At 40.8% G+C, this 72,089-nt stretch overlaps 2 protein-coding genes and 3 non-coding genes across 5 annotated transcripts; all 5 read right to left on the minus strand.

The window, feature by feature from the left end:
- Positions 1–20,124: 20,124 nt before the first annotated feature.
- Positions 20,125–23,120, minus strand: LOC131350319 (origin recognition complex subunit 4-like). Its single transcript, XM_058385450.1, has 6 exons — positions 22,124–23,120; positions 21,755–21,845; positions 21,559–21,634; positions 21,370–21,473; positions 20,438–20,620; positions 20,125–20,325 (listed from the first exon to the last, which is right to left on the minus strand). The coding sequence occupies exons 1-6, from the start codon at positions 22,300–22,302 to the stop codon at positions 20,125–20,127; spliced, it is 834 nt and encodes a 277-aa protein (XP_058241433.1). The 5' UTR covers positions 22,303–23,120.
- A 387-nt stretch (positions 23,121–23,507) lies between these two features.
- On the minus strand, positions 23,508–23,589 carry trnas-gcu (transfer RNA serine (anticodon GCU)). Its single transcript has one exon. It is a non-coding gene; the product is annotated as a tRNA-Ser (tRNA).
- A 296-nt stretch (positions 23,590–23,885) lies between these two features.
- trnaf-gaa (transfer RNA phenylalanine (anticodon GAA)) lies at positions 23,886–23,958 on the minus strand. Its single transcript has one exon. It is a non-coding gene; the product is annotated as a tRNA-Phe (tRNA).
- Positions 23,959–64,693: 40,735 nt separating this feature from the next.
- Positions 64,694–67,487, minus strand: LOC131350321 (origin recognition complex subunit 4-like). Its single transcript, XM_058385451.1, has 6 exons — positions 67,010–67,487; positions 66,793–66,883; positions 66,627–66,702; positions 66,441–66,541; positions 65,196–65,381; positions 64,694–65,087 (listed from the first exon to the last, which is right to left on the minus strand). The coding sequence occupies exons 1-6, from the start codon at positions 67,186–67,188 to the stop codon at positions 64,887–64,889; spliced, it is 834 nt and encodes a 277-aa protein (XP_058241434.1). The 5' UTR covers positions 67,189–67,487; the 3' UTR covers positions 64,694–64,886.
- A 2,369-nt stretch (positions 67,488–69,856) lies between these two features.
- trnaf-gaa (transfer RNA phenylalanine (anticodon GAA)) lies at positions 69,857–69,929 on the minus strand. Its single transcript has one exon. It is a non-coding gene; the product is annotated as a tRNA-Phe (tRNA).
- Between the last annotated feature and the right edge of the window lie 2,160 nt (positions 69,930–72,089).

A 72,089-nucleotide genomic window follows, 5' to 3' on the forward strand; every position in this document is an offset into this window, starting at 1 on the left:
AGATGTCTGGCATTTGGCACACACTATTATCCAGAGCAACAAAAGTGCTCTGAAGTCTCTATTGATGAATACATTAACACTGGTTCAGTAGGTCACAGACTTAGGATACCATCAGCCTAATAACTAATTTTTTTTCCACTATATTTTCATTTCAATATCTGTTTTTTTTTTTCACTATATTTTCATTTCAATATCTGATTTTTTTCACTATATTTTCATTTCAATATCTAATTTTTTTTACTATATTTTCATTTCAATATCTGATTTTTTTCACTATATTTTCATTTCAATATCTGTTTTTTTTCACTATATTTTCATTTCAATATCTGATTTTTTTCACTATATTTTCATTTCAATATCTGTTTTTTTCACTATATTTTCATTTCAATATCTGATTTTTTTCACTATATTTTCATTTCAATATCTGTTTTTTTCACTATTTTCATTTCAATATCTGATTTGTTTCACTATATTTTCATTTCAATATCTGATTTGTTTCACTATATTTTCATTTCACTATATGTCCTACTGTGTACGATTGTTTATTTGATAAACACATTCTCTGTGTACATGTTTCCTGACCTTTGTACCCTGTTATTTCATATTTGTAGATATGACTAAGACGGGTAAACCAGACACTTTTTGGCATGACATCATGTGCAAGTATGCCCAAGGGAAGTACCACTTCACAACAGGCAAGAAGCCGGGGTCAAAGAAGTGGAAGGATGTATTGCATTCCATCAATAACTGTCCATTACACAACAAGACTCATAGTCACAACATCTTTGGGCAAAGTATCATTTGCAAATGCGGTTATCACAAGGTAGGTTATGATAAACTTCCACTGCCATTACTAATTTTTTTAAATTTCTTCCATGTTTTATTCTTCATAGCAGAATTTGTCAATTAAAAAATACATTGTTTTGTTTAAAAATTCACTGGCATACTTTATGATCTGTGGAAAACACTAATGCTTTTTTTTTTTCTTTTTTTTTTCAGTCAACTTAGCAGACAGGGAGTCAGCCAATACAAACAGCCCCTCAGACCAGCTCAGCAACGCAGCCAGCACCTCTGACCAGCACAACGGTTCGTCCAGCACCTCTGACCAGCACAACGGTTCGTCCAGCACCATCAGTTCGCCCAGCACCTCTGACCAGCACAACGGTTCGTCCAGCACCATCAGTTCGCCCAGCACCTCTGACTAGCACAACGCTTCGTCCAGCACCATCAGTTCGCCCAGCACCTCTGACCAGCACAACGCTTCGTCCAGCACCATCAGTTCGCCCAGCACCTCTGACCAGCACAACGCTTCGTCCAGCACCATCAGTTCGCCCAGCACCTCTGACCAGCACAACGCTTCGTCCAGCACCTCTGACCAGCACAACAGTTCGTCCAGCACCATCAGTTTGCCCGGCACCTCTGACCAGCACAATTGTTCGTCCAGCACCATCAGTTCGCCCAGCACCTCTGACCAACACAACGGTTCGCCCAGCACCTCTGACCAGCACAACGGTTCGTCCAGCACCTCTGACCAGCACCACAGTTTGTCCAGCCACTCAGACCACTACTCAAGCAAGTGAGCATAAGATGATCACCTGTAGTTTATGCAAAAAAGACATTGTTTTGGAGCATTTCTCTGGACATCTCATAGACTACCATGTCGAAGAGAGTTGTGACCAATGTGTCACAATAGTTCAGGGTGCAGTTGGAATGCTTAAGCACATTGAAAATGATCACCATTCCACCAGTGCTGCAGATCAAAGAATGACAACTGTGGTGCCACCTCCAGCTCCACTCAAAGAGGCATTTGCAACTCATCCTGAAGAGTGACAAGAAGCTCCACGAAGTGCTCCTCACACATCAACCACGCCTGAAATCAGCATAAAGCCTCCAGAAGTGAATTGGGTGAGTTTTCTCCCCAAGCAATTCTGTAGAGTTATTAAACCAGCAGATCAGAGGTGGATAGCGCAGTGTCTTTATGACAGTACAGGACAGCTGAAGCAACAATTTTCCCAAAACTGGTTTCATCCACCAAGTCCTGGCAAGCCTGGAACTTCACCTCCTGATCCAGGCAGCTATTTCAGGCAGCGAATGTTTCTGTGGGCACCAATGCGGATGTGGGGCATTCCTATAAAATGCACTGCATGTAATATGAAAATGCACCATTCAGGGATCTACACAAAAGTGAGGGAAGTCATTGACATTGACTCCAGGTATTATCTCATTGGAGCAGACTACCCTCGCTGTAGCAAGTGTAGGATTCCCATCTGCCCTTGGAGTATGGAGGTGCTACAACAACTTGATCCTTCCCACAGAAACAAATTCCCGGCTGTCCTCACCACTCAGCTTGCCCTTGACAGGAAATGCGTGACTTTGTTCAAGTCAAGGACTGCAGGAAACAGCTCAAGTTACTTGCAGCAGTCCCTACAAGAAATTCACAGTGAGGAGTGGGCAAGACGAACTGTAGAATACCTGTCAGACTGTGAACTTCACAAAAAGCGTTGTGCCCTGATCCAGTCTGAGGCAGCCTATCAGCGGCCACCACCTTTCAGCCCCTTACCCCTGGCCCAGTGGTTTGAAACCGTTCATGCGAATGAGATCCTTGGTCATCTTGACGAGCTAAAGGGTGTCATTACCTCAACATATGGTAGAATCCTGAAGCTTGATTCTACAAAGAAGGCAAGTACACATATATTTGTTATATATATATATATATATATATATATATATATATATATATATAACATAAATATATGTGTGTGTGTGTGTGTGTGTGTGTGTATGTGTATGTAAATATATATATTTTTTGCATTGTGTTTGTATAGATCACCAAAAAGCTTGCTGGTGGCATTGCAGACACAGCTACATGGATGACCAACATTGGAAACGAGTTTGGCCAAGTCCTGAATTGTGTCCTGACCACTGGTGAGGGAGCTGGTCTGGATGAACTGTGTCAAGGTATAGTTAAGCGCTACATGGATGCTGGGGAGGCAGAGCCAGAAGTGATTTATGTTGACAGGGATTGCTGCAGTGAGACAGGTGTGTGACAATCTTTCCCTACCAAGAATTGTCAATTATTTTTTTTAATTTCACTTCAAAATTGAAATAAAAAAAAAAAATGATTCATTGCTTCTCTGCATAAATTCACTTATCGTTTCTCATTGGTACAGGTGTAACCCCAGTTCTCACCTGGTTTCGACCATGGAAAACCAAAGTGAGACTTGATATTTTCCACTTCATGAGGCGCTTCACTTCTGGTCTTACAACAGAGCACCATCCACTGTTTGGCACATTTTGCTCCAAGTTGTCCAGCTGCATTTTTGAGTGGGACAAGGATGACATCTGTCAGCTTAAAGCAGCAAAGAAGGCAGAGCTTTTAAAAAAACATGGCAGCCATATTCCATCTGAAGCCCAAGTTCTGTCAAGCATCACCTCCAGTGAGCTGGCCAAACACTGCAGGAGGAGGACTCGTGGGGTTGAAGAAACACGGTCAATGATACAAGGATTGCTGGACTCAATGTGGGAACTGACAGACACCACAGGTTTGCGTCTCATAAATCCAGAGAGCATGACACATGTGTGGGAGGTACAACAAAGGCACTTGCCATGCATCCAAGATCTACCTGGTGTACAGCTTTATACAAAACTGGGCACTGGGTTAAAGGGCGACAAGGTCTTGGATGTTCTGAGGTGTGGCAGAGGGTCCTCTTCTCTGGAGAGCTTCCATCACCACCAGTGTAATTTTATTCCAGGTAAACTGAAATTATGTGAAAATATCATATTTGTTTAAATAGATCTTTCACATAAATCATTTGTTATATTTACATGGTTGCTGTTGAATTCTTCATCTTAAGAAACTCGATGTCTTATTCGTTTATCAGTGGAAGATTTCCTAAGGGTGAACATGTGATTCATTATTTACTAAATGCAGTTAGTATTTTTATGATCATTTTGTCTTTATAGGGTGGCGATGCAATGCTCTGCACACACAGATGTACATGCTTGAGGGTGTATCTAGATGGAATGTCAACCGAGCATATCAAGCTGTCGACATGAGTGGTACATCACAGAGTAAAATCTATGATGTACACTATATTGCCAAAAGTATTCGCTCACCCATCCAAATAATCAGAATCAGGTGTTCCAATCACTTCCATGGCCACAGGTGTATAAAATCAAGCACCTAGGCATGCAGACTGTTTTTACAAACATTTGTGAAAGAATGGGTCGCTCTCAGGAGCTCAGTGAATTCCAGCGTGGAACTGTGATAGGATGCCACCTGTGCAACAAATCCAGTCGTGAAATTTCCTCGCTCCTAAATATTCCACAGTCAACTGTCAGCTGTATTATAAGAACGTGGAAGTGTTTGGGAACGACAGCAACTCAGCCACGAAGTGGTAGGCCACGTAAACTGACGGAGCGGGGTCAGTGGATGCTGAGGCGCATAGTGCGAAGAGGTCACCAACTTTCTGCAGAGTCAATCGCTACAGACCTCCAAACTTCATGTGGCCTTCAGATTAGCTCAAGAACAGTGCGCAGAGAGCTTCATGGAATGGGTTTCCATGGCCGAGCAGCTGCATCCAAGCCATACCTCACCAAGTGCAATGCAAAGCGTCGGATGCAGTGGTGTAAAGCACGCCGCCACTGGACTCTAGAGCAGTGGAGACGCGTTCTCTGGAGTGACGAATCGTGCTTCTCCATCTGGCAATCTGATGGACGAGTCTGGGTTTGGCGGTTGCCAGGAGAATGGTACTTGTCTGACTGCATTGTGCCAAGTGTAAAGTTTGGTGGAGGGGGGGATTATGGTGTGGGGTTGTTTTTCAGGAGTTGGGCTTGGCCCCTTAGTTCCAGTGAAAGGAACTCTGTATGCTTCAGCATACCAAGACATTTTGGACAATTCCATGCTCCCAACTTTGTGGGAACAGTTTGGAGCTGGCCCCTTCCTCTTCCAACATGACTGTGCACCAGTGCACAAAGCAAGGTCCATAAAGACATGGATGACAGAGTCTGGTGTGGATGAACTTGACTGGCTTGCACAGAGTCCTGACCTCAACCCGACAGAACACCTTTGGGATGAATTAGAGCGGAGACTGAGAGCCAGGCCTTCTCGTCCAACATCAGTGTGTGACCTCACAAATGCGCTTCTGGAAGAATGGTCAAAAATTCCCATAAACACACTCCTAAACCTTGTGGACAGCCTTCCCAGAAGAGTTGAAGCTGTTATAGCTGCAAAGGGTGGACCAATGTCATATTGAACCCTATGGATTAGGAATGGGATGTCACTTAAGTTCATATGCGAGTCAAGGCAGGTGAGCGAATACTTTTGGCAATATAGTGTACGTCTGATGTCTCAAATGAATGCCTTCAGCAGCAGAGTCCTCGGATGTGCCCTCCTGCCAGAATTCACACCCCCTGGGAAACCCACCGGTAAGATTCATCTAACTACTTGCTTGATGATAGACAAACGTAGTCAGGGTTTAGGTAGCAATGCTTTTTCAGAGTTTATTGAGACAGACAGGGAGTCAGACACTTGGATTTGTCATTATCTATGGTATGTGTGATAAAAGGCATTCCGTATGGGTAACAAAAGGCATTTAACGATGGACGTCAAAGGTGTCAACAGAGGTCACTACAGATGGGCTAATGACAAAAAGCGTTGTCCATGGGTAACAAAAGGCATTAACGATGGACATCAAAGGTGTTAACGAAGGTGGTGGCAAAGTTCACTACAGGTAGACTAATGACAGAGTGTCTGTGCACGACACATTCTTTATTCAATCTTTGAAGACTTAAACAAAGGATATAGTGGTCATAAGATAAGGTCATAGACAAAAGACATCACAAAATTAGCACAGAGCGTGTCAAGATATATTCAAAATATATCACTTGATAAACAAAATGTGTTATTTAAATATTAGCAGATGGATTTACAATCCAAGTTGGCAGTTTGACCAAATCTAACGTGATATCACTGAATGTGAGGTTGTAAATTTATTCAGTTTAGTTTGCTGTCTTCTGCCTATGTGATTTTATTTTTCTTACTCAGTGCAATTTTCATGAGCGATTTAAATTAATGGCAAATAATTAACAATAGATTGTTTGTTAAAAATTACATAGTCTGATCTACTTCTCTTAATTCAAAAAATATTTAATGTTTTTTATGATAGGTGAGCATATTGCTGTGGAGTACTTGCTGGCACAGTCCAACAGAGGGGATCTGCTGGCTCCTCTGCAGCATGCTGAAATAGGCATCACTCTGCCAGAGGTGCAGGCTGAAGTTCAGGAGGATGAGTGCCTGGATGTCACAGTCTGTGATGTGACTGATATCAGTGTAGACACTTCACACACCTCCAGCAGCCTTGACATACTTGCTGACTCCTCATACCAGGTAATGTGACTTTTTTTTAGGGAAAGTTAATTTACAGTTGCTCTTTATGTTGAATTGTCACATGAATCTACAGGTTGTAGATTCTAAACAAAATCTACATTTTGTTTAGAGTTTTTGTAGTTTATTCCTGACTAACAATGCATAATTTAGGAAACCAGTCTTGGAAGCAGTGGCCCTCATCTTACTGACAGTGACACTGAGGATATTTACTCTGGTGTGCCCGACGCATTGGCTCCGGTAAAATGGCTAAAGTTTGATAATCTGTAAATTGTGAAGAATAATTTATCAGTTTTTTTTACCGAAATTAAGGATTTTTTTTTTTTAACAGGATAGTCGTTGTGATTCAAGGGGTGTTCTTGGATGGGAGGCAGTGGATGACTTGGCAGGGCACCTTGTCAGCCTCAACCGCACCATTACTGCTTTATCAACCAACGAGATAGCAGAGATCTTGCGACTGTATTCCTGTCTGCATGCCATGGACCAAATCCCCTCCAGATATTCACTTAAATCCAAGAAAAAGACCTTGCCAGGTCCATGGAGAGCTTCACGGAAGCGTAGTGGCTCAGCCCCTGGTCAGCAAGCAGCTGAGAGGTGAGTTGACCTTTAGTGGATGCACACATTTTGTAATTTACATACAGACTGTGGAAGTGACAGTTCTCAAAGGAATTGTGTAAATTATCATGTCACAATAGCAATTACCTTTCTTAATTGAAAACTGGCAGACGCATGTTCGTGTAAACAAAAATAAAAAATAGTCGTATGTGATTTGCATTTTCTGAAATAATATTCTGTATATTTTGGTGATGCTGTTATTGAAACAATTGTAGTGATAGAATATTGATCATGCATTACACAAACAATGCATCTGTTTATCCACAGACTGTTCATGACTCATGGCCAGGCTGCCCAGAGACCTGATGCCAACAGGATTTCTGAATGTGTTGCCCTCAAGCTTTTGAAGGAATACAGGGAAGCAAGGAATAGGCCTAAAGACAACAAGGGAAAAACCTTTCCTATTCCACAGGTAATCGTCATGACATACAGTCACATCAAGCAGCTGCTTGAAGACTGCAAAGAGCTGCTGGACCGGACCAACCTGGTTTTAGTAACCATAAATAACACTACAGTTTCTTCTTGGTGAGTTGGGCTTCTGTTCTCTACACTCAGTTCAATGATGAAAGCTTTGCAATTTTTTATTCTAAAATGGATTTGTTTTTTCAGGCTGCTTGATCGGCAGAAGAGAACTGACCGGGACACCTTGCTACAAGGAGTGGACCTTCCCCAGCAGATCAGTGTGGCAAAAGATTTACTGCCAAAACCTAGAGGGCTCCCATCAACACCTGTTCAACATGGACATGCTGTCATTGAGTTCCAGGAACCTGAAAATCTTGAGGGTGAGGCAGTAATTCGCCGCCGTAAGCATGCAAGAACAGAGACTACAGCGTCACAGAGTCAGGCAGCAGGTGAACCCTTCTGGCCTGGGGTCCAGCAAGATCCTGATTGGTTTAACTGGCCTGGGTTTTCAGATCAGCAGGATCATCATCCATCAGCGCCAGGACCTCTGCCTCAGGGTTGGTCATCCTTTCCGCCTGCTCATCGGCCGTCAGCTCCAACACCACATTCCCAAGAATGGTCCACCTTTCCGCCTGCTCATCGGCCATCAGCTCCAACACCACAGACTCAGGGGTGGTCATCCTTTCCACCTGCTCATCGGCCATCAGCTCCAACACCACAGACTCAGGAGTGGTCATCCTTTCCACCTGCTCATCGCCCATCAGCTCCAACACCACAGACTCAGGGGTGGTCATCCTTTCTGCCGGGTCCTCAGCCATCAGCTCCAGAACCGCAGACTCGGGGTGGTCATCCTTTCTGCCGGGTCCTCAGCCATCAGCTCCAGTACTGCAGTCTCAGAATCGACAATGTGCATGGAGACTGCGAAAGGCAGAGCAAGAGGATCAAGAGCGTGTGGCAAGAGGGGAGCCACCAAGGAAGCGGCATTCTAAAGAAGGCTATGAGTACAAATGCAAAATATGTGGTCAGTCAAAAAACAAACTTACTGGCCACACTCAGGTGAAAGGAAAATGGTACTGTCCAGCATCTGGGAAGACCATTGAGCAGTGGAAAGCCTCTCTATAGTCTATTTTGTAATGACTTTTGTAATTTTGTTTAAAAAAAAAAAAAAAGACTTGTAATTTTGTAAAAAAAAAAAAAAGTTTTGTAGTTATGACTTTTGTAATTTTTGTAATGACTTGTAGTTTTGTAAAAAAAAAAAGACTTTTGTAAAGAAAAAAAAAAGGCTTGTAATTTTTTTTTTAATTGTAATTTTGTTGTTCTTAATAATAATTATTGTTATTAATACTTGTGCTGTTATTAAGTAAAGTTTTTAATTGTTTAAAGGGAATAAAGTTTGTTTGGAGAAATAAGTGTCCTGTGTGGTAATCTTTTAGTTTAATGAAAGTATACAAAGAATTTAATATTAAGTGTAGATATATTCTTGTTGAAAAAAAACAGAATATTATTGGTATGTCTCTTGATTTGGGAAAAATAAGGTGAAATAAATCTGAGCGTTGACCTTTCAGTAATTTTTTTTTTGAGTAAAATCTAGTAGGAGAGTAAAAAAAAAAAAACTCCTCCTCTTCCCCCCCTCCTCCCTCCTCCCCGCCTTTTTTTTCTTTCCCCCCTCCAGGCAGTCCCTTCGGCCAAAGCCAGGGCAAAAACATTGGGCCTGCTGGGCTGCTTAAATGCCACAGCCTCAGAAAGTTAAAGTTGTCTCAAACTGGTTTCATGAGCATGGCAATGAGTTCAGGGTTCTTTATTGGTCTTTAGTCACCAGATCTGAATCCAGTAGAATGTGGACTTGGATGTAGTAGAACAGGAGATTCACAGCATGCACCTGAAGGACCTGCAGGAATTACATGATGCAGTCACATCAACATGGAACAGAATCTACCATGGAAGGCTGTTTTGAGAGCAAAGAGAAACCCTACCCATTTGTAGTATAGGGTACTACACACAACGAGTGTATTTTGACAGTTGATGTTCTTTGTGTATTTACAGTAGCACTGGGAGATCTACAGGCTGCACCTGCATAATGGCACCGTGTCTCAACAGCAGACACATGTGCCAAACGTGACCCTGGGTGATGATGTCACTTTGGGCGAGTCTCAGCCTGGGAGCCTTGCAGTGTCCAATCAGCATCAGCAGATACAGTGGTAAAGTCTGAGGAATATGTAGGATGTGGTCAGAACGTATTTTTTTAAAAAAGTATAGTTAAAAAAAAAAGTTTAAAAAACTATAATTTAAAGTAGACTTTAAAAATTATAGTCAATGTGAAAATCTTTACTAAAAGAGGAATCCATCCAAAATGTACTCAAGCCTAAAATTAAAGTAAAAAAAAACACTAAAAAAAGGTTTTAAAATTACACTGGGGGCAGTACGGTGGCCTAGTGGTTAGCACTGTTTTCTCACTACAAGAAGATCCAGGGGCCATTCTGTGTGGAGTTTGCATGTTCTCCCTGTGCTTGTGTGGGTTTACTCTGGTTTCCTCCCAATAATGTCCTGTTTGGTATTACTTCTGTGTTTTCTTTTGTTTGGGAAGTTGTTTGTGTCTTCTGTCTAGGAAGAAGCCTAATTGGTTCCCCCAGTGTCCATGCAACCTATAAGAAGTCTCCTTCATCACTTCCTGTCTTCAGCCTTGTGCTCACTTGCTTCACCCTTTTGCTCACTTGAAAGCCCTTTACCCCTTAACTGCTCAGCTGTGCTTGCTCTGTCCTGTGCTGGCTTTCTGTATTTGCCCTGCCTTGTCTAATAGCTATCTAGGTATATGCTAAGACAGCGTGTGTTTGTTTGAATGTTTGAGGGTAAGGAACCGACTGTTTGCTAATGTGATTAGCTCAACTCTTTATAGTACGGCCTGCTGCCTGTTTTCAGGCCTTGACTCTGGATTTCCCTGTTGTAAAATTGTTCTTAATACTGTACATAGTTCTACAAGGGATTTTGGGGATGTAGGGAGACTTATGCCATTTTCTTTATTGGATCCTTCATTGATTGTTTTGGATAGGGAGTTAGGGAAGGAACTTGTCTTTTATATTTATTTTTATTTTGTGAAGCAGGGTATTTAGATCCTGGACGGTTGTGGGTTTTTGTTTGTTATTTTGGCCTTGCCGGCTTCCGAAGCTACACTCCCCCGTAGTACTCTAAACCCCTAGGTTTTCATTAAAATGCCACTTTAATGCCTTTTTTCCACACTGTCCTGTGTCTTCGACTCTTTCTTGTTTCGCCTTTTCCCTAGACGGGGTGTAACATGAAATTGGGGGCTCATCCGTGATCTGAGCCTGGGACCTCTCGCAATGAAGCGAGAATCATACTCCTAGACCAATGACAGTCTAAACACATGTACAATAGGCTGACTGGTAATTCTAAATAGGAGTAATTAGGTAATTCTTAAATCCTCATACAGTAGGTGTGAGTGTGTGTGGTTGTCTGTCTATATGTGGCCCTGTGATGGACTGGTGACCTGTCCAGGGTCTACCCCTGCCTTTCAGTGTGTGCTAAGATAGGCTCCAGCAGATCCCCGTGACCCCAATTAAGAATAAAGCAGGTTTAGAAAATGGATGGATGGATGTTTACGATAGGTCTTAGTGACATGAGTTTTGAATATTGTGACACGAGATTATTGTGAGGAGAGAAGAGGGAGGTTTCAGATATTTTCATTTACATTTCTGGCATTTGGCAGATGCCCTTATCCAGAGCAACATTTTATCTCATTTTAGACAACTGAGAAATTGAGGGTTAAGGGCCTTGCTCAGGGGTTCATGAGTAGCAGCTTCATGGACCTGGGATTTGAACTCACAACCTTCCGACCAGTAGTCCAACTTCTTTTCAGTGATTTTTATCTCACTAGATGGACACACGCATGGCACTGTGCTGGACGACACCCAGGATGAGTAGGCGGAGGCAGCGGAGATGGCCATCAAGCAGCTAAATGAAAAACTGTTAAACAACTGCAAAGTGTAAGCCATGTGTAAAATTGTATGTTTTTACCAGCCAGGGTTAAAGTGTCAGGTTTTTTTGTGCTTTAACTAATTGCATTTGATGTTTATTGAACTCCATATACTGTTGAAACAGAGGGTTCTTTTTGATTTTATGAGAGCGTTTCAGTCAAATTCCTGGTGTAATTTTGCTGGCAAAGATGTCATTCTAACAGCAGGGTTTAGATAAAGACTCTAAGAGCAATGTTTGTTGTGTTACAGCACCATAGAGCACTTCAAATCCTTCAAGCATCGTGAGGCAGAGGTGCACAAGAAGCTGGATGTGGGATAAGGGCAGACAAGTGTAGAGAGGCAGACTGGGCTCAGTCAGAAGACTGAGCAGGTAAACACATGTGTACACACACACAAAAGGAATGCTAACTCTGCCTCTTCTGCTCCAGGGTCTGAATCTCTACGTTAAGAACGTGGATGAGAACCTGGGTTATGAGGGTCCGCGCTTGTTCTTTGTGCAGTTTGGAATAATCAAAAACATAAAGGTGATGATAGAGAACGGCCGCTCTAGGGGGTTCGGCTCCGTGAATGAGGTCATGGTTTCCTTGCTTGTCAGAGAATGCAGAGGATGCAGTTTTATATTCCTCAGAAACTCTGCCAGCCCATGTTGCCTCCCTGCCTAATGAAGAACTTCGTTCCTGAGGTAGGCATTACACTTCTGCCCCAAATTTATGAAACCCTGAGTGTTGCAGTTCATTTATACCTGCAGTTACAATAAATTTAGGTGATTTGTTGTCTTTGTTCTTGACAGCTTGCCATTTGCCAACCGTGAAAGTGTCAGACTGCTCCTGTGGAGGCACTAACTTCATTATGTCACCATCTATACTCACTAGTATCTGTCTGTCTGTCCGCCTTTGTAATGATCCATTTAAATATGAATCAATATCAGAAATTTTAATTAAAGATCCTCACCAGCTTGACACCAGTTTCTCTTGCCCGCAGTAAGGTGTCCATTTTATCCACCTACAAACGTACACACACACACACACACACACACACACACACACACACATGAGGACTGAGGGAGTAGTGGGTGGGGCTTTGTTTTCCAAATGACCAAAGCTAACATGTTAAAGATATTTACGAATCTGATATGAAACACTTGCCATGTTGCTTGAATGTATATTTCTTGACTGTGTGTGTGTGTGTGTGTGTGTGTGTACACTTACCTTGGCTTGCAAGTGCTCGGGATCTCTAATCATGTTCATGATCTTGAAATTGTTTTCTCCTTGCACAAGCATCAGAGTGATTTGTTTTGCATCAGCAGGGTGGATTTCTGCTACCAGTGGAAGCAAGTAATCATCTGCAAAGAGAGAGAGAAAGTGTGTGAGGTGTGTGAAAGAGCGAGAGAGAACAGAAACAGAGGCATCCGATCAGGTAGCATGGGTGGTGGGGCTCAGACTCTCTATGAACTGATATCAAGTACTAAAAACAAATGCAGTTGAAAGCAGGAGTTTGTAGATGTTTTCAGTGGACATGTGATGATAAAAGTGGAATAAAATGCTAAGCTGGAGAGCAGGAGTGTATACGAGCCGGATGAGTGTGTGTGTGTGTGTGTGTGTGTGTGTGCGTGTGTGTGTGTGAAATTCACAGGCCATCGTGATCTGGTCATCTAAATCTGCTGACTCTAACATATAGATCGTCAGCCTCTTCTGGGGTGGTGGAAATTTAGGTACATCCTGGGAACACAGGATATTATTATTATTATTATTATTATTATTATTACTACACAATATAATAATCACACAATTAGATTAGTACCATAATCCTTCATACACTATCTTTAGCATGTAATATTAAGCATGCAGAATATTGTTATTGTTGTGTGAGGGTGCTTTTTGTTGTGTTTTGGACCTGAAGTGGAGCCGGAACTCTGATTTCTGAGACAGCTTCCAGAGTTTCCTCTGGGGCAGCTGTCTCAGTAGCTTCCACTGGTGCAGTTGCTTCTACTGCTTCCACCCTGTCATCTGAGGCCACTCTCTTCACTGCTTCCACAGATCCCTCTGAGGCAGCTGTCTCAACAGATTCCTCAGAGTTCTCTGGGCCAGCAGTTTCAACAGCTTCCACATTGTTTACTGGGGCAGGGGATCCAGCGGCTTGGACCATCTGTGAGGCAGCAGTGTAGACAATCTGGCTGATGTCCTCTGAGGCAGATGCCTTGGTGCTTTGGACAGTGTCCTTTGTGCAAGGTGTCTTAAGGGTGCTCCTTTCGAACCAGGGAGGCAGCACTGGTTGGCGCAGTTTTGGTGGTACGTTATACAGTAATGGTGGGGCTCTACGCAGGCACTTTCTGTGGATGGTGTGGTCAATCTTCTTGATAAATTTGCGTGCTTCGACCTTGGGCTCCTCAGCCTTGTGTGCCTCCCCCTTGGCCTCCTCGGCCCTGTGCGCCTCCACCTTGGGCTCCTCGGCCCTGCACACCTCCACCTTGGGCTCCTCCCAAGACCTGAAGTACTCGATGGTGCTGTAACACAACAGAGAAGCTGCACTTAGAATCTAAACCCTGCTGTTCAAAGTTATGTCCTCGGCAGCGGAATTACCACCTGATGTTGACTGAAATACCCTCATAAGACCAAACATATCTCTGTTTCGACAATATAAAGAGTTCAATGCAATTAGTTTAAAAAGGAATGTAAAAAATCCTGACATTTGAACCCTGGCTGGTAAAAAGACACTAATTTACATGTGACTTACACTTGGCGGTCGTTCAGGAGTTTTCCGTACCTATAACCTTTTGATTCCACAACCTGCAGGAGAAACACAGCGTGTCAACACACAACAACACACTAATCATGAAACACAGATATTCAGCTATTCAGATATATATATTCATATATAACAGCTCAAAGCTCGAACCTTGCATGACACGATCCTCCCGAACACAGAGAAAGTGTCAAACAGGGAGGTGCAGTCAATGGACCAATCAAGGTTCCTGATGAATATGTTCCCTCCCTTGATGGGCTTGGCGGTGGGTTCCCAGTTAGACCACATGACACGCATGGGTCTCCCCAGGAGGAGTTCAAAATTGAACATATCGATGGCTCTCTCAGCTGAGGGAACAGAAATAAACCATTCATTTTTAATTAAAGTCTATTATAGTCTATATATAACTCATCCAAATATCTTTTCATATCTTTTTAGTACCATTTAAAACATGACCATATCCATATAGTAAAACTATAAAATACTACAGAAGTTACACATGTAGCCTTAAATCTGCTGCAAAAACAGGTAAGAAACAGTGTAGAAAAAGAAAAGGTTTGTTTTACCGTCATCTCGATAGCGAAAGTTGACGTACGCGTATCCGAGAGGAGAGCCGGTCTTCCTGTCCCTGCAAATGTGGACAGATTGGACGTGTCCTGCAGGTCTAAATCTATTAGAAAGTATCACCTCTGATATTTCAGGGTGAAGATCTTTCACAAACAGTGCAGCCATTGTATAAAACAGTTAAAAGTGGTGAAATGCTGCTAAACGCTGTAAAATCGCTGCTACACAAGGGGCACTGTTTCTCTGTCAATAGCTAAAGGTGGTCTGAGGTTGGTTGCTATGTACGTCGTCAGGTGATGTTCAGAACAGAATTCAGAATTCTACATGATGTCAGTTGGTCACATGACCTCATGACATCATGTAAGCAGTTAACATTAAACAGTTAAGTTCCAAACCCCAATAATGAATCCAATTCAAAATGGCTTTTAATATTAATATAGAAACACTGTATAGGCCTGGACAGGAAAGAGGCTGAGCTGCAATTAATCCCCAAAAAACATTCACTGACTATATTTTCAATGCATAGATATTAACCTAACGTAAACACTACTCTTTCAGGCTGCATTTAAACTGCATTTTGGAAGGTCAAACTCCAGGACACCATTGAAGGTCACTATATGGAGAAAAATCTGAAATGTTTTCTTAAAAAAACATCATTTCTTTAATGAAGAAAGAAAGACATGAACATCTTGGATGACCAGGGGGTGAGGAAATTATCAGTAGATTTTTGTTCTGGAAGTGAACTTCTCCTTTAAAGGATCTGCTGCTAACATCTTGGTGCCAGATACCACAGCACACCTTCAGGGATCTAGTAGAGTCCATGCCTTGACAGGTCAGGGCTGTTTTGGCAGCAAAAGGATGACCAAAACAATATTAGGCAGGTGGTCATGATGTTATGGGTAATTGGTGTAGAATTTTTTACTAATTAATGAACATCTTTTGTTGTTGAGTTGCATCCAATATCGTGGAACATCACCGAAGCAAATTATCCACATTATTCCAGTTATAAAGGATCATGATCTCACCAAACTCTTGATTTTTTGCTCTTAAAGTTTTAGACCAAAATCTAAAACGTATCCTGTTACTGAAAATAACACAAACAAACCTTATTAGAAAAACACTAAAACTGGAGACTCCTTCCAAATATATTACACATTTCCTCATGAAAAGCTTCAACATATCACCAGCCACACCCTTTTTATTAACGAATGAATCTGACCAATCAGAATCAAGCATTTACAACATTACTATAGGATACTGTAGCTCTGGAACAAAGCTGCACTTTTTATCCGTCACACACAGTTTACACAGATAGACTGTATTATCTGTAATGATGCTATAATTATCACATCAGCCAAATCAGGGTTCTCATACCCACCGCATAAAGATCTTTTTCTCTGTCTCTCTCTCAGTATGTTTTAAGTACGTCAGGAGGAACAGTTTCAAATGCCAGTTGATCAATTTTATATTTGGTCAGGCAAAAATGGCGATATACCTGTGTTTGCACAAAACACAGACTGATGCAAAGAGAATTTTCCTCAGACTTGTTAAATCAAGAATTTTAATTGATTTTAATTTCTACAGAAAGATGAATGATGTGAAGATGTTTGAGACAGTGTGGTGTCATGCTAATGCTCTGTGCTCTGTAGCAGAAGAGAAACCCTGCTTTGCACCAGAGCTAAACTAAATCCACCATTCACTGATGTGTCTTAACTTAATTTATTGAAATATTTTAAAATGTATTTATTGAATTACTGAGTCACCCTGATTTTACCACATATTATGTGACTTATGTGTAAATAAAAGGATTGTAAAAGTCAAAGTCTCTCTCTTTCTCTCTCTCTGTCTCTCATGGATAAGGACACCAGAAGAAGAAGAAACAGCAGCAACAAATAAATGACATTGTCCCCTATTCAGGGCTGACCACAGTTTAAAAACCCGTACTATGACGTCCTTCAGTTTTCGTGACACGGGTAAAGAAAATAATTGCTCAGTTCGATTCTGTGTATAATAACCCACAGGCATCGGGCAGTGATTATATATTTATACAAAAGCTGTACTTTTGTAATAAAAAGCATTTTTATTATTATATGTATGTTATATTTCTATAATGTATATTTTTAGCCTTTATATATTTTTATTTTACTCCTGCTTGGTCAAATCGTGGTCGTCATGGTTATGTTCAGAGTTGTCCACTAGAGGGCAGCAGAGATTTTGTTCCCCCCCACCATATATACACAGGTGTATTTGAATAAATTAGAATATCATCGAAAAGTTGATTTATTTCAGTAATTCAATTCAACAAGTGAAACTCTATAGTATATAGATTCATTACACACAGACTGATATATTTTTTATATATTTTAAGTGTTTAATTTTTTTTAATTTTGATGATTATGGCTTGCATCTAATGAAAACCCAAAATTCAGAAAACTAGAATATTACACCAATAAAAAGCTAATTAAAAAAATGATTTTCAACACAGAAATGTTGGACTACTGAAAAGTATGAACATGTACAGCACTCAATACTTGGTCGGAGTTCCCTTTGCATGAATTACTGCAGCAATGCGGCGTGGCATGGAGACGGTCAGTCTGTGGCACTGCTGAGGTGTTATGGAAGCCCAGGTTGCTCTGATAGCGTCCTTCAGCTCTTCTGCGTTGTTGGGTCTGGTGTCTCGCATCTTCCTCTTCACAGTACCCCACTGATTCTCTATGGGATTTCTATGGGATTTCACAGGGTTTGCTGGCCAATCAAGCACATGGACACCATGGTCCTTAAACCAGATATTAGTACTTTTGGCAGTGTGGGCAGGTGCCAAGTCCTGCTGGAAAATGAAATCAGCATCTCCATAAAGCTGGTCAGCAGAATGAAGCATGAAGTGCTCTAAAACCTCCTGGTAGATGACTGTGGACCTGATAAAACACAGTGGACCAACACCAGCAGATGATACAGCTCCCCAAACCACTCCCCAAACTTTACACTGGACCTCAAGCAACTTTGGATTTTTTGCCTCTCCTCTCTTCCTTTAAACTCTGGGATCTTGATTTCCAAATGAAATGGAAAATTTATTTTCATCTGAAAAGAGGACTTTGGCCCACAGAGCAACAGTCCAGTCCTTTTTGTCCTTAGCCCAGGTAAGACACCTCTGATATCGTCTCTGGTTCAGGACTGGCTTGACACAAGGAATGCGACTGACTCCAGCTGCAGTCCACTCCTTGTGAATCTCCCCCAGATTCTTGAAGGGGCTTCGTTTCACAATCCTCTCAAGGCTGCGGTTATCCCTGTTGTTTCTGCACCTTTTCTATCACACTTTCTTTCCATTAAAATTTCATTAACGTGCTTGGACACAGCACTCTGTGAACATCCAGCTTCTTCAGCAATGACCTTTTGTGTCTTACCCTCCATGTGCAGGGTCTCAATGACCGTCTTCTGGATGTCTGTCAAGTCAGCAGTCTTCCCCATGACTGTGTAGCCTACTGGACCAGACTGAGAGACATTTAAAGGCTCAGGAAACCTTTGCAGGTATTTTAAGTTAATTAGCTGATTAGAGTGCGACACCATGAGTCTCCAATATTGAACTTTTTCACAATATTTAAATTTTATGAGATACTGAAATTTGGGTTTTCATTAGCTGTAAGCCATAATCGTCCAAATTAAAAGAAATAAACACTTGAGATATATCAGTCTGTGTGTAATGGCTCTATATAATACAGCAGTTTCACTTGTTGAATTGAATTACTGAAATAAATCAACTTTGCACCTGTATATTATATATACACATATATATATATATATATATATATATATATATATATATATATATATATATATATATATATATATATATATATATATAGATATATATATATATATATATATATATATATATATATATATATATATATATATATATATATATATACACTATATTGCCAAAAGTATTCGCTCACCCATCCAAATAATCAGAATCAGGTGTTCCAGTCACTTCCATGGCCACAGGTGTATAAAATCAAGCACCTAGGCATGCAGACTGTTTTTACAAACATTTGTGAAAGAATGGGTCGCTCTCAGGAGCTCAGTGAATTCCAGCGTGGAACTGTGATAGGATGCCACCTGTGCAACAAATCCAGTCGTGAAATTTCCTCGCTCCTAAATATTCCACAGTCAACTGTCAGCTGTATTATAAGAACGTGGAAGTGTTTGGGAACGACAGCAACTCAGCCACGAAGTGGTAGGCCACGTAAACTGACGGAGCGGGGTCAGCGGATGCTGAGGCGCATAGTGCGAAGAGGTCGCCAACTTTCTGCAGAGTCAATCACTACAGACCTCCAAACTTCATGTGGCCTTCAGATTAGCTCAAGAACAGTGCGCAGAGAGCTTCATGGAATGGGTTTCCATGGCCGAGCAGCTGCATCCAAGCCATACATCACCAAGTGCAATGCAAAGCGTCGGATGCAGTGGTGTAAAGCACGCCGCCACTGGACTCTAGAGCAGTGGAGACGCATTCTCTGGAGTGACGAATCGCGCTTCTCCATCTGGAAATCTGATGGACGAGTCTGGGTTTGGCGGTTGCCAGGAGAACGGTACTTGTCTGACTGCATTGTGCCAAGTGTAAAGTTTGGTGGAGGGGGGATTATGGTGTGGGGTTGTTTTTCAGGAGCTGGGCTTGGCCCCTTAGTTCCAGTGAAAGGAACTCTGAATGCTTCAGCATACCAAGACATTTTGGACAATTCCATGCTCCCAACTTTGTGGGAACAGTTTGGAGCTGGCCCCTTCCTCTTCCAACATGACTGTGCACCAGTGACCAAAGCAAGGTCCATAAAGACATGGATGACAGAGTCTGGTGTGGAGGAACTTGACTGGCCTGCACAGAGTCCTGACCTCAACCCGATAGAACACCTTTGGGATGAATTAGAGCGGAGACTGAGAGCCAGGCCTTCTCGTCCAACATCAGTGTGTGACCTCACAAATGCGCTTCTGGAAGAATGGTCAAAACTTCCCATAAACACACTCCTAAACCTTGTGGACAGCCTTCCCAGAAGAGTTGAAGCTGTTATAGCTGCAAAGGGTGGACCGACGTCATATTGAACCCTATGGATTAGGAATGGGATGTCACTTAAGTTCATATGCGAGTCAAGGCAGGTGAGCGAATACTTTTGGCAATATAGTGTATATATATATATATATATATATATATTAAGCCATTAGATATTTTTATTTTACTCTAATTGGTCATGCTTGGTCAAATCATGGTTGTCATGGTTAGAATTGGATCATTATAATTACTCCCTCATCATCATCATCATCATCATCAGTGGTGAGGAAGACGAGGAGAGAGAACACGTGCTATGTACAATCGAGGAAAACACGTGAGCTTCCTCCAGCAGTGTGTATGTTCACATGTGAGCAGTGTAACACTTCAGTTCAGGTTCGTGATGCGGTGTGTCGTACCGAGACGCAGAGGTTCCACTCCTGAAAGAACTTGCTGTCGGGGAAGTCATCCTGCAGCGTGAGCTCGGACCGAAAGGCGTCTCGATACTGACGGAAAGTCAGAGAACTCAACAGGTGAATCTGTCTGTGGGAAAAACGAGACTTCACACACTTTTCCAAGAGCTCAAGAACGTCCTGGAATAAACAAACAGGAAAAAAATACAGAGATTTTATAAACATGCGGCGTTTTTTGGTGACAGGTATATTAAGTGTGTGTGTGTGTGTGTGTGTGTGTGTGTGTACATACTAGTCTGCAGGTGAGTCCCACCACAGCTACAGGAGCCTGAGCAGACTGAGAAACATCCAGCAGGTTGTACAGCAGCGTCTGGTTCTTATGATGAGCAAACAGATCAAACTCTTCCAGGATGAAGAACACTGGCTGACTGCTGCTTTTATCACCTGCAGACAGACAGACAGGGAGGAAGACAGACAGGTAGACAGGCAGATAGACGGGCAGTCAGATAGGCAGGCAGGTAGGCAGAGAGGTAGGCAGGCAGACAAACAGAGAAACAGACAGATAGGTAGGCAGACAGACAGCCAGGTAGTCAGACAGACAGACAGACAGGTAGGCTGACAGGCAGGCAGGAAGGAAGACAGACAGACAGGTAGGCATACAGGAAGACAGGCAGGCAAGAAGGCAGACAGGCGGGAAGATAGACAGACAGGTGGGCAGACAGACAGGCAGACAGGAAGACAGACAGACAAACAGGTAGGCAGGCAGGAAGACAGACAGAAAGGAAGACAGCCAGACAGACAAACAGGTAGGCAGGCAGACAGACAGACAGACAGGTGCACAGACAGGCAGGCAGGCAAGAAGACAGACAAACAGGTAGGTAGGCAGGCAGGCAGACAGACAAACAGGTGCACAGACAGGCAGACAGACAGGAAGACAGGCAGGCAGGCAGACAGACAGGAAGACAGACAGGCAGGTGCACAGACAGGCAGACAGGAAGACAGACAGACAAACAGGTAGGCAGGCAGGAAGACAGACAGGAAGAAAGACAGGTAGGTAGGTAGGTAGACAGACAGACAGACAGACAGGTACACAGACAGACAGACTGGGTTATCAGTTACAGTAATATCACTCCCAAGTTTCTCTCACATTCACTTCTTTTGAATCATGTGATGTTGCCGCTCCTGTAACGTCCCAGCTGTATACACGACTCGAGAATTCCAGGAATACTGGAACACACTCACCAACACTTTGTCTCCTACGACGTTCTCCAGTTGAAGCTGGCGTGTGATCTCTCTCAGAGCGATCCGGTCGTCCATCTGCAGCAGACCTGCACGAGACACGCGGCCATGAACGGAGCCGTGACTTAAACCAGCAGCCTCTTTTAAACACACGCTCTTTTACACAACACTCACTGCTCAGGTGAACCTGCAGGACATTCATCTTCACCTCCTGCAAGTCCAGCAGCTCTCTCAGAGCACAACGTAGCAGCTACACACACACACACACACACACACACACACACACACACACACACACACACAACAGCTTAGTGTAAAGTACATGTGTGTATCCTAACCTAACAGAAGTAGCACACAGACATCTTCGTACCATGGTTTTAACAGATCCACATGGACCGATGATATGCAAAGAGTTACTCTCACCGTGAACCGCTGTCCTCCTTAACAGCTCCAACAGGTGCCTAAAACACACACACACAGAATACATCAAGCACACACACACACACACAGAATACATCATACACACACACACACACACAGAATACATCAAGCACACACACACACAGAATACATCATACACACACACACACACACACACAGAATACATCATACACACACACACACACACAGAATACATCATACACACACACACACACACAGAATACATCATACACCTTTACAAAATATAGGTCTTAGCAGACACCTCATATAAAGAGTGCATTCTGTTCTAAAAACCCACTTGTACTTCGATTCCAAGCCCATGGGTTTACCCTCAGCACTCTCTGGACCTTCAGACATCAGAAGAACAATTTTAAAACAAAGATTAGCATGCAGAGTGCAGACGACAGCGGATAGTACTTTAAAATCGATGTTTTTACAGCATACTCCAGCACTTCCTCTACAAACATTTACACACATATCTGGGTGATTCTCACGAAATCTTGGTTTTAAAAATTTCAAACATGAAAATTTTAAAAATGCTTAAATTAACTTTTTTTTTTTAGACATTAGCAACAAAGTCTGGAGTGTTTGTGAACATTAATTTAAAAACTTTTACTTACCATTTAACACCTTTTTGAACATAATTTCCAAAAGTCCTAAAAAATCTCATTACTGCAACACTGTGAAAACATTAACACTGATAGAAAAGCAAATACATTTTCACAGTTTTAAAAATGGATTATTAATAGTCATGCACAGTTACTTCAAGTTCTGAAATAATATTTATTTTTAATTTAACAGTTTTTTAAATTTTGACTGATTTCTCTCATTACCGCAACACCGTCCACAATTTACAAACATTTTTTCCTTTATATTTTGAAGACACCTGACATTTTTTCAGAATGACGTGACAAACCTGAGAGAACATCATTTTAAGATTCTGCACATGCATTTAAAATCAAAGTACTATATCTCTATTAATTAAATTAACATCTAATAATCATGAGTTTCAGTAATGATATATAGGTTTCAGTAATGAGGTTAATTATTTGGGTAATGATAATAAGTATACTAGTCTGAGATTTATACTGAGCCTTGTATACTTTTTCTTATACCTTGTATAAGAAAAACATTAAAACAGGAATAAACAGGACAACATTTCAACGTTTACCTAAAAAACATGAAGCATTTTACCATGGCACTAAAAAATAACTGACCACTGTCTTTTTTTCTTTTCATGTTGCTTCTTAGTCAGCTCTTCAGTTTTCTTTATTTTTCCAGTTTGTTTTCGTTTTTGATTCCTGGAAGCGGAAAGAAAGCATTACATTAAATTAGTCTCATAACATGGGGAAAAAACATTTTATGTATACGTGTGTGTGTGTTCTATACTGGGCCTGAAGTTGTGGGGTGGGGTAGAGCTTAATTTTGAAACGTGGATTGGCGGTCCATATCCTCCACCTCCTGTTGAGGCGGCTTGCTCATATGTGTGTGCATATATGTTACAGCATGTGTGTCCAACCAGCATGGGAATGCAGCCCAAGGTTGTGAAACACTTATGCCGAGTTCACACTGCACGATTTTCAAAGTAGTCGGATCACTGTTGTTTTCATGCTGCACGACTGTCTGGGGGAGCATTCAGTTGCTGCTGTGTGGCGCATAGCGGTAAAGGGGAAACACACGCACGACGAGGGTGGGACTCGAACCCACGCGTGCAGAGCACAATGGATTAGCAGTCCATCGCCTTAACCTCTCGGCCACCTCGTCAGGTGGCAGCGCTTCCAAGGAGCCTTGTCAAAAGCAGGGGTTTTCTAATGGCGTGCGGGCTAGGAGGCTACCTTTCAATGATTTGTAGGCAGGTATTGAGGCATGCGGTCACGTAAACTGAAGGGTGCAGGCTAAGCGTTCAACAAGAACCTAAGAGTTCTGTAGCATCCGAGTTTTTCGGCTCTCGTCTCGGACCAGGGGGCTTTTAGACCTTTTACCTTTCAGACCTTTATCCTGCACTATTTCCACGTTTTGTTTTGAAATCTGAGGCATAAGTTGCGGAACTGTGCTCCAGCTGCCGAAACCCGGGATCGAACCAGGGACCTTTAGATCTTCAGTCTAACGCTCTCCCAACTGAGCTATTTCGGCACCTCTGCCAGGCCTCTCCTGTACGTGTGAGTGAGCAGGTTTTTGTCGGCACGACTGCGCACCACGTCCAGACCGGAGAGGCAAACTTCTTTTGAAAGCGGTAGAGCTTTTTCCTTAAGGGCATAGACAGAAGGCATGGGAGCCTTACACCACTCAAATCCCACGCTACCTGAGGGCGCGGGTGGGGTTACGCGTGAGTGGTAAGAAGATGACCGAGTCATTCGGCCAGACAAGGAGGAAGCCTGGCACGGGCACTACAAATGGTCTGCCGTGCGACTAACACGCCTTCCACTTCACCAGCTCTACAGGAGACATCTAACCATTCCCAAGGAAGGAGGGAGCTCGGCCTTGGCTCGCGGCTCGCGGCAGGTCACTGACCTTGAATGGTCTCGGCTTAAGGCCCCGTGGTCAACCGCCACCCCTGTAGCCATGGGCGGAAGGAACGCTTCTGCTTGAAGAAGAATAAGAAATGTGTTTGAATCCACATTTTGTAAAGGTGACTATATTATTATTACTATTATTTTTTAAATTATTTTTTAACCAGTCTGCTCTGATAAAAATATTCAGCCTGATCTACCTAATAAAAATAATTATGTAGTTCAAGTAAGACTAGTCTTTGTATTTATTACTTAATTTTCTATATGTAAGAAATACTTCTTGCTCTAAATTTCTGCATTTCCTTAGTCATTGTTTTGGGTTTGATCTACTTAACTTTGAGAGTTTTAAAAGTGTATTTTTATTGAAACTTAAACCTAATTTTTTTTAAAGCTTCCATATTACTTAACTTTGAGTGGACCCTACTTTGTTTTTCTAAATGTACTAGTCACATTTGAAAGTTACATTTACTAACATTTTCTGGTCAGGAACTAGGCATTTCCTATGCATTACAGGTAAAATATGAATTGTGTAATTATGCATTTTGAAATGCAACTTCACCCAGCACAAGAATAAAAGGAAGGAGATTTTTTATTATATGCACACACTCATGAACAGTCAGTTCTTCCAAAATGCACTTGGTCCTGAATTTACACAACATGAAATAAAGTAAATACCAGATTTAACAAAACAACAACAACCACAGAGTAGTGCGACATGCATTGGGAGAACCTGAGAAAATGCTGTTTAACATGAACAACTGTAAAACAGGGAGCTTACTGTGACTACCTTCACTGACATCTGTATGGCTTTTAGGTTTGCAAGCTGACCTTGAGACTATGTACCTTAGAGGAAATGTTTTGTTCACATCCTGATTTTAGCACAGGGTTCTCAATCGTGGAGATCAAGGACCCCTGCCCTGCCCACTACAGATGACATAAACCAGGAGTCTTCAGTGAATCAGAAGCATGAAGACACCATCTGAGTCTCACTTCCACCATGAGAGTGAAGTGGGGAAAGACAACGTGAACAGGTATACAGAGCACTGATTAAATACAGTATATATTTATGACTCAGGTTTAGGATCTAGATGATAATTTGTGTGGATGGGAGTATTCTACCTAATCTGGGGCATGAAGAGCTAATTGTGAGTGTTAGAGGAGCTAAACACGCAGCGCTAGCATGAGCATGTGAACTGAGTGCGCCATAGATTGGAAGGAAAACGGAACATCCACCAAAATATCCCCTTCTCAAATTTCAGACTCATCACCTGTCAACTTACTTCACATCCAGTACAGTAGGTGGCGATAATGATCCTAAGGAGTTATTCGCCATTAAACAAGAAGAAGAAGAAGAAGAAGCAGCTCGACTCTCTGCTTGTCCGTCCATCAGTACCCAAAAGTAAAAAAAGAAAAATATATATATTTAGCTGCACCCCGAAACTGGAATGCCCGCAAACCACACATCAAGATAATAACTGAACTAACAAGTCAACACCAACAGAAAGTTTCAGTCAGCAGGACCAAGCTAGCGATTGGCATTAGCGATTAGCATTAGCTGCTAGCGCTAATGCTATTGGCGCATAGAATATGTCATTTATTCATTAGCAATATTACAAAAAGGCATCAAAGCGCGTGACATTAGACATCATTCTCACAAACTCCCGACTGGTTTTCATGACAAGTATCTAGACAACAATATCAAGTGTGGTGTCATTTCTTGTTAGCATATTAGCCACAGCTACGAGCTAAAGGTGAACATGCTATACACTCACCGGGCTTTCGGCAAGAAAAGTAGCCCAATATCTCGTACGGCTTCCAATAAGTTGTGGTTAATTCATTTTAATTCACAACCAATTATTTTTCCAATACCACTTGTCAATTATTTGTACCAATCACAGGCTTAGTAATGGCACAGACCAAGCTAGCGATTAGCATTAGCGATTAGCTGCTAACGCGATTGGCGCATAAAATATGCTATTTATTCATTAGCAATGTTACAAAAAGGCACCAAAGCGCGTGACATTAGACATCATTCTCACAAACTCCCGACTGGTTTTCATGACAAGTATCTAGACGACAATTTTATAATATATATAATAATTATAATAATATTAATCCTCAATATTCTTGAATGGAGGCTTGTGCTCTAGTCATCTCTTAATTTTGGGCAAACAAAATTTGCATTAGTCCACCCTCACAGGTTTTTTTTTTAACATTTCACATGCTGAAAGTCTGAATTTGTCAAATGTCAGATTCATTCAATCACCGCAAAACAAAAGACTTGAAGAAACCAACTCGGGTAAAACAACAAATTCTGTGACCACATTAATAATCTGGGATTTTTCTTCAACTGCATTTTTTCCTATTTAAAATATAGAAAATAAACAGTAGTTAATTTAAGATTCTGTACTCTTTCTAGGTGTCTATTTAAAGGTCAGATTTTCCTCATGTCTGATCTTTTTTACTGAAGCATGTGTTCAAGTGACACACTGATGCATTTGATCTAAAATGACTTGTAAGGTTTTGCATAAACTTGTGGTGTCCATGCAGCTCACATGCACACACTCATTTAAAGCAAAAAAGGCAACATGCTAAATGCTAGAAACTCAGAAAGGCATCTTGCATAAATTTCAAAGATTTGACTTCAAATTGTTGTCAAATAATATAATCTGTAATACAAATTAATGTATTAAATTAGAAAAAAATGGCATTTGGACCCCACTATATTTTATTATGGCCTTAGCAAGGCTATAAAGTGTCCACCTTTTATATATTTCTTTTCTGTTTTGTACATCCCTTATTTTGAAGGCTAGTGTATTAATTTAAGTGTGTTCATTTTTGACAGAAATGGCCTCAATGTGTCTTAAAATGTCCTTGTTTTGTCTGTGCAGGCAACATTTATAACTGATTCCAGGTGTTTTGAGGAAATGCATCTCAAGCTCTGACATACTGCTGTGGCTAAAATTGATTTTTAAGACACTAATGTACATGGAAGTTGCTGGACAAAGCTCAGTCTGATGGTGTGCTTTTAGATCATTTGTGGCATATCTTGCTTCTTGTCATAGATAAATGTGAACTGTCTGAAAATGGAAAAATCGTGTTGGCAGTAGGACTAAAAGGCAACTGTAAGCAAACATTTTGATCAGTGGAGTTGAAATAAAGCTTATCTAACAGTTAGAACAGCTGTCCTGTGTTGTAATTATTTTATTGTTCATATTCTTATTATTAACATGAGTTAATCATAGTGGACTTTATACTGGACAATGGCAGCACACAGAGCGCTTACTCTAAATAAATTATGTTTATTATTATTTTTGTATGATATGGTGATGGAGTTCTAATTGAAACACTACAAACTAAAATATTTATGCTGTATTATTGGAGTACATGCCCACAAAATAAACAGCACACAGGTGATATTTCAGGAGTTTGGTGTCTGTAAACAGCTGTCTGTAGTTTTAACTCAGATCAGATCAAATCACTTTATTGTCACATCACCATCCACACATGTAGAAGTGAGTGAAATTCTTGAGTACAGCTCCAGACATTGTAGTAGAATATGTAATGTACAAATTTAAATACTTCTATATATAGTCTGTAATCAGCCTGTACAGTCTAAATTGCAATCTAAACATATACTTGGATAAACAGTATGGTAATGACATATGATACATTATTATAGAGTATACACAGTAGACATGGCACAGTATATTACAGTGTGATCATGTATAACAGTGCAGTGTGTGTTACAGTGTGATCATGTATAACAGTGCCGTGTGTGTTACAGTGTGATCATGTATAACAGTGCCGTGTGTGTTACAGTGTGATCATGTATAACAGTGCCGTGTGTGTTACAGTGTGATCATGTATAACAGTGCCGTGTGTGTTACAGTGTGATCATGTATAACAGTGCCGTGTGTGTTACAGTGTGATCATGTATAACAGTGCCGTGTGTGTTACAGTGTGATCATGTATAACAGTGCCGTGTGTGTTACAGTGTGATCATGTATAACAGTGCCGTGTGTGTTACAGTGTGATCATGTATAACAGTGCCGTGTGTGTTACAGTGTGATCATGTATAACAGTGCCGTGTGTGTTACAGTGTGATCATGTATAACAGTGCCGTGTGTGTTACAGTGTGATCATGTATAACAGTGCCGTGTGTGTTACAGTGTGATCATGTATAACAGTGCCGTGTGTGTTACAGTGTGATCATGTATAACAGTGCCGTGTGTGTTACAGTGTGATCATGTATAACAGTGCCGTGTGTGTTACAGTGTGATCATGTATAACAGTGCCGTGTGTGTTACAGTGTGATCATGTATAACAGTGCCGTGTGTGTTACAGTGTGATCATGTATAACAGTGCCGTGTGTGTTACAGTGTGATCATGTATAACAGTGCCGTGTGTGTTACAGTGTGATCATGTATAACAGTGCCGTGTGTGTTACAGTGTGATCATGTATAACAGTGCCGTGTGTGTTACAGTGTGATCATGTATAACAGTGCCGTGTGTGTTACAGTGTGATCATGTATAACAGTGCCGTGTGTGTTACAGTGTGATCATGTATAACAGTGCCGTGTGTGTTACAGTGTGATCATGTATAACAGTGCCGTGTGTGTTACAGTGTGATCATGTATAACAGTGCCGTGTGTGTTACAGTGTGATCATGTATAACAGTGCCGTGTGTGTTACAGTGTGATCATGTATAACAGTGCCGTGTGTGTTACAGTGTGATCATGTATAACAGTGCCGTGTGTGTTACAGTGTGATCATGTATAACAGTGCCGTGTGTGTTACAGTGTGATCATGTATAACAGTGCCGTGTGTGTTACAGTGTGATCATGTATAACAGTGCCGCGTGTGTTACAGTGTGATCATGTATAACAGTGCCGCGTGTGTTACAGTGTGATCATGTATAACAGTGCCGCGTGTGTTACAGTGTGATCATGTATAACAGTGCCGCGTGTGTTACAGTGTGATCATGTATAACAGTGCCGCGTGTGTTACAGTGTGATCATGTATAACAGTGCCGCGTGTGTTACAGTGTGATCATGTATAACAGTGCCGCGTGTGTTACAGTGTGATCATGTATAACAGTGCCGCGTGTGTTACAGTGTGATCATGTATAACAGTGCCGCGTGTGTTACAGTGTGATCATGTATAACAGTGCCGCGTGTGTTACAGTGTGATCATGTATAACAGTGCCGCGTGTGTTACAGTGTGATCATGTATAACAGTGCCGCGTGTGTTACAGTGTGATCATGTATAACAGTGCCGCGTGTGTTACAGTGTGATCATGTATAACAGTGCCGCGTGTGTTACAGTGTGATCATGTATAACAGTGCAGCGTGTGTTACAGTGTGATCATGTATAACAGTGCAGCGTGTGTTAGTGTGATCATGTATAACAGTGCAGCGTGTGTTACAGTGTGATCATGTATAACAGTGCAGCGTGTGTTACAGTGTGATCATGTATAACAGTGCAGCGTGTGTTAGTGTGATCATGTATAACAGTGCAGCGTGTGTTAGTGTGATCATGTATAACAGTGCAGCGTGTGTTAGTGTGATCATGTATAACAGTGCAGCGTGTGTTACAGTGTGATCATGTATAACAGTGCAGCGTGTGTTACAGTGTGATCATGTATAACAGTGCACAGGTATAAATGTGATTCACAGGATGAATGTCATGTCATATGCACAGACAGTGTACAATGCACAGTGTGTTCACAGCCTGTGCATATGATTGCAACAGAGCATAGAAATAGAAATCACATTCATTTAACTAACATTGTGTGTGTAATAATCGGGAGACTTCGCTGGAAGCAGGGACCAAACCCAGATCTCTGTGGTCGTCTCCAAAGTAGAAACATGCCCTAACACGCCCTCAGTCACATGTCCTAACACGCCCTCAGTCACATGACGTCAGTCACATGCCCTCAGTCACATGTCCTAACACGCCCTCAGTCACATGACGTCAGTCACATGCCCTCAGTCACATGTCCTAACACGCCCTCAGTCACATGTCCTAACACGCCCTCAGTCACATGACGTCAGTCACACGCCGTCAGTCACATGACCTCAGTCACAGCTGGTAAATAACACCTGAATAGCAGTGAATAAACCCCTAACTAGAGACTAATAATCAATTAAGTAATTATTAACTAATAATCGCTGCTATTAAAACTGATCAGAACTAAAGGTTGTGAAGTCTAAATGTACAAACTACAACAACATGACAGAAGTACACCCAATCAATACAGGAGCTTTCTGAACTAATAGATTTGATCAGATCATTAATCTCCAGCTTTTTTGGACAAACTCTTGCTAAAGGTCATGCATGTGCACACCGGACACGACACGTACTTTTGCAGCTCACGGTCTCGTGCTCGTGCCGCTGTCCGGTCAGTAACCCCTCTGTCAGAAATACACCGTCTTTCTCATGGCATATGCAGGACTTAAACCCTACATGTGGAGCAGAAGCACGGTCTTGGTGCCGGACGAGAATCAGGGATCGATCCACTAACATTAGTGTCTGTCACAGTATCTTTAGGAAGCAGAAATCTGTACATTTCTAGTGCACAAGGCGCAGTCTCTGCTACTAGCTCGTGTGTAGCTAGCCTGAACTAGCTAATGTTAGCTAAATTAGTATTAGGGAGAAACTACGTGTTAAAAGGACGATAATAAAAAAGGAGAACTAGAACAAAAACCTTAACGTGTTTTCTCATCACCTTTGTTGCCATCATCTTCACTGAACTGCTACAAATCTACACAACAACAGCAGAACTTTATAGAACAGGACTCTCCAACCTGTTTTCCTTTAAGAGCTACTTTGACTAAATGGATAATGTTTTCATTTAGATCATTAAATTGGAATTTTAAACACTTGTCAGTTTGAAGACACAAAAAATCTCTCTTACCTCAGTCTGAAAGTGTGAACCGTCTCCAAAGTAGAAATGATCAACCCTTCAGCAGTCCCACGTCACTGTTCTGATTCTGTAATGTCAGAACATTTCCATGGTAACCAGGGGCGTGGCTAGGGCTAATCCTTATCAATAGGTCTCGAGACCGGAAAGAGTTTAATCCAGCCCTGAATGTTTTATATAGCGTCAAATCCGCACCATAAATATCGTACTCGTAAAAATAAATAAAACACGTGAATCACAAGGATGCTAGTTTGTTCTTTCCAGCATGCTAGTGTTTGTTATTCCAAAAATCACGCGTAGAGTTTTATGCAGATTAGGGGGCGGGATAAAAGTCCCCATTGGTCCACTGCTCAACCTACTGCCCTATCACAGCCTATCAGTAAAGGGACGTCACTGACGCGCTACTCTGCCGGTTAGTGTTTGAACCTGTCTTAATCAAGTGAGAAGATTTAATTAATCCGTTTCTTAAATGTGTGTCTATTGTAGTATCGTGTCAAACTTCCTGTTATTATGCTAAAGAGTATTTTAATGAACTGGACAAGTGTATCATTGTACAATCATTAGCATCATAGCATAACATTATTGTTGCTCAAACAGTAGAGTAGTGCGCTAACAGCACTAAGCTCATGTGTTCAGTTTCATCATGATGAAATGTAGAGCTTTAAAGTAATGTCATTCACTTTGTGTTTACTCTGATCTCTGTATTAACCCAGACTCTTAATCAGAGTCCTGTATCACCATGTCCACAGGTTCAGGTCAGCCAGATACAGGGTCAAATACAGGCTCAGGTCAGTCGGATACAGGGTCAGATACAGGTTCAGGTCAGTCAGATACAGGGTCAGATACAGGCTCAGGTCAGTCAGATACAGGGTCAGATACAGCCTCAGGTCAGTCAGATACAGGGTCAGATACAGGCTCAGGTCAGTCAGATACAGGGTCATATACAGGCTCAGATCAGACAGATACAGGGTCAGATACAGGTTCAGGTCAGTCAGATACAGGGTCAGATACAGGCTCAGGTCAGTCAGATACAGGGTCAGATACAGGCTCAGATCAGTCAGATACAGGGTCAGATACAGGTTCAGGTCAGTCAGATACAGGGTCAGATACAGGCTCCGGTCAGTCGGATACAGGGTCAGATACAGGCTCAGATCAGTCAGATACAGGGTCAGATACAGGTTCAGGTCAGTCAGATACAGGGTCAGATACAGGCTCAGGTCAGTCAGATACAGGGTCAGATACAGGCTCAGGTCAGTCAGATACAGGGTCAGATATAGGCTCAGGTCAATCAGATACAGGGTCAGATACAGGCTCAGGTCAATCAGATACAGGCTCAGATACAGGCTCAGGTCAGTCAGATACAGGCTCAGATCAGTCAGATATAGGGTCAGGTCAATCAGATACAGGCTCAGGTTAGTCAGATACAGGGTCAGATACAGGCTCAGGTCAGTCAGATACAGCGTCAGATACAGGTTCAGGTCAGTCAGATACAGCGTCAGATACACGCTCAGGTCAGTCAGATACAGCGTCAGATACACGCTCAGGTCAGTCAGATACAGGATCAGATACAGGCTGAGGTCAGTCAGATACAGGCTCAGGTCAGTCAGATACAGGGTCAGATACAGGCTCAGGTCAGTCAGATACAGGGTCAGATATAGGCTCAGGTCAATCAGATACAGGGTCAGATACAGGCTCAGGTCAATCAGATACAGGCTCAGGTCAATCAGATACAGGGTCAGATACAGGCTCAGGTCAGTCAGATACAGGCTCAGATCAGTCAGATATAGGGTCAGGTCAATCAGATACAGGCTCAGGTCAGTCAGATACAGGATCAGATACAGGCTCAGGTCAGTCAGATACAGGGTCAGATACAGGCTCAGGTCAGTCAGATACAGCGTCAGATACACGCTCAGGTCAGTCAGATACAGCGTCAGATACATGCTCAGGTCAGTCAGATACAGGATCAGATACAGGCTGAGGTCAGTCAGATACAGGGTCTGGTCAGTCAGATTCAGGCTCAGATACAGGGTCAGGTCAGTCAAATACAGGGTCAGATACAGGGTCAGGTCAGTCAGATACAGGGTCAGGTCAGTCAGATTCAGGGTCAGGGGCTGCAGGATCAGAGACGGACACATGCACTAATCAGGACATGGCCATTCCAGAAACCAGGAAAGATAAAAGCTTTAGTCTGAATGTTCAGGGCTGCCATTACAGCAGTGTTCTTGCTTATACAAGATCTACATGTTTGATATATAAAATACAGTTGTTGGTTTGTTTTTTTTGCATAATGTGTTTAAAGTATTTGACTCTGCACTTCTGTTTCTGCCCATTGCAGTAGTTTTATCATTTATAATAAGTTTTTTTTAAGTTTTTGTAATTCTGTGTCAAGGGCTGTTACTGCTAGTTCTGTCCTATGTTGAAAAAAAGAAAGAAATAAAATGAAGTTTTATTAAAGCGGTGAGTGTGATCATGTATAACAGTGCAGTGTGTGTTAGTGTGATCATGTATAACAGTGCAGTGTGTGTTAGTGTGATCATGTATAACAGTGCAGTGTGTGTTAGTGTGATCATGTATAACTGCAGTGTGTGTTACAGTGTGATCATGTATAACAGTGCAGTGTGTGTTAGTGTGATCATGTATAACAGTGCAGTGTGTGTTAGTGTGATCATGTATAACAGTGCAGTGTGTGTTAGTGTGATCATGTATAACAGTGCAGTGTGTGTTAGTGTGATCATGTATAACTGCAGTGTGTGTTAGTGTGATCATGTATAACAGTGCAGTGTGTGTTACAGTGTGATCATGTATAACAGTGCAGTGTGTGTCACAGTGTGATCATGTATAACAGTGCAGTGTGTGTCACAGTGTGATCATGTATAACAGTGCAGTGTGTGTTAGTGTGATCATGTATAACAGTGCAGTGTGTGTTACAGTGTGATCATGTATAACAGTGCAGTGTGTGTTAGTGTGATCATGTATAACTGCAGTGTGTGTTACAGTGTGATCATGTATAACAGTGCAGTGTGTGTTACAGTGTGATCATGTATAACAGTGCAGTGTGTGTCACAGTGTGATCATGTATAACAGTGCAGTGTGTGTTAGTGTGATCATGTATAACTGCAGTGTGTGTTACAGTGTGATCATGTATAACAGTGCAGTGTGTGTTACAGTGTGATCATGTATAACAGTGCAGTGTGTGTCACAGTGTGATCATGTATAACAGTGCAGTGTGTGTTACAGTGTGATCATGTATAACAGTGCAGTGTGTTACAGTGTGATCATGTATAACAGTGCAGTGTGTGTTACAGTGTGATCATGTATAACAGTGCAGTGTGTTAGTGTGATCATGTATAACAGTGCAGTGTGTGTTACAGTGTGATCATGTATAACAGTGCAGTGTGTTAGTGTGATCATGTATAACAGTGCAGTGTGTGTTACAGTGTGATCATGTATAACAGTGCAGTGTGTGTTACAGTGTGATCATGTATAACAGTGCAGTGTGTTAGTGTGATCATGTATAACAGTGCAGTGTGTGTTACAGTGTGATCATGTATAACAGTGCAGTGTGTGTTAGTGTGATCATGTATAACAGTGCAGTGTGTGTTACAGTGTGATCATGTATAACAGTGCAGTGTGTGTCACAGTGTGATCATGTATAACAGTGCAATGTGTGTTACAGTGTGATCATGTATAACAGTGCAGTGTGTGTTACAGTGTGATCATGTATAACAGTGCAGTGTGTTACAGTGTGATCATGTATAACAGTGCAGCGTGTGTTACAGTGTGATCATGTATAACAGTGCAGTGTGTGTCACAGTGTGATCATGTATAACAGTGCAATGTGTGTTACAGTGTGATCATGTATAACAGTGCAGTGTGTGTTACAGTGTGATCATGTATAACAGTGCAGTGTGTGTTACAGTGTGATCATGTATAACAGTGCAGTGTGTGTTACAGTGTGATCATGTATAACAGTGCAGTGTGTTACAGTGTGATCATGTATAACAGTGCAGTGTGTGTTACAGTGTGATCATGTATAACAGTGCAGTGTGTGTTACAGTGTGATCATGTATAACAGTGTAGTGTGTTACAGTGTGATCATGTATAACAGTGCAGTGTGTTTCACAGTGTGATCATGTATAACAGTGCAGTGTGTGTTACAGTGTGATCATGTATAACAGTGCAGTGTGTGTTACAGTGTGATCATGTATAACAGTGCAGTGTGTGTTACAGTGTGATCATGTATAACAGTGCAGTGTGTGTTACAGTGTGATCATGTATAACAGTGCACAGGTATAAATGTGATTCACAGGATGAATGTCATGTCATATGCACAGACAGTGTACAATGCACAGTGTGTTCACAGCCTGTGCATATGATTGCAACAGAGCATAGAAATAGAAATCACATTCATTTAACTAACATTGTGTGTGTAATAATCGGGAGACTTCGCTGGAAGCAGGGACCAAACCCAGATCTCTGTGGTCGTCTCCAAAGTAGAAACATGCCCTAACACGCCCTCAGTCACATGCCCTAACACGCCCTCAGTCACATGTCCTAACACGCCCTCAGTCACATGTCCTAACACGCCCTCAGTCACATGTCCTAACACGCCCTCAGTCACATGACGTCAGTCACACGCCGTCAGTCACATGACCTCAGTCACAGCTGGTAAATAACACCTGAATAGCAGTGAATAAACCCCTAACTAGACACTAATAATCAATTAAGTAATTATTAACTAATAATCGCTGCTATTAAAACTGATCAGAACTAAAGGTTGTGAAGTCTAAATGTACAAACTACAACAACATGACAGAAGTACACCCAATCAATACAGGAGCTTTCTGAACTAATAGATTTGATCAGATCATTAATCTCCAGCTTTTTTGGACAAACTCTTGCTAAAGGTCATGCATGTGCACACTGGACACGGCACGTGCTTTTGCAGCTCACGGTCTCGTGCTCGTGCCGCTGTCCGGTCAGTAACCCCTCTGTCAGAAATACACCGTCTTTCTCATGGCATATGCAGGACTTAAACCCTACATGTGGAGCAGAAGCACGGTCTTGGTGCCGGACGAGAATCAGGGATCGATCCACTAACATTAGTGTCTGTCACAGTATCTTTAGGAAGCTAAAGAGTGTAAATGCTAAAGAGTATTTTAATGAACTGGACAAGTGTATCATTGTACAATCATTAGCATCATAGCATAACATTATTGTTGCTCAAACAGTAGAGTAGTGCGCTAACAGCACTAAGCTCATGTGTTCAGTTTCATCATGATGAAATGTAGAGCTTTAAAGTAATGTCATTCACTTTGTGTTTACTCTGATCTCTGTATTAACCCAGACTCTTAATCAGAGTCCTGTATCACCATGTCCACAGGTTCAGGTCAGCCAGATACAGGGTCAAATACAGGCTCAGGTCAGTCGGATACAGGGTCAGATACAGGCTCAGGTCAGTCAGATACAGGGTCAGATATAGGCTCAGGTCAGTTAGATACAGGGTCAGATACAGGCTCAGATCAGTCAGATACAGGCTCAGATCAGTCAGATACAGGCTCAGGTCAGTCAGATACAGGGTCAGATATAGGCTCAGGTCAATCAGATACAGGGTCAGATACAGGCTCAGGTCAATCAGATACAGGCTCAGATACAGGCTCAGGTCAATCAGATACAAGGTCAGATACAGGCTCAGGTCAGTCAGATACAGGCTCAGATCAGTCAGATATAGGGTCAGGTCAATCAGATACAGGCTCAGGTCAGTCAGATACAGGGTCAGATACAGGCTCAGGTCAGTCAGATACAGCGTCAGATACACGCTCAGGTCAGTCAGATACAGCGTCAGATACACGCTCAGGTCAGTCAGATACAGGATCAGATACAGGCTCAGGTCAGTCAGATACAGGGTCAGATACAGGCTCAGGTCAGTCAGATACAGCGTCAGATACACGCTCAGGTCAGTCAGATACAGCGTCAGATACACGCTCAGGTCAGTTAGATACAGGGTCAGATACAGGCTCAGATCAGTCAGATACAGGATCAGGTCAGTCAGATACAGGGTCAGGGGCTGCAGGATCAGAGACGGACACATGCACTAATCAGGACATGGCCATTCCAGAAACCAGGAAAGATAAAAGCTTTAGTCTGAATGTTCAGGGCTGCCATTACAGCAGTGTTCTTGCTTATACAAGATCTACATGTTTGATATATAAAATACAGTTGTTGGTTTGTTTTTTTTGCATAATGTTTTTAAAGTATTTGACTTTGAAAACTCAAGCAAACTATAACGCCACAGAGCCTAATAGTCATTACCATTTAACTTTTCGCAATATAAAGCCTAAAACAATATTGAACAACAAATTGGGCTTTTAAATTATTTAGAGATTGTCTGTGTAACATACACACTCTTGAATTATTACAAAACTGGAAGCTTGGAAAACTGGAAATTGAAGCTTTTCTGCTGCTGTCCCAGGTGGTAAATTCATGTCACAGCCAATTTAAATTTATTAAAACGTTTGTCAGGAACGGGGTACGAATCCCACTCAGTGCAAATGAATGAAATTTTTTAACTGAGTGAAAATTGCTGCAATGCTACAAAAAAATGCTGCATACGGCTTTGTGAACTATAAGCACAAAGACAGCATGCAGTTCATGAAAGAGTTTATGTAAACACACATTTATGAATAATATATAATGAATTCTGTAAATAGAGACACAACAACAAAGAAATCAGTGTTTATCAATCAATTTATTTATTTGACATTTTTAACACTAAAGAGCAATCGAAACAAAAGTCACAAAAAATGTGAAAAAACACACACCAGAGACTGCACACACACATATATACATATTATTGCAAACTTTAAACACTAATTAATTTAATACACATTAAAATAAAGACAAAATATATACAAAATATATCTAAAAATAAATACAAATTCTATCTGAAAATATATAGAAAAGTGTGTGTACACTACCAGTCAAAAGTTTGGACACACCTTTTAATTCAATGTTTTTTGTTTAGGGATTTATTTTCTACATCCTAGAACAATACTGGAGATTTCAAAACTATGAAATAACACACATGGACTTAAGTAATCCATATGTAACGACAACAAAAAACAGTCAGTTGTTATTTTAAGACACGAAGGTCAGGTGTTCTGGAATAGTTCTTGCAAGAACAGTATTGTCAAGTGCATTTGCAAAACCCATCAAGCAACATGATGAAACTGGCTCACATGAAGACCATCCCAGTAAAGCAAGACCAAAACTTACCTCTGCTGCAGAGGAGAAGTTCATTTAGAGTTACCAGCCTCAGAAATCACCAATTAACAGCACCTCAGATTAGAGCCGTTATGAAGGCTTTACAGAGCATCAGTAGCAGACATGTCTCAATAGCAACTGTTCAAAGGACATTATTCTGGATTTCGGCCGCCTTCAGCATTGTTTTACAATGTAGAAAGAAATAAACATCAAGAAAGACCATGGAATTAGAAGGAGTGTCCAAACTTTTGACTGGTAGTGTATATGTGGACTGTTCGGACCCTGCTTTAGTTCCATCTTACAAAACCTACACGGGCGTCCGACATGGTCAAAAGTCAAAGAAGCTTTATTACCATATATAGCTGATGCAGTACACGGTGAAATGAAACAACGTTCCTCCTGAACCAGAGGTCCTATACTACAAGTATACAACTATACTACAAGGTGCATTCTTTAGAAACTAAACATACAACATAAGTGCACAGGATGACAAGACAAGACAGTGCAGACAAACAAGACACATAACGCTGACGCAAAAGAATAGTGTTTGACCGTGAGTGCAAAGAGATACAAATATTAAAGTGACGTGTACATGTGAACAAGAAATATGTGTGTGTGTGTGCTGTTCAACAGTCTGGTTGTGTGGGTCTGAATGCTTCAGTACCTCTTTCCGGATGGCAGAAGGGTGAAGAGTGTGTGTGAGGGGTGTGTGGGGTCGTCCACAATGCTGTTTGCTTTACGGATGCAGCATGTGGAGTACATGTCCATAATAGAAGGAAGAGAGACGCTGATGATCTTGTCAGCTGATGGTGAGCTTCAGGCCTCTTACGTTTCTGCAGTCTTTTCTCCTCCACCTGTTGCTTGGTAGATGCAAGTTCTCTCTGAAAGAACTCAGGTGGTATGGAGAGGGCAGCAGAAGGCACTGCAAGATATGAAATCTTGTCAGGCATTTGTGTATAAGAATATAAAAGGTTTTAAATACTCCATTCTTACATTACCTTTTACTTTTAACTTTAGTGATTAATGCACAACAGATGAGATGAGATGAGATGAGATGAGATGAGATTATTTGTGTGTATTATGATGACAGGCTTTTCCCTTCAGGGGTCGCCACAGCCAATCATCTCTCTCCACCTATCCCTATCTTCTGCATCTCCAACACTTGCACCCACTAGCTTCATATCCTCATTTATTACATCCATATACCTCCTCTTTGGCCTTCCTCTTTTCCTCCTGCCTGGCAGCTCCATGTCCAACATTCTCCTACCAATATACTCACTCTCCCTCCTCTGAACATGTCCAAACCATCTTAATCTGTCCTCACTAACTTTGTCCCCCAAACCTCCAACATGAGCTGTCCCTCTGATGTACTCATTCCTAATCCTGTCCAACCTGGTCACTCCCAAAGAGAACCTCAACATCTTCAGCTCTGCTACCTCCAGCTCTGACTCCTGTCTCTGTCTCAGTGATACTGTCTCTAAACCGTACAGCATGGCCGGTCTCACCACTGTCCTCTACACCTTCCCCTTGATTCTTGCTGAAATTTTTCTATCACACAGAACTCCCGACACCTTTCTCCACCCATTCCAACCTGCCTGCACTCGCTTCTTTACCTCTATCCCACACTCTCCATTACTCTGGACTGTTGACCCCAAGTACCTAAACTCCTGTACCTTCTTCACCTCTTCACCCTGTAATCTTACTGTTCCACTTCCCTCCCTTTCATTCACACACATGTACTCAGTCTTACTACGACCGAGTTTCATTCCTCGTCTCTCCAGCGCAAACCTCCACCTCTCCAGGTTTTCCTCCACCTGCTCCCTGCTCTCACTAGAGATCACAATGTCATCTGCAAACATCATTGTCCAAGGAGACTCCCGTCTGACCTCCTCTGATAACTGGTCCATCACCATAGCAAACAGGAAGGGGCTCAGAGCCGATCCCTGATGCAGTCCCACCTCCACTTTGAAATCCTCTGTCTGCCCTACAGCACACCTCACCACTGTCCTGCTCCTCTCATACATGTCCTGCACCACTCTGACATACTTCTCTGCTACTCCTGACTTCCTCATACAGTACCACAGCTCTTCTCTTGGCACCCTGTCATACGCTTTCTCCAAGTCTACAAACACACAGTGCAACTCTCTCTGACTATCCCTATACTTCTCCATCAACATTCTCAGAGCAAAAATTGCATCTGTTGTGCTCTTTCTGGGCATGAAGCCATACTGCTGCTCACAAATTTCCACTACCTTCCTTAACCTAGCTTCCACTACTCTTTCCCATAGCTTCATTGTATGGCTCATCAACTTTATCCCCCTATAGTTGCTGCAACTCTGCACGTCACCCTTAATCTTAAAGATCGGCACTAATACACTAATAACTTTCTGAGGCTGTGGCATTTAAGCAGCCCAGCAGGCCCAATGTGCCATAAAAACATTTCCCACACCGTTGCACCACCTCCACCAGCCTGGACTGTTTTAAATAGTAGATTATAGAAATGATTTTAAACCTCTCTTTTCTCTCTTGAAGTGAACATGATTGCATGTAGCCAGTTCACCTGATTGCATGTTTTGGGGAGCAGGGAGGAGGAAGAAACTGACACAAACATGATCATGTAGATCATGTGGATTGGGATTACATTTTTTTATGTGCTACAGAAATTTGGTTTTGGCAACACATTCATTTCCTGGATTAAAATTTTATATTCCTTCCCAGTCTCCTCAGTTTGGACAAATGGAGTATCTTCCTCTTATTTCCCCTTGAAACGTGGCACAAGACAGGGCTGCCCACTTTCACCTTTGCTTTTTGCATTGGTAATTGAACCCTTAGCAATTGCCATTCATACTGAACAATTGGGAGAGCTGGTACAGTTCACAAAATCTCAGAATGATTTTGCTCGCTGGTCAGCTCTCCCCATTTCTCTGGCTGGTCGTTTAAACTCAGTAAAGATGAACATTTTGCCTAGATTTCTGTATTTATTTTAGTGTGTTCCAATTTTTATATCTAAAACTTTCTTTAAGACTTTAAAACAACACATCTCATCTTTTATTTGGAACAAATGACCAGCCAGAATCTGCGGGGAAATACTTTTAAAACCAAATTGCCATCTCATGTTTTCCTAACAGTAATTCCATTGTCCGGCAATTATTTGTACAGTTGTTAATTATATCTACATTGATAATATTTTTCCTAGCTTTTCTAACACAAAAATTCCCCTTTCCGTTCATGTTTTTAGATATTTTCAGTTCCAAAACTTTGTTAAAAACTAATTTCCCAACTTTTCGAATCTTCCACAAAAAATCCCATCTAGATCAAATTCTTGAAGTACCTTTAGATAAAGGTTGTTTCCAACACATTAACATATATTTTGCACTTAAAAAAAAAAAAGTACTTGAGTACTTTTTACAGCGGATCAAACTGACCCGAAGATAACAGGAGGGTTAAATGATTGGAGTTTTTAGAGAAACAATAATCAGACAGAGGTCATTCTTAAAAAAGAGAGATTTGATTTGAAACCTGAACTGCTATCAGGGCCATGCTGAACACCTTCTGACCAATCCAAATCAAGTATAAATTTTAATGTCAATACTGCACATAATTATCAAATAAAAGTCTATCCAGCTGTTATGCAAAAGTCTGTAATAATGTTTCTCTTAAGCGTTTTAATTAAAATCCATATTTTGGTGTAATTTATACACATTGATTTGTCCATCATGACTTTTGGAGGCTTTATTATGTCCATTTTATAATGAAACAGCAAAAGACTTTGAAAATCATCTGTCATTTTCTGATCATGTTAAATATCAACACAACTAGACTGAAATATACAGGAAAAATATCTACTGGTTTCCTGTCAGGGTTGTGACTTTTTCTGGCCACTAGAGACCCCCACTGCCTTTTTGTTGGTTTCCAGTCTCTGTCATTATGTCTAATAGGTGTCACCTGTGCTTTGTTTAGGTTTGTGTATTTAAGTACAGAGTAATGAGAGTGTTTCTGCATGAGTGTGTGATGCAGAGAGCAGTATGGCATCCTTGGCTTATGGCTGCATGTAGACCTACAGTAGGGTCTGATTGGTTTTCTTTAAAACAATTCTCCAAAGAAGAGTTGACCAAATTTTCTCTACAGTGATGTGGAAGACTCCTTGCCAGTTATCATTTATGCTCGATTGCAGTTGTTGCTGCTGAAGGTGGCATAGCCAGTTATTAGTGTGGGGGAAATTACTTTTTTACATAGGCAAACCAGGCAGGTTTGGACAGCTTTTTTCCCTTAAGAAATGATATAATTTAAAAACTGCATTTTGTATTTACTTGGGTTATCCTTGTATAAAAAATAATTTGCTTGATGAGCTGAATCATTTAAGTGTGACAAATGTGGGGGAAAAAAATCAGGAAGGAGCAAATTTTGGTTCATTGTGACCACCTGCTGAAACAGCCCTGACCCGTCATCCACTGACACCTTTCTATCAGAACCAGCATTAACTTCAGCAAGGTGAGCAACAGTAGCTTGTCTTTGGGATCAGATCAGATGGGCCAGCCTTCGCTCCTCATGTGCATCAATGAGCCTTGGCTGCCCATGACCCTGTCTGTTCCCCACTGTTCCTTCCTTGGACCACTTTAGATACTGACCACTGCAGACCTGGAACACCCCCACAAGAGCTGTGGTTTTGGAGATTCTCTGATCCAGTCGTTTAGCCGTCACAATTTGGCCCTTGTCAAGTCGCCCAAATGCGTACACTCGCCCTTTTTTTCTGCATCTAACACATCAACTTTGAGGACAAAATGTTCATTTACTGTCTAATATATATCCCACCCACAAAGAGGTGCCATGATAAGATAATTAGTTCAGATAATTATTCACTTCATTTGTCATATATATATATATAAAATTACATACATATAGGGATCTAGAGGAGACCACACCTCTATGGAGCAGGGCTGCAGGGCAGATTTGGCAGCAAAAGGGGGACAAACACAATATTAGGCAAGTGGTCATAATGTTATGGCATATATCAGTTTATATATAATATATACTTTACTATTCAAAACTCATACAATATGTGTGCATGTGTAAAAAGAAAAAAAGCTCAGACATTTAGAAACAGACCTTTTTTATTTATATATCTATTCGTCAGTATGAGTGAGGGGAATCACGGAGGTCTGCGCATGCGCTTGTCACGCTGCAGTGTCACGTGATCTAGTTTCTGTGGAGTGTTTACTTTTAAATCCTAAAGTGTTGCGGTTCTGAAGGTCGCAAGATTTGGATTATCTTTTGGCATTTTTGCTTCACACCTTTCGGATTTCTCTTTACTCCACTACTGGATTTGACTCCTACACCGACTCTACAGCGCAGCGATGATGAACTTCGGGGGAGGAGCCGAGCCTCAGCACCAGGATGTGGATCCCGAGCCCGGATGGAGCGGACTGTACGACCCCTGGAACGGTGAGTTACTGAGTTTCCTCTTTTTCACTTAAGTATAAAGTCTTTTAAACACCGCCTTATTACAAAAAACCGCAATCAGGAATATCGTTTTATATGATTAGATGGTTTGAGAAATTCTGTTCGGCTAATCTTTATTTGGCTAATCGTTTTACGGACACGATCAGTATGCTAAAGCTAGCGGACAAAGCGGCAGACTCCAGTGAAACGAGCAGGGAAGAAGAACAGTGTTCATGTTTTCAGATATGTTAACATCAGCTTTTCATAAAAGTCCCAATGTTTATTTAACGTTTGCTAAAGTTTACTAAGTCAAGTCGAGGAGTGTTAGTAAACATTAGCTAGACGGCTAGTTAGCATGTAGCTAAGTAATTGTTTTTCAGTGTTCATAGTTTGTTTTTTTTGATGGAGTGAATAGAATGAGTTAAAATGCTTATAATAACATGAAGTAACATATTATTTTAAGGATTTTTCATTGTCCGTGTTTGTCGAGTTGTTAAAGCGGAGAGAGAAAGGGGCTGTGAGGAAAGGCAGCTAGCTGAACAAAACCAATCGGTACAAATAAATGGAGCTAGTGTGGCAATGTAGAGTGCAGCTTAGGTAAAAATATCAAGCTGTTTGTTTCAGTTCTGTTCAGCAAGGCTTTGTTTCTAGCTGTCGTGAATAAAATAGTTAGGAGTAGTGTAATTTATGATAAAGAGCGAATTTTTGAGAGGAGACACGATATTTTTAAGCATTGAAATAAATGCCCAGTGTGACTAACAGTGAAGCCGTGATACTGGAAGAGCCCCGTATAACACCTATAAATGCAGCTTAAATGTAAATACTGAGTTTTTAATGCACTTTTACAGGAAGATTACAGTAATATAACGTGTGTAAATACTTCTTGTTTTGATAGTGAGGCTTTGCTGCTTTATAAAACATACACAGTGCTATTAAAATGAAGGTTTCTGCTTTCTTTTGAGATGTTAATAGATGTGTTGCATTGTCTGTTCATCTTCTTTGACACAGGGAGTCGGAGGGAGACGTTTGTGTTTCCGCAAGATGAGCTCAACTACAACAGAGAGCTCAGCGATTACGAGGACGATGACAGCCGGCCTGCTCAGCAGAATGAAGCTGGAGATGGTGGTGAATATGAGGTTTCGACGAGGAACCCGTCCCTTGATAGAAGTCCATCCCCACCTATGAGAGGCCTCTCTCCTATATGGACCCCACCCCCTGTGAGGAGCCCATCCCCTGTCAGGACCCCATCCCCTGTGAGGAACCCATCCCCTCTCAGGACCCCATCCCCTGTGAGGAGCCCACCCCCTGTCAGGAGCCCATCCCCTGTCAGGAGCCCACCCCCTGTGAGGAGCCCATCCCATCTCACGACCCCATCCCCTGTGAGAAATCCATCCCTTGTCAGGACCCCACCCCCTGTGAGGAGACCATCCCCTGTCAGGACCCCACCCCCTGTGAGGAGACCATCCCCTGTGAGGACCCCACCCCCTGTGAGGAGCCCATCCCCTGTGAGGACCCCACCCCCTGTGAGGAGCCCATCCCCTGTCAGGAGCCCATCCCCTGTCAGGATCCCACCCCCTGTGAGGAGCCCATCCCCTGTGAGGAGACCATCCCCTCTCAGGACCCCATCCCTTGTCAGGACCTTACCCTTGACAAGATATCATTTGCTGCCTTATTATGAAATCAGCCTCAACAACATTGTGGATGATAGGGGCTATGTTCCTGCCACAATGATGACTCCTTTCCGACGCCGGGGCATAAGGAGGAGGCGGGACGAAGAGGATGGCTATCAAGAAGCCCCTCTGAGTAGACGGCAGCGTGTGGAACCTGATGGGGATGTGGATTTCATCGGGAGGGATGTCCTAGTCCCCAGTAGGTTTGTAAGGTTTTATGTGAGTGAGATGTAACTTTAAAAAGCTCAGTCTTCACCTCATATTCATCACCTCGTATTCATGATGTAAGGTATGTATCTGTGGTAAGTATGTGTGGTAAGTATTTCACCCCTAGATTTCAGCATTAGTCTTATCCCTAGTATAATCTATAAATGTAAACCATTTTAATGATATAACTGTGGCATCATTGAAGTAGTCATGGCATCTAGTTAAAATAAAATGTCTGCTGGTTTTTGTATTTTTCATATGTATTTTGATTTTGTTAAATGTTTAGAATTTTTAGATTATTAATGTTGTTTTTTTATTGTTCTGTTGTTTTGGTGTTTGGTGTTTATTGGTGTTAAATTTGGTGTTAAATTATGCATTGCTGTAAATATGTAAATATTACATCTTTAAGATTAAGATTTTTTTAAGTTATACAAATGTAGTGTACTCCCACCCCCCAAACCCCCCTCTCTTCCCCTTCTAAACCCCCTAAACACCCCCACCAGCAAGTTTAGAGATTATTAAGATATTTATACCACAGCGATTTGTTTTTGTTTTATTTATTAAACATTAATGTTAAATAAGCATTTCATAAAAAATTGTCACAACACTTTATTAAACGATAATCAGTTTTTAAATTCATTCATAGTCTCTGATTATGTCTGGCATACACGTCCCTGTGAATGCACTTTTATTATGGAAATAATTAATATTAATCTTAACATATAATAAATGCTGCTAAAATAATGCTAAGTAAGGAATCGTACTAAAATATTTTAAAATTATGCACACCTTATTTCAATTACATTCGGGCATTTCGTTGTGGTATAAAATATATTATCTGTAATAAGTTTATAGTTCATCATTGCTTGTAAATAGTTCTAAATAGTTAATAAATTATTTATTTGTTCAATACTCGTGTCTCAAGTGTCTTCTTTTTTTTTTTATAACACGTCATAAGCATTTCTGATTTATTTCTCATATAATTACACTGTAGAAATTCTCCCTCAGCTGGAACCTTGGTGTTCAGAAGTAATTACACTGTTTTTCTCTCACAAGCAAATACTTTCTAGCCAACAGTCTAAACCTGTTAAATCTGTATAACTAATGATCTGGTGTTGTTGTAATGTCAAATAAACTGATAACAAGTGAAGCACAAGATATGATTTTAATTGTACATGTTCAAGTTAATTCACAAAGGTGATCAAGTGATTAGTTCATAGATGAGACTTAGGAACTAACGCACCATGAGGAAGAAACTTCAGAGTTCAAAGCAGCATCAGCTCTAAATATGGAGGAAAAGCTGTCAGAGAGATGCTGTGGTCAGATAGACACCAGGGTTTGGATAAGTTTGCATTTCCTTACAACTCTTAATAATTATCCACAACACTTCTTTTTTTCTTTCACACAGATTTTGTTTTACATTATGCGTTATTTTTATTTTAGATTATGCATTATTAAAAACAAACTGGTCCATCTGTGGTGAAAAACACTGGTAGCTGTGGTTGCTAGAACTTTCCAAAAATGATTGTTACTGTTTATATATATATATACACTATATTGCCAAAAGTATTTGCTCACCCATCCAAATAATCAGAATCAGGTGTTCCAATCATTTCCATGGCCACAGGTGTATAAAATCAAGCACCTAGGCATGCAGACTGTTTTTACAAACATTTGTGAAAGAATGGGTCGCTCTCAGGAGCTCAGTGAATTCCAGCGTGGAACTGTGATAGGATGCCACCTGTGCAACAAATCCAGTCGTGACATTTCCTCGCTCCTAAATATTCCACAGTCAACAGTCAGCTGTATTATAAAAACGTGGAAGTGTTTGGGAATGACAGCAACTCAGCCACGAAGTGGTAGGCCACGTAAACTGACGGAGCGGGGTCAGCGGATGCTGAGGTGCATAGTGCGAAGAGGTCGCCAACTTTCTGCAGAGTCAGTCGCTACAGACCTCCAAACTTCATGTGGCCTTCAGATTAGCTCAAGAACAGTGTGCAGAGAGCTTCATGGAATGGGTTTCCATGGCCGAGCAGCTGCATCCAAGCCATACATCACCAAGTGCAATGCAAAGCGTCGGATGCAGTGGTGTAAAGCACGCCGCCACTGGACTCTAGAGCAGTGGAGACGCGTTCTCTGGAGTGACGAATCGCGCTTCTCCATCTGGCAATCTGATGGACGAGTCTGGGTTTGGCGGTTGCCAGGAGAACGGTACTTGTCTGATTGCATTGTGCCAAGTGTAAAGTTTGGTGGAGGGGGGATTATGGTGTGGGGTTGTTTTTCAGGAGCTGGGCTTGGCCCCTTAGTTCCAGTGAAAGGAACTCTGAATGCTTCAGCATACCAAGACATTTTGGACAATTCCATGCTCCCAACTTTGTGGGAATAGTTTGGAGCTGGCCCCTTCCTCTTCCAACATGACTGTGCACCAGTGCACAAAGCAAGGTCCATAAAGACATGGATGACAGAGTCTGGTGTGGATGAACTTGACTGGCCTGCAGAGAGTCCTGACCTCAACCCGATAGAACACCTTTGGGATGAATTAGAGCGGAGACTGAGAGCCAGGCCTTCTCGTCCAACATCAGTGTGTGACCTCACAAATGCGCTTCTGGAAGAATGGTCAAAAATTCCCATAAACACACTCCTAAACCTTGTGGACAGCCTTCCCAGAAGAGCTGAAGCTCTTATAGCTGCAAAGGGTGGACCGACGTCATATTGAACCCTATGGATTAGGAATGGGATGTCACTTAAGTTCATATGCGAGTCAAGGCAGGTGAGCGAATACTTTTGGCAATATAGTGTATATACAGTATATCACTCATGGGATCAATAAAGTCTATCTATCTATTTCTACTCTCTTGTATCATTATTCTTTTATTATTATAAAAGTTCAATAAACATATAACAATAATCTGTGGTGAAAAACACTGGTAGCTGTGGTTGCTAGAATTTTCCAAAAATGATTGTTACTGTTTATATATATATATACAGTATATCACTCATGGGATCAATAAAATCTATCTATCTATCTATCTATCTATCTATCTATCTATCTATCTATCTATCTATCTATCTATCTATCTATCTATCGTGTTTCTATTCTCTTGTATCATTATCCTTTTATTATTACAAAAGTTCAATAAACAGGTTCAGCAAAAGAAAAAAAAACAGAAAATGACTGAAATAAAGGAATGAAAGTTACATAGTGTTATTGGAATCTCCTTCAGTATATGTTAAACATTCTCCTTACAGAAAGTTTCAGCATTACAGTAGTTCTATGTATTCAGTATTTCTTTACATCACTGCATTTAAAAAGTATAAATTTTAATGTCAATACTGCACATAATTCTCAAATAAAAGTCTATCCAGCTGTTATGCAGAAGTCTGTAATAATGTTTCTCTTAAGCGTTTTAATTAAAATCTATATTTTGGTGTGATTTATACACATGGGTTTGTACATCATGACTATTGGACGCTTTATTATGTCCATTTTATGATGAAACAGCAAAAGAATTTGAAAATCATTTGTCATTTTCTGATCATGATAAATATCAACACAACTAGACTGAAATATACAGGTAAGATATCTACTGGTTTCCTGTCAGGGTTGTGGACTGTTTTCTGGCCACTAGAGACCCCCACTGCCTTTTTGTTGGTTTCCAGTCTCTGTCATTATGTCTAATAGGTGTCACCTGTGCTTTGTTTAGGTTTGTGTATTTAAGTCACGTGCTTGATTCACAAGAAAGGGATGAATAATTATTTCAATTAATGGTTCTATAATTTATCGCTTGTTATAATACTACTTCAAAACAGATCAAATAAATAAATAATACAATGCAGATATTATATTTCTCTGATCCACCAGTGTGTCTCCACATCCTTATTTGACAAGAAAAAAGGCCATTATATATTTACACCACACTGTCTGAGAGCCAAAGTCAAAACATTGCATGCAAAGGACTGGCTTACATGGAAATCTGGTGACCAGCTAGAAGGGAAGATGCTTCCCTTCTTCATAATCTTCATGAATGTGTCCTTTGAGTGGTACAAATCATGGACTGGCTGCATTCATGTTCTATTCAGTTCAATTCAATTCATTTTTTTTGTATAGCACTTTTAACAATGAACATTGTCTCAAAGCAGATTTACAGAACATAAGAAACAAAAAACATAGTGTAAAAAGTCCTAGATGTTAGACAAAATCATCCCTAGTGAGTAAGACTGTGGAGACATGTGGCAAGGAAAAACTCCCTTAGATGGTATGAGGAAGAAACCTTGGGAGGAACCAGACTCTAAAGGGAACCCATCCTCATTTGGATGACACCGGAGAGTGTGATTATAAATTATTCTAATCACCGAAGAGTGTGATATGAACAATGTCCTTTCTGCAGTTATGTACAGTCTACAGTGTGATGTAGAATGTTAGTGTGTATTAATTAGGAGGTTGTTGTCGTCCTCAAAGTCCACATAGGGCTGGCAGCATTGCTTTGATATACCCAAATCCTCACGAAGCAGAATCCAGCTGAGGTTGGTCCATCTCTGGATGCCTCAGGATCCTCGCAGGGTTGGCCTCTGTCTACTGGAGCTGGCACAATCTGCAGATGCCTCGGGATGGGTAAAAAAAGGAACAGGTGGAAAGGAATTAGCATTCGTAATATTAGCAGGACTAGATGATAATGTGCATTTGATCAGATGTACTGGAGTACAAGGTTATTGGGTGTGTTATGTTTATGCCAGGCTAAAGAGATATGTCTTTAATCTACTTTTAAATTGGGAGAATGTGTCTGAGCCCCAAACACTGTCAGGAAGACTACTCCAAAATTTGGGAGCTGAATACGAAAACGCTCTACCTTCTTTTGTAGACTTTAATATTCTGGGAACTACCAGAAGTCCAGAGTTTTGTGATCTTGAAGAGCGTGGTGGATTGTAGCATGTCAGAAGACTGGTTAGATACGTGGGAGCTAAACCATTTAGAGCCTTGTATGTAAGTAGTGCTAGTTTGTAATCAATTCTAGACTTAACAGGTAGCCAGTGCAGGGATAATAATATTGGGGTTTTATGATCATATTTTCTTGATCTGGTAAGAACTCTGGCAGCTGCATTCTTCAAACTTGTTTATTGAAGATGCAGGACAACCACCTAGTAATGCATTACAATAGTCCAGTCTGGAGGTCATGAATGCATGAACTAGCTTTTCTGCATCAGATACAGATAAAATGTTCCTAAGCTTGACAATATTTCTAAGGTGGAAGGCTGTTTTAGTAATAGTGGAAATATGATTTTCAAAGGACAAGTTGCTGTCTAATATTACACCCAGGTCTTTCACTGCCGAGCTAGCCATAACAGTACATCCTTCTAAATGCAAGCTAAATTCTAATGGAGGGTAATGTAACTTCAAACAGGCTTCTTCAAGGTGAGTTGTTTTATTATGGTTTGACATAATAGGCTTGCTTAGTCATATCCATGGTCTCTGCTATTTGTGTCCCTAAATTAGTGTTAGAGTGAATGAGTACAAAGGTTACTGTGAAGACAGAAGAGAGAAAGGAGAAATGTGAAAAGAACTCCACACAAATCTCATGCTTACTCTCCCCATCTGGGAAGCATCCGATCTTGAATGGGAAAAAACATGTATTGTAGACCTGCATCTGTAATATGTATATAAAATGGGACATTGATATATTGTAGAAAGTATTCAAAACTGTTCGTTTCCTTGTTTTTTAATAGGTTACACCCTTATTCTGAAATTAAATAAATTCTACAAAAAACACCATAACAAAAAGTATAGTTTTTCACATACTGTATGAGTGTAACTTATAAGTATATGTTTTGTAACTGTTTCACGTTTCTCTTCATTCCTCCTCCCAGTCCCTGCTATGTACAAACATCCCACTGTGTTATTAGGGGTTACAACCGGCCAGATGATGAGCAGTGCCTTGTTTCCTCCAGAGGTATGAATATCAGTAAATATTATATAAATGTCATCTACACCTCTATTAGTTCATTAGTAGCTGCTGAGAATATGCTGCTTGTAAGGTTGTGACTGAAATGTTGTGTGGTCTGTGTCTTATTATTTTGCATGTTTATATTTGCAGCCTGGCTAGCTAAGCATTTAACTCACTGGTTCGTGTGAGTTTTCCTTCACATCAGGACAATTGTATATAAAGAGTTCCCAGTATCTTAAACTCTAAAGGTGAATAGAGTGTTGTTGTTGCTTGTAAATGAAATAAATGTAAAAGAAGACATGATAGAAGACTGGTGATAAACCAATCTAAACATTAGTTGATGAATGGATGAATAGCTTGTAGCTGCCTTTAGCACTATAGGTGTTCAGAGTACTGTGACATTTGCATGAAAGTAATATAATAAAAAAAATGTATAAAATCATATCCATTTCATTTCATCGCGTTTCATTAAATGGTTGTTTTAGTGCAATGAACAAAGCAGACATGTACACTAATACATTTACATATATACATGTGACTTAATTGTTATGTCTAAAGTCAGGATATTGGTCATATTCAAAAAATGATCAGTTAATTACTCTGAAGACAAATATGATACTAATGATCCTAATTGCTAATTTCTAATTTTTAGATCAGATGTCAGAACTTTTACCTGAAAAGTATTAAAATATATCAATGGTTGTCAATTGGACTATCAGTGTCATGGTGCAAAATGCAAATAAATTCTTATGTGATTTTTTTAAGTACAGAGTGTATCAGTATTTCATGAATGAATGAATGAACTAATTTCTTTATCTTCCTGTTAAACTCATCTGTATCATAAATGGCATGTGGAATAAACAGTGACTTTTCTGCCTGATGCATTGTTCAGACTGGGTGGAATTTGATGCCCATCATTGTGTTGTGGCCTCGAGTGTCAAGTTTTAAATGGTGATTGGATGTTGGAGGATTATTGAGCATTCTGCAGCTGTCAATGACTGTCTTACCATTATAATGAAAAGGTACAGTGCATTCAGAAAGTAAACAGACCCCTTGATTTTTCACTCATTTTATAACGTTACAGTCATACTCTAAAATGGATTGAACTCATAAACAGGTTTTCATAAGGTTTTGGAATAACACATTTAAGTAGGTAAGTTAATTAAAGAAAGTTAATTATCTGTGGTGCTAAAATTATAGCTTAGGTACATGTGATTTCCACTGATCACACTTGAGATTTTTCTAAAACATCATTAACAGTCATAGCAAAAAAAACCTTGTAGACCTAAGAGGCAAGATTCTGCTGAGACACAGATCTGAGTATTTTCATCATCTTTGAAGGTCCCTGTGACTTAAATACACAAACCTAAACAAAGCACAGGGGACACCTATTAGACATAATGACAGAGACTGGAAACCAACAAAAAGGCAGTGGGGGTCTCTAGTGGCCAGAAAACAGTCCACAACCCTGACAGGAAACCAGTAGATATCTTACCTGTATATTTCAGTCTAGTTGTGTTGATATTTATCATGATCAGAAAATGACAGATGATTTTCAAATTCTTTTGCTGTTTCATCATAAAATGGACATAATAAAGCGTCCAAGTCATGATGTACAAACCCATGTGTATAAATCACACCAAACTATAGATTTTAATTAAAACGCTTAAGAGAAACATTATTACAGACTTCTGCATAACAGCTGGATAGACTTTTATTTGAGAATTATGTGCAGTATTGACATTAAAATTTATACTTTTTAAATGCAGTGATGTAAAGAAATACTGAATACATAGAACTACTGTAATGCTGAAACTTTCTGTAAGGAGAATGTTTAACATATACTGAAGGAGATTCCAATAACACTATGTAACTTTCATTCCTTTATTTCAGTCATTTTCTGTTTTTTTTCCTTTTGCGGAACCTGTTTATTGAACTTTTATAATAATAAAAGAATAATGATACAAGAGACTAGAAACACGACAGATAGATAGATAGATAGATAGATAGATAGATAGATAGATAGATAGATAGATAGATAGACTTTATTGATCCCATGAGTGATATACTGTATATATATATATATAAACAGTAACAATCATTTTTGGAAAGTTCTAGCAACCACAGCTACCAGTGTTTTTCACCACAGATGGACCAGTTTGTTTTTAATAATGCATAATCTAAAATAAAAATAACGCATAATGTAAAACAAAATCTGTGTGAAAGAAAAAAAGAAGTGTTGTGGATAATTATTAAGAGTTGTAAGGAAATGCAAACTTTCAAAAAAACAAAAAAAAAAAAAAATGGTGACCTGGTCAATTTGGCATGCGGAGTGAATAAGTTTATAATAAATGGGAGGTAAATACAAGGGTTAAGCCTTACCTTAAACATTTTAAATGTAGAAATAGAGGAGATCAGCCTGTATAGAGTAGACAATACATCGATTTTATCTAAAGGTACTTCAAGAATTTGATCTAGATGGGATTTTTGTGGAAGATTCGAAAAGTTGGGAAATGACTTTTTTACAAAGTTTTGGAACTGAAAATATCTAAAAACATGAACAGAAGGGGGAATTTTTGTGTTAGAAAAGCTAGGAAAAATATTATCAATGTAGATATCATTGACAACTGTAGAAATAATTGCCGGACAATGGAATTACTGTTAGGAAAACGTGAGATGGCAGTAAGAGGACCACACAGTAGTGCAGCTGGTCAGGATGGTGAGACTGGGGAGCAAGAACCCTCTTCAACACTGACTCAATCTGGGACCCAATCACAGAGTCCGAAATGACTCTGAAACCAGAACAGTGTAGATTGTATATTTGTCACCCAGTTGTAAAATAAGAAATTTTGAAGGGCAGTTTGGTTTTTAAAGTATTTCCCCGCAGATTCTGGCTGGTCATTTGTTCCAAATAAAAGATGAGATATGTTGTTTTAAAGTCTTAAAGAAAGTTTTAGATATAAAAATTGGAACACACTGAAATAAATACAGAAATCTAGGCAAAATGTTCATCTTTACTGAGTTTAAACGACCAGCCAGAGAAATGGGGAGAGCTGACCAGCGACCAAAATCATTCTGAGATTTTGTGAACTGTACCAGCTCTCCCAATTGTTCAGTATGAATGGCAATTGCTAAGGGTTCAATTACCAATGCAAAAAGCAAAGGTGAAAGTGGGCAGCCCTGTCTTGTGCCGCGTTTCAAGGGGAAATAAGAGGAAGATACTCCATTTGTCCAAACTGAGGAGACTGGGAAGGAATATAAAATTTTAATCCAGGAAATGAATGTGTTGCCAAAACCAAATTTCTGTAGCACATAAAAAAATGTAATCCCAATCCACATGATCTACATGATCATGTTTGTGTCAGTTTCTTCCTCCTCCCTGCTCCCCAAAACATGCAATCAGGTGAACTGGCTACATGCAATCATGTTCACTTCAAGAGAGAGAAAAGAGAGGTTTAAAGTCATTTCTATAATCTACTATTTAAAACAGTTCAGGCTGGTGGAGGTGGTGCAACGGTGTGGGAAATGTTTTTATGGCACATTGGGCCTGCTGGGCTGCTTAAATGCCACAGCCTCAGAAAGTTAAAGTTGTCTCAAACTGGTTTCATGAGCATGGCAATGAGTTCAGGGTTCTTTATTGGTTTTTAGTCACCAGATCTGAATCCAGTAGAATGTGGACTTGGATGTAGTAGAACAGGAGATTCACAGCATGCACCTGAAGGACCTGCAGGAATTACATGATGCAGTCACATCAACATGGAACAGAATCTACCATGGAAGGCTGTTTTGAGAGCAAAGAGAAACCCTACCCATTTGTAGTATAGGGTACTACACACAACGAGTGTATTTTGACAGTTGATGTTCTTTGTGTATTTACAGTAGCACTGGGAGATCTACAGGCTGCACCTGCATAATGGCACCGTGTCTCAACAGCAGACACATGTGCCAAACGTGACCCTGGGTGATGATGTCACTTTGGGCGGGTCTCAGCCTGGGAGCCTTGCAGTGTCCAATCAGCATCAGCAGATACAGTGGTAAAGTCTGAGGAATATGTAGGATGTGGTCAGAACGTATTTTTTAAAAAAAAGTATAGTTAAAAAAAAAAGTTTAAAAAACTATAATTTAAAGTAGACTTTAAAAATTATAGTTAATGTCAAAATCTTTACTAAAAGAGGAATCCATCCAAAATGTACTCAAGTCTCAAATTAAAGTAAAAAAAACACTAAAAAAAAGGTTTTAAAATTACACTGGGGGCAGTACGGTGGCCTAGTGGTTAGCACTGTTTTCTCACAACAAGAAGATCCAGGGGTCATTCTGTGTGGAGTTTGCATGTTCTCCCTGTGCTTGTGTGGGTTTACTCTGGTTTCCTCCCAATAATGTCCTGTTTGGTATTACTTCTGTGTTTTCTTTTGTTTGGGAAGTTGTTTGTGTCTTCTGTCTAGGAAGAAGCCTAATTGGTTCCCCCAGTCTCCATGCAACCTATAAGAAGACTCCTTCATCACTTCCTGCCTTCAACCTTGTGCTCACTTGCTGTGTTTGCTCTGTCCTGTGCTGCCTTTCTGTATTTGCCCTGCCTTGTCTAATAGCTATCTAGGTATATGCTAAGACAGCATGTGTTTGTTTGAATGTTTGAGGGTAAGGAACCGACTGTTTGCTAATGTGATTAGCTCAACTCTTTATAGTACGGCCTGCTGCCTGTTTTCAGGCCTTGACTCTGGATTTCCCTGTTGTAAAATTGTTCTTAATACTGTACATTGTTCTACAAGGGATATTGGGAATGTAGGAAGACTTATGCCATTTTCTTTATTGGATCCTTCATTGATTGTTTTGGATAGGGAGTTAGGGAAGGAACTTGTCTTTTATATTTATTTTTATTTTGTGAAGCAGGGTATTTAGATCCTGGACGGTTGTGGGTTTTTGTTTGTTATTTTGGCCTTGCCGGCTTCCGAAGCTACACTCCCCCGTAGTACTCTAAACCCCTAGGTTTTCATTAAAATGCCACTTTAATGCCTTTTTTCCACACTGTCCTGTGTCATCGACTCTTTCTTGTTTCGCCTTTTCCCTAGACGGGGTGTAACATGAAATTGGGGGCTCATCCGTGATCTGAGCCTGGGACCTCTCGCAATGAAGCGAGAATCATACTCCTAGACCAATGACAGTCTAATCACATGTACAATAGGCTGACTGGTAATTCTAAATAGGAGTAATTAGGTAATTCTTAAATCCTCATACAGTAGGTGTGAGTGTGTGTGGTTGTCTGTCTATATGTGGCCCTGCGTCATGACATGAGTTTTGAATATTGTGACACGAGATTATTGTGAGGAGAGAAGAGGGAGGTTTCAGATATTTTCATTTACATTTCTGGCATTTGGCAGATGCCCTTATCCAGAGCAACATTTTATCTCATTTTAGACAACTGAGAAATTGAGGGTTAAGGGCCTTGCTGAGGGGTTCATGAGTAGCAGCTTCATGGACCTGGGATTTGAACTCACAACCTTCCGACCAGTAGTCCAACTTCTTTTCAGTGATTTTTATCTCACTAGATGGACACACGCATGGCACTGTGCTGGACGACACCCAGGATGAGTAGGTGGAGGCAGCGGAGATGGCCATCAAGCAGCTAAATGAAAAACTGTTAAACAACTGCAAAGTGTAAGCCATGTGTAAAATTGTATGTTTTTACCAGCCAGGGTTAAAGTGTCAGGTTTTTTTGTGCTTTAACTAATTGCATTTGATGTCTATTGAACTCCATATACTGTTGAAACAGAGGGTTCTGTTTGATTTTATGAGAGCGTTTCAGTCAAATTCCTGGTGTAATTTTGCTGGCAAAGATGTCATTCTAACAGCAGGGTTTAGATAAAGACTCTAAGAGCAACGTTTGTTGTGTTACAGCACCATAGAGCACTTCAAATCCTTCAATCATCGTGAGGCAGAGGTGCACAAGAAGCTGGATGTGGGATAAGGGCAGACAAGTGTAGAGAGGCAGACTGGGCTCAGTCAGAAGACTGAGCAGGTAAACACATGTGTACACACACACAAAAGGAATGCTAACTCTGCCTCTTCTGCTCCAGGGTCTGAATCTCTATGTTAAGAACATGGATGAGAACCTGGGTTATGAGGGTCCGCGCTTGTTCTTTGTGCAGTTTGGAATAATCAAAAACATAAAGGTGATGATAGAGAACGGCCGCTCTAGGGGGTTCGGCTCCGTGAATGAGGTCATGGTTTCCTTGCTTGTCAGAGAATGCAGAGGATGCAGTTTTATATTCCTCAGAAACTCTGCCAGCCCATGTTGCCTCCCTGCCTAATGAAGAACTTCGTTCCTGAGGTAGGCATTACACTTCTGCCCCAAATTTATGAAACCCTGAGTGTTGCAGTTCATTTATACCTGCAGTTACAATATATTTAGGTGATTTGTTGTCTTTGTTCTTGACAGCTTGCCTTTTGCCAACCGTGAAAGTGTCAGACTGCTCCTGTGGAGGCACTAACTTCATTATGTCACCATCTATACTCACTAGTATCTGTCTGTCTGTCCGCCTTTGTAATGATCCATTTAAATATGAATCAATATCAGAAATTTTAATTAAAGATCCTCACCAACTTGACACCAGTTTCTCTTGCCCGCAGTAAGGTGTCCATTTTATCCACCTACAAACGTACACACACACACACACACATGAGGACTGAGGGAGTAGTGGGTGGGGCTTTGTTTTCCAAATGACCAAAGCTAACATGTTAAAGATATTTACGAATCTGATATGAAACACTTGCCATGTTGCTTGAATGTATATTTCTTGACTGTGTGTGTGTGTGTGTGTGTGTGTGTACACTTACCTTGGCTTGCAAATGCTCGGGATCACTAATCATGTTCATGATCTTGAAATTGTTTTCTCCTTGCACAAGCATCAGAGTGATTTGTTTTGCATCAGCAGGGTGGATTTCTGCTACCAGTGGAAGCAAGTAATCATCTGCAAAGAGAGAGAGAAAGTGTGTGAGGTGTGTGAAAGAGCAAGAGAGAACAGAAACAGAGGCATCTGATCAGGTAGCATGGGTGGTGGGGCTCAGACTCTCTATGAACTGATATCAAGTACTAAAAACAAATGCAGTTGAAAGCAGGAGTTTGTACATGTTTTCAGTGGACATGTGATGATAAAAGTGGAATAAAATGCTAAGCTGGAGAGCAGGAGTGTATACGAGCCGGATGTGTGTGTGTGTGTGTGTGTGTGAAATTCACAGGCCATCTTGATCTGGTCAACTAAATCTGCTAACTCTAACATACAGATCGTCAGCCTCTTCTGGGGTGGTGGAAATTTAGGTACATCCTGGGAACACAGGATATTATTATTATTATTATTATTATTATTATTAATAATAATAATAATAATAATAATAATATTACTACACAATATAATAATCACACAATTAGATTAGTACCATAATCCTTCATACACTATCTTTAGCATGTAATATTAAGCATGCAGAATATTGTTATTGTTGTGTGTGTGGGTGCTTTTTGTTGTGTTTTGGACCTGAAGTGGAGCCGGAACTCTGATATCTGAGACAGCTTCCAGAGTTTCCTCTGGGGCAGCTGTCTCAGTAGCTTCCACTGGTGCAGTTGCTTCTACTGCTTCCACCCTGTCATCTGAGGCCACTGTCTTCACTGCTTCCACAGATCCCTCTGAGGCAGCTGTCTCAACAGATTCCTCAGAGTTCTCTGGGCCAGCAGTTTCAACAGCTTCCACATTGTTTACTGGGGCAGGGGATCCAGTGGCTTGGACCATCTGTGAGGCAGCAGTGTAGACAATCTGGCTGATGTCCTCTGAGGCAGATGCCTTGGTGCTTTGGACAGTGTCCTTTGTGCAAGGTGTCTCAAGGGTGCTCCTTTTGAACCAGGGAGGCAGCACTGGTTGGCGCAGTTTTGGTGGTACATTGTACAGTAATGGTGGGGCTCTACGCAGGCACTTTCTGTGGATGGTGTGGTCAATCTTCTTGATAAATTTGCGTGCCTCGACCTTGGGCTCCTCAGCCTTGTGTGCCTCCACCTTGGGCTCCTCGGCCCTGCGCGCCTCCACCTTGGGCTCCTCCCAAGACCTGAAGTACTCGATGGTGCTGTAACACAACAGAGAAGCTGCACTTAGAATCTAAACCCTGCTGTTAAAAGTTATGTCCTCGACAGCAAAATTACCACCAGATGTTGACTGAAATACCCTCGTAAGACCAAACAAATCTCTGTTTCGACAATATAAAGAGTTCAATGCAATTAGTTTAAAAAGGAATGTTTAAAAAAGTTTAAAAAATCCTGACATTTGAACCCTGGCTGGTAAAAAGACACTAATTTACATGTGACTTACACTTGGCGGTCGTTCAGGAGTTTTCCGTTCAGCCGTTCCGCCGCCTCCACTGATTCGTACTGAACGTACCTATAACCTTTTGATTCCACAACCTGCAGGAGAAACACAGCGTGTCAACACACAACAACACACTAATCATGAAACACAGATATTCAGCTATTCAGATATATATATTCATATATAACAGCTCAAAGCTCGAACCTTGCATGACACGATCCTCCCGAACACAGAGAAAGTGTCAAACAGGGAGGTGCAGTCAATGGACCAATCAAGGTTCCTGATGAATATGTTCCCTCCCTTGATGGGCTTGGCGGTGGGTTCCCAGTTAGACCACATGACACGCATGGGTCTCCCCAGGAGGATTTCAAAACTGAACATGTCAATGGCTCTCTCAGCTGAGGGAACAGAAATAAACCATTCATTTTTAATTAAAGTCTATTATAGTCTATATATAACTCATCCAAATATCTTTTCATATCTTTTTAGTACCATTTAAAACATGACCATATCCATATAGTAAAACTATAAAATACTACAGAAGTTACACATGTAGCCTTAAATCTGCTGCAAAAACAGGTAAGAAACAGTGTAGAAAAAAGAAAAGGTTTGTTTTACCGTCATCTCGATAGCGAAAGTTGACGTACGCGTATCTGAGAGGAGAGCCGGTCTTCCTGTCCCTGCAAATGTGGACAGATTGGACGTGTCCTGCAGGTCTAAATCTATTAGAAAGTATCACCTCTGATACTTCAGGGTGAAAATCTTTCACAAACAGTGCAGCCATTGTATAAAACAGTTAAAAGTGGTGGAATACTGCTAAACGCTGTAAAATACTGCTAAACTCAGTGAAACCTCAGTGAAATGCTGTAAAAATACTGCTAAATGGTGTAAAATCGCTGTTACACAAGGGGCACTGTTTCTCTGTCGATAGCTAAAGGTGGTCTGAGGATGGTTGCTATGTACGTCATCAGGTGATGTTCAGAACAGAATTCAGAATTCTACATGATGCCAGTTGGTCACATGACCTCATGACATCATGTAAGCAGTTAACATTAAACAGTTAAGTTCCAAACCCCAATAATGAATCCAATTCAAAATGGCTTTTAATATTAATATAGAAACACTGTATAGGCCTGGACAGGAAAGAGGCTGAGCTGCAATTAATCCCCAAAAAACATTCACTGACTATATTTTCAATGCATAGATATTAACCTAACGTAAACACTACTCTTTCAAGCTGCATTTAAACTGCATTTTGGAAGGTCAAACTCCAGGACACCATTGAAGGTCACTATATGGAGAAAAATCTGAAATGTTTTCTTAAAAAAACATCATTTCTTTAATGAAGAAAGAAAGACATGAACATCTTGGATGACCAGGGGGTGAGGAAATTATCAGTAGATTTTTGTTCTGGAAGTGAACTTCTCCTTTAAAGGATCTGCTGCTAACATCTTGGTGCCAGATACCACAGCACACCTTCAGGGATCTAGTAGAGTCCATGCCTTGACGGGTCAGGGCTGTTTTGGCAGCAAAAGGATGACCAAAACAATATTAGGCAGGTGGTCATGATGTTATGGGTAATTGGTGTAGAATTTTTTACTAATTAATGAACATCTTTTGTTGTTGAGTTGCATCCAATATCGTGGAACATCACCGAAGCAAATTATCCACATTATTCCAGTTATAAAGGATCATGATCTCACCAAACTCTTGATTTTTTGCTCTTAAAGTTTTAGACCAAAATCTAAAACATATCCTGTTACTGAAAATAACACAAACAAACCTTATTAGAAAAACACTAAAACTGGAGACTCCTTCCAAATATATTACACATTTCCTCATGAAAAGCTTCAACATATCACCAGCCACACCCTTTTTATTAACGAATGAATCTGACCAATCAGAATCAAGCATTTACAACATTACTATAGGATACTGTAGCTCTGGAACAAAGCTGCACTTTTTATCCGTCACACACAGTTTACACAGATAGACTGTATTATTTGTAATGATGCTATAATTACCACATCAGCCAAATCAGGGTTCTCATACCCACCACATAAAGATCTTTTTCTCTGTCTCTCTCTCAGTATGTTTTAAGTACGTCAGGAGGAACAGTTTCAAATGATCAATTTTATATTTGGTCAGGCAAAAATGGCGATATACCTGTGTTTGCACAAAACACAGACTGATGCAAAGAGAATTTTCCTCAGACTTGTTAAATCAAGAATTTTAATTGATTTTAATTTCTACAGAAAGATGAATGATGTGAAGATGTTTGAGACAGTGTGGTGTCATGCTAATGCTCTGTGCTCTGTAGCAGAAGAGAAACCCTGCTTTGCACCAGAGCTAAACTAAATCCACCATTCACTGATGTGTCTTAACTTAATTTATTGAAATATTTTAAAATGTATTTATTGAATTACTGAGTCACCCTGATTTTACCACATATTATGTGACTTATGTGTAAATAAAAGGATTGTAAAAGTCAAAGTCTCTCTCTTTCTCTCTCTCTGTCTCTCATGGATAAGGACACCAGAAGAAGAAGAAACAGCAGCAACAAATAAATGACATTGTCCCCTATTCAGGGCTGACCACAGTTTAAAAACCCATACTATGACGTCCTTCAGTTTTCATGACACGGGTAAAGAAAATAATTGCTCAGTTCGATTCTGTGCATAATGACCCACAGGCATCGGGCAGTGATTATATATTTATACAAAAGCTGTACTTTTGTAATAAAAAGCATTTTTATTATTATATGTATGTTATATTTCTATAATGTATATTTTTAGCCTTTATATATTTTTATTTTACTCCTGCTTGGTCAAATCGTGGTCGTCATGGTTATGTTCAGAGTTGTCCACTAGAGGGCAGCAGAGATTTTGTCCCCCCCCACCATATATACACAGGTGTATTTGAATAAATTAGAATATCATCGAAAAGTTGATTTATTTCAGTAATTCAATTCAACAAGTGAAACTCTATAGTATATAGATTCATTACACACAGACTGATATATTTTTTATATATTTTAAGTGTTTAATTTTTTTTAATTTTGATGATTATGGCTTGCATCTAATGAAAACCCAAAATTCAGAAAACTAGAATATTACACCAATAAAAAGCTAATTAAAAAAATGATTTTCAACACAGAAATGTTGGACTACTGAAAAGTATGAACATGTACAGCACTCAATACTTGGTCGGAGTTCCCTTTGCATGAATTACTGCAGCAATGCGGCGTGGCATGGAGACGGTCAGTCTGTGGCACTGCTGAGGTGTTATGGAAGCCCAGGTTACTCTGATAGCGTCCTTCAGCTCTTCTGCGTTGTTGGGTCTGGTGTCTCGCATCTTCCTCTTCACAGTACCCCACTGATTCTCTATGGGATTTCTATGGGATTTCACAGGGTTTGCTGGCCAATCAAGCACATGGACACCATGCTCCTTAAACCAGATATTAGTACTTTTGGCAGTGTGGGCAGGTGCCAAGTCCTGCTGGAAAATGAAATCAGCATCTCCATAAAGCTGGTCAGCAGAATGAAGCATGAAGTGCTCTAAAACCTCCTGGTAGATGACTGTGGACCTGATAAAACACAGTGGACCAACACCAGCAGATGATACGGCTCCCCAAACCACTCCCCAAACTTTACACTGGACCTCAAGCAACTTTGGATTTTTTGCCTCTCCTCTCTTCCTTCAAACTCTGGGATCTTGATTTCCAAATGAAATGGAAAATTTATTTTCATCTGAAAAGAGGACTTTGGCCCACAGAGCAACAGTCCAGTCCTTTTTGTCCTTAGCCCAGGTAAGACACCTCTGATATCGTCTCTGGTTCAGGACTGGCTTGACACAAGGAATGCGACTGACTCCAGCTGCAGTCCACTCCTTGTGAATCTCCCCCAGATTCTTGAAGGGGCTTCGTTTCACAATCCTCTCAAGGCTGCGGTTATCCCTGTTGTTTCTGCACCTTTTCTATCACACTTTCTTTCCATTCAAATTTCATTAACGTGCTTGGACACAGCACTCTGTGAACATCCAGCTTCTTCAGCAATGACCTTTTGTGTCTTACCCTCCATGTGCAGGGTCTCAATGACCGTCTTCTGGATGTCTGTCAAGTCAGCAGTCTTCCCCATGACTGTGTAGCCTACTGGACCAGACTGAGAGACATTTAAAGGCTCAGGAAACCTTTGCAGGTATTTTAAGTTAATTAGCTGATTAGAGTGCGACACCATGAGTCTCCAATATTGAACTTTTTCACAATATTTAAATTTTCTGAGATACTGAAGTTTGGGTTTTCATTAGCTGTAAGCCATAATCGTCCAAATTAAAAGAAATAAACACTTGAGATATATCAGTCTGTGTGTAATGGCTCTATATAATACAGCAGTTTCACTTGTTAAATTGAATTACTGAAATAAATCAACTTTGCACCTGGATACATATATAGCTATATATATATATATATATATATATATATATATATATATATAATATATATATATATATATATATATATATATATATATATATATATATTAAGCCTTTAGATATTTTTATTTTACTCTAATTGGTCATGCTTGGTCAAATCATGGTTGTCATGGTTAGAATTGGATCATTATAATTACTCCCTCATCATCATCATCATCATCAGTGGTGAGGAAGACGAGGAGAGAGAACACGTGCTATGTACAATCGAGGAAAACACGTGAGCTTCCTCCAGCAGTGTGTATGTTCACATGTGAGCAGTGTAACACTTCAGTTCAGGTTCGTGATGCGGTGTGTCGTACCGAGACGCAGAGGTTCCACTCTTGAGAGAACTTGCTGTCGGGGAAGTCATCCTGCAGCGTGAGCTCGGACCGAAAGGCGTCTCGATACTGACGGAAAGTCAGAGAACTCAACAGGTGACTCTGTCTGTGGGAAAAACGAGACTTCACACACTTTTCCAAGAGCTCAAGAACGCTCTGGAATAAACAAACAGGAAAAAAATACAGAGATTTTATAAACATGCGGCGTTTTTTGGTGACAGGTATATTAAGTGTGTGTGTGTGTGTGTGTGTGTGTGTACATACTAGTCTGCAGGTGAGTCCCACCACAGCTACAGGAGCCTGAGCAGACTGAGAAACATCCAGCAGGTTGTACAGCAGCGTCTGGTTCTTATGATGAGCAAACAGATCAAACTCTTCCAGGATGAAGAACACTGGCTGACTGCTGCTTTTATCACCTGCAGACAGACAGACAGGGAGGAAGACAGACATGTAGACAGGCAGATAGACGGGCAGTCAGATAGGCAGGCATGTGGGCAGGCAGGTAGGCAGAGAGGGAGGCAGGCAGACAAACAGAGAAACAGACAGATAGGTAGGCATACAGACAGCCAGGTAGTCAGACAGACAGGCAGACAGGTAGGAAGACAGACAGACAGACAGGTAGGCAAACAGGAAGACAGGCAGGCAAGAAGGCAGACAGGAGGGAAGATAGACAGACAGGTGGGCAGACAGACAGGCAGGCAGGCAGGAAGACAGACAGAAAAACAGTTAGACAGGCAGGTGCACAGACAGGCAGACAGGAAGACAGACAGAAAGGAAGACAGCCAAGAAGGAAGACAGACAGACAGACAGACAGGTAGGCAGGCAGGCAGGCAGACAGACAGGTGCACAGACAGGCAGGCAGGCAAGAAGACAGACAAACAGGTAGGTAGGTAGGCAGGCAGACAGACAGGTGCACAGACAGGCAGGCAGGGAAGAAGACAGACAGGCAGGTAGGCAGGCAGGAAGACAGGCAGGCAAGAAGGCAGACAGGCAGGAAGAAAGAAAGGAAGGAAGACAGGCAGGAAGACAGGCAAACAGGTAATGGCAGACAGACAGACAGACAGGCAGGAAGATAGACAGACAGGTGGGCAGACAGACAGAAAGACAGACAGGTAGGCAGACAGACAGGAAGACAGGCAGGCAGACAGACAGGAAGGCAGGCAGGAAGACAGACAGAAAGACAGACAGGCAGGTGCACAGACAGGCAGACAGGAAGACAGACAGACAAACAGGTAGGCAGGCAGGAAGACAGACAGGAAGAAAGACAGGTAGGTAGGTAGGTAGGCAGACAGACAGACAGACAGACAGACAGGTACACAGACAGACAGGCAGGCAAGAAGACAGACAGACAGGTAGGTAGGCAGGCAGGCTGACAGACAGACAGACTGGGTTATCAGTTACAGTAATATCACTCCCAAGTTTCTCTCACATTCACTTCTTTTGAATCATGTGATGTTGCCGCTCCTGTAACGTCCCAGCTGTATACACGACTCGAGAATTCCAGGAATACTGGAACACACTCACCAACACTTTGTCTCCTACGACGTTCTCCAGTTGAAGCTGGCGTGTGATCTCTCTCAGAGCGATCCAGTCGTCCATCTGCAGCAGACCTGCACGAGACACGCGGCCATGAACGGAGCCGTGACTTAAACCAGCAGCCTCTTTTAAACACACGCTCTTTTACACAACACTCACTGCTCAGGTGAACCTGCAGGACATTCATCTTCACCTCCTGCAAGTCCAGCAGCTCTCTCAGAGCACAACGTAGCAGCTACACACACACACACACACACAACAGATTAGTGTAAAGTACATGTGTGTATCCTAACCTAACAGAAGTAGCACACAGACATCTTCGTACCATGGTTTTAACAGATCCACATGGACCGATGATATGCAAAGAGTTACTCTCACCGTGAACCGCTGTCCTCCTTAACAGCTCCAACAGGTGCCTAAAACACACACACACAGAATACATCATACACACACACACACACAGAATACATCATACACCTTTACAAAATATAGGTCTTAGCAGACACCTCATATAAAGAGTGCATTCTGTTCTAAAAACCCACTTGTACTTCGATTCCAAGCCCATGGGTTTACCCTCAGCACTCTCTGGACCTTCAGACATCAGAAGAACAATTTTAAAACAAAGATTAGCATGCAGAGTGCAGACGACAGCGGATAGTACTTTAAAATCGATGTTTTTACAGCATACTCCAGCACTTCCTCTACAAACATTTACACACATATCTGGGTGATTCTCACGAAATCTTGGTTTTAAAAATTTCAAACATGAAAATTTTAAAAATGCTTAAATTAACATTAGCAACAAAGTCTGGAGTGTTTGTGAACATTAATTTAAAAACTTTTACTTACCATTTAACACCTTTTTGAACATAATTTCCAAAAGTCCTAAAAAATCTCATTACTGCAACACTGTGAAAACATTAACACTGATAGAAAAGCAAATACATTTTCACAGTTTTAAAAATGGATTATTAATAGTCATGCACAGTTACTTCAAGTTCTGAAATAATATTTATTTTTAATTTAACAGTTTTTAAATTTTGACTGATTTCTCTCATTACCGCAACACCGTCCACAATTTACAAACATTTTTTCTTTATATTTTGAAGAAACCTGACATTTTTTCAAAATGACGTGACAAACCTGAGAGAACATCATTTTAAGATTCTGCACATGCATTTAAAATCAAAGTACTATATCTCTATTAATTAAATTAACATCTAATAATCATGAGTTTCAGTAATGATATATAGGTTTCAGTAATGAGGTTAATTATTTGGGTAATGATAATAAGTATACTAGTCTGAGATTTATACTGAGCCTTGTATACTTTTTCTTATACCTTGTATAAGAAAAACATTAAAACAGGAATAAACAGGACAACATTTCAACGTTTACCTAAAAAACATGAAGCATTTTACCATGGCACTAAAAAATAACTGACCACTGTCTTTTTTTCTTTTCATGTTGCTTCTTAGTCAGCTCTTCAGTTTTCTTTATTTTTCCAGTTTGTTTTCGTTTTTGATTCCTGGAAGCGGAAAGAAAGCATTACATTAAATTAGTCTCATAACATGGGGAAAAACATTTTATGTATACATCATCATATAGTATAGAATTGATGCTTACTCTGTGTGTGTGTGTGTGTGTATGTGTGTGTGTGTGTGTGAGTGTGTGTGTGTGTGTGTGTGTGTGTGTGTTCTATACTGGGCCTGAAGTTGTGGGGTAGAGCTTAATTTTAGTCTTTGAAATGAATTGAAAAGTAAAGTAAAAAAGAAAATAAAAAAAACAAACAAATTACTAACAGAAGAACAAATAACTGTTTATTTATTATGTAATTAAATTACTAAATTATAACAAAATTGTGCAGCAAATTTATTAGGCTGCTGTCACTTTAAGAATCACACGACCTCCATGCTTTAGTGTGGCGGGAATTTCCCCCAGTATGAACAGTCCACTCAGTCCAGCACCAAAGTCCTGTTATAGTAGTGGCTAAAGGGTTGTGTGTGTGTGTGTGTGTGTGTGTGTGTGTGTGTATACTCTCATGTACATTTCCTAACACTGTAGGGTGTTTATTGCTAATTACACCTGCTGTAACATCTCCAAACCTAACCTCTCTCTCTCTCTCCTAACCTCCCTCTTCTGTACTCCTCCAGCAGTTCTGGGTTTCTGTAGAATTTTTCCCTGAAATTTGTCACCCTAACCTTTGCTAAAGCTTTTTTTCACACTTGCTGATTGTCTACAATGAAACAAATCATAAAGCAAAATATCAACATTTAGGAAATTTGAAATTAATATTAAATTCATAAGAGATATTTAAAGTTCTCTTTACCACAACTGCCCTTAAATGGTTGCGGCGTATGAGAATGGTGTGTTGCGGAGGATGAGGTGCCTCAAGATGTTTTGCTAACAATAGAGAAGCCATGATGGTTTTACTCATATATATATATATATATATATATATATAGATAGAGAGAGAGAGAGAGAGAGAGAGAGAGAGAGAGAGAATTTATTTTTTTAAATTCATGATTGGCATGGATATGGAACAGAATAATATAATACATGAGACCATTCAGCAACAAATCTTTATAATCTTTATAATTGCGCTACCACCGTTTTGTCACAGCGGCGAGAGACTGCTAGTTTTGTTCCGGAAATTATTCATTTGCTAATTAAGCACTGAGCGGGAACATGCACTAGGAGAATATTTAGAACAAAAGGCCACCCTGGCAGCGGTGGGATTTGAACCCACGCCTCCAAAGAGTTGAAATGTGGATTGGCTGTCCATATCCTCCACCTCCTGTTGAGGTGGCTTGTTCATATGAACTTACAGCATGTGTGTCCAACCAGCATGGGAATGCAGCCCAAGGTTGTGAAACACTTATGCCGAGTTCACACTGCACGATTTTCAAAGTAGTCGGATCACTGTTGTTTTCACGCTGCACGACTGTCTGGGGGAGCATTCAGTTGCTGCTGTGTGGCACATAGCGGTAAAGAGGAAGCACACGCACGACAAGGGTGGGACTGGAACCCACGCATGCAGAGCACAAAGGATTAGCAGTCCATCGCCTTAACCTCTCAGCCACCTCGTCAGGGGGCAACGCTTCCAAGGAGCCTTGTCAAAAGCAGGGGTTTTCTAATGGCGTGCAGGCTAGGAGGCTACCTTTCAATGATTTGTAGGCAGGTATTGAGGCATGCGGTCACGTAAACTGAAGGGTGCAGGCTAAGCATTCAACGAGAACCTAAGAGTTCTGTAGCATCCTAGTTTTTTTGCTCTCGTCTCAGACCAGGGGGCTTTCAGACCTTTATCCTGCGCCATTTCCACGTTTTGCTGTTTTCAAGTCTGAGGCATAAGTTGCAGAACTGCGCAGGTTGACTACACTGCCTCCAGCTGCCGAAACCCGGGATTGAACCAGGGACCTTTAGATCTTCAGTCTAACGCTCTCCCAACTGAGCTATTTCGGCACCTCTACCAGGCCTCTCCTGTATGTGTGAGTGATCAGGTTTTTGTCGGCACGACTGCGCACCACGTCCAGACCGGCGAGGCAAACTTCTTCAGAAAGCGGTAGAGCTTTTTCCTTAAGGGCATAGACAGAAGGTCCTGTCCAGCAGAAAGCAAGATGTACTTCATTGTACTGATTGGAACTGCTACATAAGTATCGTGTTAACTAGGGCATCTACAGATTTATTTGACTGCAAACAAACAGTAGCATTTACATTTACAAGATTTATCAGATACTTTTATCCAGAGCAACTCACATTTACACAGCTGAGCAGTTAAGGGGTAAAGGACTTTCAAGTGAGCAAAAGGGTGAAGCAAGTGAGCACAAGGCTGAAGGCAGGAAGTGATGAAGGAGTCTTCTTATAGGTTGCATGGAGTCAGCTGACCAGGCAGGGCATGGCACCAAGTAGACTGGGGGAACCAATTAGGCTTCTTCCTAGACAGAAGACACAAACATCTCCCTAAACAAAAGAAAACACAGAAGTAATACCAAGAGTAGGGAGGAAACCAGAGTAAACCCACACTAGCACAGGGAGAACATGCAAACTCCACACAGAATGACCCCTGCCTGTTTAAACCCAGGATCTTCTTGTTGTGAGGTAACAGTGCTAACCACTAGGCCACCGTACTGCCCCCAGCTTCCACCTTTGCTTTTTGCATTGGTAATTGAACCCTTAGCAATTGCCATTCATACTGAACAATTGGGAGAGCTGGTACAGTTCACAAAATCTCAGAATGATTTTGCTCGCTGGTCAGCTCTCCCCATTTCTCTGGCTGGTTGTTTAAACTCAGTAAAGATGAACATTTTGCCTAGATTTCTGTATTTATTTCAGTGTGTTCCAATTTTTATATCTAAAACTTTCTATCTAAGACTTCAAACCAACACATCTTATCTTTTATTTGGAACAAATGACCAGCCAGAATCCCCAGGGAAATACTTTAAAAACCAAACTGCCCTTCAAAATTTCTTATTTTACAACTGGGCGACAAATATACAATCTACACTGTTCTGGTTTCAGAGTCATTTCGGACTCTGTGATTGGGTCCCAGATTGAGTCAGTACTGAAGAGGGTTCTTGCTCCCCAGTCTCACCATCCTGACCAGCTGCACTACTGTGTGGTCCTCTTACTGCCATCTCACGTTTTCCTAACAGTAATTCCATTGTCCGGCAATTATTTGTACAATTGTCAATGATATCTACATTGATATTATTTTTCCTAGCTTTTCTAACACAAAAATTCCCCCTTCCGTTCATGTTTTTAGATATTTTCAGTTCCAAAACTTTGTTAAAAACTCATTTCCCAACTTTTCGAATCTTCCACAAAAATCCCATCTAGATCAAATTCTTGAAGTACCTTCAGATAAAGGTTGTTTCCAACACATTAACATATATTTTGCACTTTTTTTAAATATTTGGTATTATAAATCTCATTTATATAAAATTATACCTCATTTTTGAGTACTTTTTACAGCGGGTCAAATTGACCTGAAGATAACAGGAGGGTTAAATGATTGGAGTTTGCCAAATACTTTGATTTAACTGTTTTTAGAGAAACAATAATCAGAAAGAGGACATTCTTAAAAAAGAGAGATTTGATTTGAAACCTGAACTGTTATCAGGGCCATGCTGAACACCTTCTGACCAATCCAAATCAAGTATAAATTTTAATGTCAATACTGCACATAATTATCAAATAAAAGTCTATCCAGCTGTTATGCAAAAGTCTGTAATAATGTTTCTCTTGAGCGTTTTAATTAAAATCCATATTGTGGTGTAATTTATACACATTGATTTGTCCATTATGACTTTTGGACGCTTTATTATGTCCATTTTATGATGAAAAAGGAATATAAACTGATATCTACTGGTTTCCTGTCAGGGTTGTGGACTGTTTTCTGGCCACTAGAGACCCCCACTGCCTTTTTGTTGGTTTCCAGTCTCTGTCATTATGTCTAATAGGTGTCCCCTGTGCTTTGTTTAGGTTTGTGTATTTAAGTCACAGGGACCTTCAAAGATGATGAAAATACTCAGATCTGTGTCTCAGCAGATCAGAGAAAATCAGTGAGATCAGTGGAAATCACATGTACCTAAGCTATATTTTTAACACCACATGTTTAGCTTG

Source organism: Hemibagrus wyckioides, unplaced genomic scaffold, assembly GCF_019097595.1.
Source record: "Hemibagrus wyckioides isolate EC202008001 unplaced genomic scaffold, SWU_Hwy_1.0 Contig32, whole genome shotgun sequence".
NCBI lineage: Eukaryota > Metazoa > Chordata > Actinopteri > Siluriformes > Bagridae > Hemibagrus > Hemibagrus wyckioides.

Excerpts from the sequence above, each read along its gene's own strand:
- LOC131350321 (XM_058385451.1), bottom strand. The coding sequence starts at position 67,188 with ATGTGTGTAAATGTTTGTAGAGGAAGTGCTGGAGTATGCTGTAAAAAC. Across the intron at positions 66,884-67,009 it reads GGCTTGGAATCGAAGTACAA|GCACCTGTTGGAGCTGTTAA; the intron begins GTGGGTTTTTAG and ends TGTGTGTTTTAG. Across the intron at positions 66,703-66,792 it reads GTGGATCTGTTAAAACCATG|CTGCTACGTTGTGCTCTGAG; the intron begins GTACGAAGATGT and ends GTGTGTGTGTAG.
- LOC131350319 (XM_058385450.1), bottom strand. The coding sequence starts at position 22,302 with ATGTGTGTAAATGTTTGTAGAGGAAGTGCTGGAGTATGCTGTAAAAAC. Across the intron at positions 21,474-21,558 it reads CCTGCAGGTTCACCTGAGCA|GTCTGCTGCAGATGGACGAC; the intron begins GTGAGTGTTGTG and ends TGTCTCGTGCAG. Across the intron at positions 20,326-20,437 it reads TGGGACTCACCTGCAGACTA|GACGTTCTTGAGCTCTTGGA; the intron begins GTATGTACACAC and ends TGTTTATTCCAG.